Raw genomic sequence first — 72,089 nt, 5'->3', positions numbered from 1 at the left:
AATTTCAATCGACGTTTCAAAATGGTAGTTTATACGAATTTGTAAATATACAAATCATTAAATAGTTCATAATATTTTCACCAGGGGACATATAAACGGTATATTCCGTATCTTATTGTTAGAGGAATTTGTTTGGTGGCATCATTTTCGTCGTCTTTCCTTTCTGAGACACTACAATCTAAACTACCACAATCTATAGAGGACGGAGAAGAAGTTGGTAAAATTAAAACTATTTTTCTTGCCTTGGGTACGTCTTCAAAATAATATGTGTTTCAGTTTTCATAATGTTAGCAATATTCATAACTTTGTTCCACGATCGTTTCCACACCTCTTTGCTTGGATTATGACTCTTCTTTTCTCCTCTTTCTTCCCTCTACTTTACTTACTTATTCCTGATAAGAATGGACTCATACTAATGTACATGACAACACACTGTTTATTTATAATGATAGCACATATACTTAGAGATAGGTTTTGATTCCTAATTGGATCTTGAAGTCTCTGTACCGTTTGAACAAGAAAGATAGCCACTTCTCCAAATCATTTTCTAATAATTTAGAGACCTGACAAAAAATAGTCTCTTTCTCATCTTTATCAACTCAAATCGATGCTTCCTGGACTTAATTCAGAGATTTCGTTTTGTATAACAACATTCTCATGTATAATATTAATTTTTCGTACACATAATAAACTTTCTTTCTCTTATTATTATTTGGTAAACTTAAATCTTCCAAATGAAATAGAAAACCCAGTTAGTTTTGTTTACTCTTATCTAATAAAATAAACCTAGACACAATATTACATTAGTATTCGCTTATAAATTAATATCTTTACTGAGAAAGACTTTAATAAGTGTATTTTCATGAATAACGTTCAAGTAGTCAAGGGTATATTTCTCCTAAACCCCTGTATTAACATGAAAAAACTGTGTGATTAAGGCAACGAATATATACAAAATTAAATAAATAAACATTATATGAACAGTATACAAGTTAAGATGTAATTAAGAATTAAAACTTTAAATCTGTTAAATAACCACTCTTAATTTCTTAGTTATTATTTCATTATTTCTTTCTTTTAAAAGTACCTATTTAAAGGTTTAGAGATAGGTTTTGATTCCTAATTGGATCTTGAAGTCTCTGTACCGTTTGAACAAGAAAGATAGCCACTTCTCCAAATCATTTTCTAATAATTTAGAGACCTGACAAAAAATAGTCTCTTTCTCATCTTTATCAACTCAAATCGATGCTTCCTGGACTTAATTCAGAGATTTCGTTTTGTATAACAACATTCTCATGTATAATATTAATTTTTCGTACACATAATAAACTTTCTTTCTCTTATTATTATTTGGTAAACTTAAATCTTCCAAATGAAATAGAAAACCCAGTTAGTTTTGTTTACTCTTATCTAATAAAATAAACCTAGACACAATATTACATTAGTATTCGCTTATAAATTAATATCTTTACTGAGAAAGACTTTAATAAGTGTATTTTCATGAATAACGTTCAAGTAGTCAAGGGTATATTTCTCCTAAACCCCTGTATTAACATGAAAAAACTGTGTGATTAAGGCAACGAATATATACAAAATTAAATAAATAAACATTATATGAACAGTATACAAGTTAAGATGTAATTAAGAATTAAAACTTTAAATCTGTTAAATAACCACTCTTAATTTCTTAGTTATTATTTCATTATTTCTTTCTTTTAAAAGTACCTATTTAAATGTTTAAGACTGAAAAATTTATCAAAATGTGATACTCTGTAAATATTTACAGTGATTGTTTTTATAATTGGTGGTTAAGCTGCATTTCACTATTACAGTTTTTAAATCTTGATGAAGTCATTAAACTAGCATCTACTAAGGTGTGTTTCTCATAAGTAAAATAATAAAAATAACTTTCGCTCATCCTATTGGTTGTTCCAAATACTAAAAAAGAAATAAGAGTAATGTATAAAAAATTATAATATATTAATAAATTGGAAACAGTAACATACAGATTGAGTTAGATTTCGTAGAATAAAACGCTCATTCTTTCTCAGGTGTTTTATAAAAGTGACTCAGTAGTTTAACACATCTTTGTCCAAAGGTCTTCAGTGTAACTTTGTAAACAAATACAAAAGACCCTGAGTTGTTCATTTATCAGAATATTATATACTTAAGATAAGTTCTAAAGATTTAATTTCGTACAGACAACATAGATCTGGAGGTGGAGTTAAAAGGATTGACAACAAGAAAGTCGGTTCTACTGTGGAAGAACAGGGTCTGGAACCTTTACCAACTGTATAATCTTGACGTTGTGTTTACTCAAGAGTTGATGAATGAATTTTCTCTTTAATTTTAGTTTCAAGTAAACTTTTACCTTACTTATTTTTACTTACGTAAAATAAGATATTTTAACATTTTTTCTTGGTATGGTTATAATGATTCTCTATAAATGTGTTTACTAAACGTTTATTTCTAAATATTTTTTCAAACAAATCTTTACTTCCAGAGTCTGAAGCTCACACGAAAACCACTTGAGTTAGTCTTCTAGTGGTTGTACTGTTGATTCTATTAAATAAATATAAGTATAGAGCAACTAGTGTGTGAACAACGAAATATAATAACGACGACTTATTTTACATAAAATATTTCCGTAGCTCTAACACAGGAATAAAATAAGAAAATCAATATTCTGCTCATAGTAGAAAAATGAGTACCTTTGTGTAGAATAAACAAAAATTACTTAATTATTTCATTATTTTAGTATAAAGCCTGTTATCATATTGCTTAAATATGTGTAATTTAAAGCAGAAATAAAACTTCTCTTCCCTCTACTTTATCTCCTGTTAGGAATTGGCTAAGAGTAATTAATGTACCTGACAAGATACTGTTTGTTACTCTAATAAATAACAGGTATATGTGCAGTATATTAACCGAAATGTTAAAATTTTACTTGTCTAAACTTATATCAACTTTAGTGTAAGGTGAATCTGTACTAACTGAAAATTCACAAAAATAAACAGATAATTTATTAAAACCACGGTTATCTATTGTGCTAATCAAATTAGAAATTATTATAAAAGAAAAATATAACTACAATGTTTTTCTTTTATGCTACTTTCAGAAACTTAAGTTTAATATAAAAGTTTAATATGTTTGTTCACAAATGGTTTCATAATAAAAATGTCATACGTGATTACAATGATTAATGAATATTTAGTTTTTATATTTTGTAAATAATAAATAATATCGAATAAAAATAACAAAAACAAGATATGTATATATATGCATTGTCTCATGTAAACATAGAAAAAATACATAACGCCACATTCTTACGAAATAAGACGCAAATAACACCAAGCTCACCCACAAAATAGTTTTGGAAAACATTCTTCATCTATATTAATCCAAAACTAAAGAAAAAAGAATCTGTGCGAAAACTACAGAAATAATCAAAGCAAACGACTGCTCACTAAACAGTAATAATAGGTTTAGCTTCGTCAGCTTCATTTGTTAAAATGTATCCAGTGTTGACATATTTGACGAGACTTGATCTTTACCGGTATTATGTCACCAGCTGACACCACTTGTGTCACATTTATTCTCTGTGTCTTTTGTCTTTGTAACGATACGTAAACTTAAATTATTTCTAACAGCTAACTAATTTCTCTTGATATGGCGAAACAAGATTAGAAGTATAAATCTCTGACATTTGTATTTCTTTAAAATGTGGTCGTAACTTGTGTACCGTAATCAAAAGAACTCAACCATCTCTTTATACTTTGAATTTGGTGCAAAGCTACACGAGGGCTATCTGCGTTAACCGTCCCTAATTTAGCAGTGTAAGACTAGAGGGAAGACAACTAGTCATCATCATTCATCGCTTACTGTTGGACTACTTTTTTACCAACGAATAGTTGGATTCACCGTCATATTATATCGCCCCCACGGGTGAACGTGCAAGCATGTTTGGTGTGACTGGGATTCGAACCTGCGACTTTCAAATTACGAGTCGAGTGCCTGAACCACCTCACCATGCCGAGTAATCCCGCCCATATGTTCGTCTTTCAACATGGCCAATTATTCGTTATGGTAAGCTTAAAAAAATTGTTACAGAAAGTTAACTGAGCTAAATAAATACTGTTATTTACTAATAGAGATAAAAATTTAGAACACAAAAGAAATCTGTCATAAATTTTAAAACCTGATTTACTTCATAGTAAGTTTCATTACATTATGTCTGTCTTCCTGGCGATAGAGTATTCACCCATTAGGTTTTATAAAATTAGGTATTCCAACAGGGGATAGAATATTAACAGTCTTAACCTGTACTTCAAAGAAACTTCTGTCATCAAAATCGACTGCATTTAAACATGTTTCAGTTTTTACCATTGTATCAAACTCATGCATTTCTTACCAGCGCGTTATTGTCATAAATTTTATTTCTTATACTTCTTCCTTGAATATAGCAACAGTTAAGCCTATTCTTATAACTACTTCTGAACTAATTTCCTATCCTAATCTTTGTTGTTTATTATTTTTCAATAAATGATAATGAAATCTTTAAATTGATATTATATTTGATTTGCATCAGGTAATATTTTAATTATACCACTTTATCATTTAGCGCGGAAAGGATTATTTCGGATCGTTTTACACGTAAATTATTCCAACTACATATGTGACAAATGTTCCGCTAATTATAATGTGTACCTTTACAGACTAGATATGTTATAATGTTGTCAATCAACATATGTGGTAATATAGTCATGTTCCGATTCGCGTGATTAATTTTTACCAACAAATTATTAAAGACTATATATGTCAATTCATGGTTCAACTAAATAAAGTAACGTTTGTACTTTTATAAAACGTAACATTTACTGTAGATAAAGTTTCATGCACTTAAGTAAATTTTTCATATTTTATTTTAAAATAAATTAAAATATTAATACTGGTGAACCAACTGAGATCACTCAAATAACTGTAACTGGTGAATCATATGGTATTTATTATGCTAACATATCACATAACTGAAATTAGCAAATATCTTTACAGTATATTGTTTACACATACGTATTTGAAGTACATTTTCTATTTAGCTAAACATATACTAAGATAATAGATTGTTTGAACAAGAGGTTCTATGATAGATATTATAGTTCAAGTGAGGAAGCTGTATGAAGTAAAGTTAACGAGTGACCTCACTCACCTGTACTGGAAATGAACACAAGGATTAAAATTTCGAGTTACGTTTTTCATAATCATGGTAAGATTAGTCGTGTAAGTTTCTCTTACATATAAACAACAATCAGGATGACAGATAGTGTAAAGACGTACTAACCAAATTGTATAAAACTACTGAATGGACTGATTAATATGAACTTGAAATAATTAAGTAGTGTATTATTTGAAGGACTGATTAGGATAAGGTTGCCCTGAATAAAGAATGAACGTATGTTGGATTTACTTCGAAGCCTACTTTAACCCGAATATAATATATGATATCAACATTGGATGTAACATATCTGTTTGATAAACAACTTACTAACTAATAATGATTATCCTGGTTAAAATAATCTTGTTAATTAAATTAAAGAACCAAATAACTATGACGTAGAATTTCTATTTTTCATACTCTCGTGGTTTTTTACCTACTAACCTACTTCTAAAAGTAATTTTAATATCCTCATATTTTCTTAGTTTGTTCACAACATCAACTCTATTTACGACAGAACAGAAGACATTTTATTATTTTATCTAAAAATGTCCATCTTTGGGTCAACTTTTAAGTTCGCGAACGTACGATCCTACAATCTGTGCAGAGCGCAGATAGTTCATTCAGTAGCATTGCGCTCAACGAATGACGTAAAATTGTTTTATGATCTATAATCACAAGATTTGTCACTGATTATTAAATTTCTATACATTTCATAAAATGAAGAGTCAAATACGTATCGTGAATAAAACATCCAGGTTTTAAACACAAGTAACGATATCAGTTACATTTTTAGAAGTCTTAAAGTAATAAAATGTTCGGTTATAATACCAATTTTTCCGACACCTTAGACCATAAAAATATGATTATAAAGTATACCTTTCAATACTTTTAGTTTAATTTGAATTCTGTATCAGAGATAGTTAATCAGCGATGTAATTTGGGGCATACATTTGACATTGTCTGAGATTTTATAATTCAGGTCTATTTTCAATCAGCCGAATTAACGAGACACTTGACAAGTTCAGAAACGTAGCACCAGTATTCTGGAACTGACGTAATAAAAATCTTATTATAAACAAGCTACCTTATAGGAATATAAATAGACAACAGAAAAATAAGACACCAGTTTGTTTCACAAAACTCCCTGATTTCCTATTTCCGCAAGACTATCTTTCAATTCTATATTTTGTTCCGGCATTCTTCGTTCTTCTTCTTTATTTTATGTAAAATATACAAGGAATATTAAGATATTCATGGTGCTCACAATATATGTATTTTGAGTGCTTTATCTCTTTTCTATATGTATGTATTTGAGAAATTTAATATTAATCAAGTTAAGTAAACAAAATCAAAAGCAAGGACTACATTAGAAACAGCATATTCAAACCTTCGGGCCCGGCATGGCCTAGCGCGTAAGGCGTGCGACTCGTAATCCGCAAGAACGCTCATTACTGTTTTCAACTTTGTGAAGCCACCTGATGACAAGCTCGTAGTTCACGTCAGAGATGAAAAGACACGTCGTCATGGCTAGAGAAGACTGACCTCCTCAGAGTGTTAGCAAACTCTTTTCCTCTAATTTCAACACGGCGAAGAACCCATGAAAACAAGTAAAAATAATTAAACCGAAAGGATCAAAAGGATCTTGGAACCAACCTCTAGCTTAGAACATAAGGTGATAATAATTGAACATCTTAGATCTTAAAGATTTTCTTATTTTTTGGATTGGATCTGAGATGTGGTCTTTCTCTGACTTCAAGTAAGGGTCTTCCTATAATACATACACTGTAAGAAGTAGTCATGAGTAGATGACGTATTTGTGAAACGTACACGTGCTCCTTTTCTCTCAAATTCATAAATAAATCACTTCATCATGCTTATAAATCGTTGTTTGCCCGCTTATTAATGATAAATACTTCTATGTTTATGTATTAGCATATTCTCTATATATTTGCTATTATTGTTTTGACAACCTAGTTTATTTTTCTATTATGTAACTTTCATTCTAATCTTTTTTTACAATTGGCCATACTGACGTTATATAAATTCTTACTAGTCTTTGTCTGTCTTCATATAAAGTGTGGGTCTTCCGATTACGAATATATTCTCAGCATCTTTTACAAACAATATTAGTCACTTAGGCTATATGATAGTGTTATCCATTGAAATATTAACCAACACATCATTTTGAACATGATATAGATTATTCTAATCTTGCACAACATGAATACAAATAAATTAATAATTAATTAGTCAGTAACTGATGTTATCAATTGTAATTATTGTCTTAAGTCTTTTTTTCTTGTTAATATTTCAGTGGGTCTTACAGAAATCACTATCCTCATCTCATATTCACTCTAGCCAGTGTAGAAGCAGCTGTAGCAACTCCTATTTATAGAGTCATGTCCGATAGGTTAGAACATTCTTTAGGTCAGTGTTGATTAATAAAAATTAAACACAAAACCAGAATAAATGTGAATTGTTGCCTCATATGTTCTAACGTATTTTTACAAACCTGATGTATCCCTAACACTAAGTGTTTTTAGTGTATTATATTCAAATTTTTATTAATCTCTTTTTATTTATGTTATTCCAATTAGAATAAAATATCAACTGAGCTACTTATTCATATTTTAATAGTATATAAGTTTAAGTTCTTAATTTTTAATGCAATATTAAAAAAACTCTGAATTTCTCCTGGTGAGAAATACATCAGATATATTTTTCTTAAAATATCATCTTCCTGTTTTATCCTCCACCTCTAGAAAAGGTATAAAATTAAACGTAAGTTACTCTATAAAATCATCATTGCTCATACAAATCATTTTGATTAAAGTCTTCAACTGTATTTGGTTAGCGAGGTATGGAAATATCAAATCACACACCTCCTGACATATCCTATTCGTTAATAGTTCTTTCTTACGTTTAGTTATATATTATGTGTAACTAACAGCAAGTGAAGATTTTCAACTATTAAATCACGTATTTTATATCACCATGTTTGGAATGGTTAAATTGTTATTATAAAAACTGGGGTTTACTCTCTACGACAATCGAGAGCAAGAAAATTGGAGACTGGTTAAGTATTTTACTTCTCGTTTTACATGTTTATTTTTATGTATATCTCTAGTTCCTTCTTATCCAAGTTTAAAAAGGTTTTCTAAAGTTGATGTTTGGTCCTGCATATAAATAACTAGTCAGTGGACTTGAATATCAAACCATCAAACTGTGACTATCCTCTCTTCCTGGGTTGTTTGAAGTGTAGACGATAATGATGTCAGTGTTTCCCTAGTGATTTTAAGTAATGTAGAATCACTCTCTATATATGTGTGTTAACCGAGTGAGCTATGTAATTGTTAAAAGCTTCTATTCAGATTGTATGACTAAATTTAAAATAACAAAAAAACTTCTAAAACCAAAAATGGTTTAGAGCTCTTCTTAATTTCTGTTACGTGACTGATTATGGCGATGTGAAAACACCAGAGGTAGTTATAATGTTACTCCAAACGTGTTTCGAATTACAATGATAGCACGTGAAACATCCTTTCAAACACCTATGGTTCTATACTTTTTGTACACCCTGTGCATATGTATAAGTAGATTCGTCGTAGCTTTATTCTAACAACTTGTGTTTTTATTCTGTAATAGAGAATCAACAAACAGCAGGAAGAATTTTTTCTAAGCTGTAAATCAATAATTACTTTTTGTCCAGTAAATTATATATAGAACGTGGGAACATAATAAATGAATCACTATTTTGACGGTATCATTTCCCCACTTATTTATTTCTATAAAAATATATATTATTACCTTTCCTATAGATGTTAACTTTACCTATAACATAACATCCTTTAACAATAAACATAACGAGTATTCACCTTCTTCTCAGGCAGACAGAACTCATCTAAACACAGACTTTTTTATTAATTATAATACGTTGCAAATATTATATAAGTAAAATCTATTCTATTTATTTTATTTAGCTTTGGTTTGTTTTATAGACTACTATAAGTACACTTTAGCTACGCTTTTCTTTAAAACGGGTTTCATTTTCCGTTTTTGTGTGAGTTTCTTTCTTCCAACTCGTAAAATTGTTTTCTACACTGAACGCTCGTTACTGTTTTTTACTTTGTGAAGCCAACTGATGATAAGCTCATAGTCCACGTGAGAGAAGAAAAGACACGTCATCATGACTAGAGAAGATTGACCTCCTCAAAGTGTCAGCAAACTCTTTCCCTCTAATTTCAACATGGCGAAGAATCCAGGAAAAAATAAATGATAATGAAAACCGAAAGAATAAAAAAGATCTTGCAGGCCAATCTATTGCTTACAACATGAAGTGATAATAATTAAACATTTTAAATTTGGAATAATTTCTATGATTAGAAACACGGGAAGTTATAGCTTGTAATGAATACCATCTGTTGTGAATGACAGATATTACCGGAACAGTTCAGTGAATTTTTAGTCAAATGGATGACCTATTTTTTCAGTCCTTTTCTTAATAATCAGGTGGACTGGAAAAAAAAATTGACGTGCAGTAAAGGTGAGATAAATATTCCACAAATGTCTTAACTACAAACTTGGCCATCCAGTTGTTAGACAACAAGTGAATTAAGGGAATACTTCCCATTGAACTTATCTTGTTCCAAACATCACGGTTGAGACAACTGATTGTCGGCTATGGGATCGAGTCTATTGAAAAATTATTCATTTGGGGAAAATTGGATATTTGTACAAGATATATCATATCTATGTATGATCTTTCCACGTCCATTGACATTCTACCATGGAGGAAGATATCATGAAAATTGTCTAAATTTTAGAATCATCAGTTCATCGTCATAATTTACTGACAGAAAGATCAAGTTCCAAGAGAGCTTGTGCACGTACTAGCCTAGCACAAAGTTAAGGTTATTGGTTTTGGACTTCAACTGTACTGTACCCTTCATTGTTTTTATATAATCATAAATATCTATACTCGGTACATTTAACCACTTATAAAGTAAAGACATATAATAACACATGTGGCTACAGGTTCTTTAACAACGTTCAAATGCAGTTAAAGTCTGGTTAAAGAAATGCTGGCAAATCGCAAAGTCTATTACCAAATGAATTGCTTTAAAGTTTAGTTTATTTAGTAATATATGCATAAAATATGTGAATATTCTGTGAATAAATTCAAATATAAAATAGTGGTTGTTTAAGTACTTTCATGTGAATATAAATTCAATATAAAATGTATCATATGATACTGAAGACATATATGACCAGACCTTTATACCAAAGTTATTTATTGTATTTATTAGCTACTCTTCTGACAATAAGCAACGTCAGGTCCAAATACGATGTATCCTCGATTATGCAACGTCAGTACGAGACAATGAGAGACCTAACGTAATCATCAGTTTTGCTTTACCATTTTGTATCGGAATCGTTAAAGGATATCTTAGAAATAAGAGAATTTTTAATGGAATGGCCACCTCAATCACCTGATATCAGTTCGATTGAAAATTTATGGGCTGAGTTAAACCGATTAACAACAGACCACAAGCAAAAGAGAGAAGGTAAACTTTTTAAAATACTGAAAAAAGGATGGCAGTCAGTCACTCAGGAATATATGCGTAAACACATTGAAAGCATTTCACATTGATGTGAGACAGTTCTGAAATCCAAAGGAATGACGACTAGACATTAACTTGTGAAACTAGTTTGTGTTATTTTGAATTTCATTTTTACGTTCAGTTATTGCAGAGAAACTTGTCTGATCATTTTGTAGGCTAATTGGAATAAGAAAACCTAAGAAACTACAGTAGATGTAGAAGACTTTTAAGGAAAATATGTAACTAAAATCATGAAAAATTCAGGTATTTGCGAAAGCCAGTGTCAAAATTAGGATTTGAGGTAATATTTGAACAGATATAATGGAATGCATTCTAAAAAATATAGTTGTATGTATTATTCTGTTATCTACTAAAATTTATATGAAATTAACAATATTTTCTTGCGGGTACCACTATTTTGTTTACCCCATCTATATATCGACAAAAGACTTCTGATCTAATAATAATGTCCTGTGTTGTGCTTAACAACCACATGTGAAACTAAATAAGATAACATTAATTTTGAATATTCATAAAACAATCCTTTTTTAGCATACCTAAAACAATATGTTTATACTTACATAAAATCTTAACATTTTATTAATTTTATTTAATTTATATTTATTCACACAACATTACCTATTAAGGCCTCATTTGATTTTAAACTGTGTGCAAATTAACATAATACCACATCGAACAATAGATAATATTATAATATTAACATTTTACAATTCTTAATTACAATATTTTCATAAATTTCCAAGCAATATAAAACAAAATTTTCAATATCACAATATCATATCAAATTGAATGTTATAAATAATTTTACATTTATTAATTAAACTTGGTTTCAGGTATACAGATGACTTTCTTTTATTTATGAGTGATCTCTGACATAAAACATTACAAAAAGTGAGTATCTCTTGATAAGAACACTTATATTAGTTTGGGTATAAATCTATGAAACAACAAATTAACAGACAACTTCAATTACACATAAAAAAAGGATGAGATGGTTTTTTCACTAAAATACATTTGGTTCTGTAGCTAAATTTCTTTAAAGTAACAGATTTACAGTTATCTCAGTTGCGTGGATTTCTTTACAACTATACATCCGTAAGATCTTTACAGATTAAGAATTGAATTTGCTTGATAAAGATGACATTTTGTTTATTTTATGGAGTAAAAAAGTTGTCTGATAAGAATAACGTGTTATTTATTTATTTTGGTGTAAAATATTTGAACTTGCGTCAGAAAGATGGCATTTGTTTATTTTCTGGTGTAAAGATAACGTGTTATTTATTTATTTCGGTATAAGATCGTTCAATTTGCCTGAGATAGATGACGTTTTGTTTATTTACTGCCTTTCCTTCCTTTCCATCAGAAAGGACTCAATATAATCACGGTCATTATTTTCGTCCAAAGACTTCTTGTGGTTATCGGTTTCCACACTGAAATAATTTTCAATTTAAGACATTTTCAAGAAGAAAGTCATGAAACATGAGGTTAATTATTTACATTCCTGTCCTAGAAATCTACGAAACAATCAGTATTCTTTTAAAAAAATTTGAGGACATTTTATACTTTGCATTTCAATCATCGGCGAAAGTTATACATTCTAGATTTTGTAAAATTTTCTCAGGTATTGGATGTTTTTAAGGTTGGCTAACAGACATGTTACATATAAACATTTAACTGTTATTAAAACGTGATACGATGTTAAACATTTTATGAGATCATTGTGAAATAATATTTAAGTAAGAATAGGCAGAAATAAATGTCATGTAATTTAGTTTTCGATAAAAATAATTATCTGAAAATTATCAATTGTAGGAAAACAAGAAGTTATTAGTTAAATATATCATATTATTACTAAACAAGACAAGCAAGCACTGAGGTTTACTTGTCAAATATCAGTAATTACACAAAGATGGCAAGAATGATCAGAAACATACCAATAAACACAAGATACAACGCCAGTACCAGATGCTATGAACATTTTCCAAAGATTGTCTGTAATACCCCAATAGTTTAAACACACAAATACACAACTACCGTCAACATAAAAGTTACCGCATCACTGTGTCATCAGATTACAAACATAAACAAACAATAATGACTGACCTATTCAACAGAATTACATCCTTACTTGTGGAATTCATAGGTTAATTGCATAATCTTTAAGATGATTAATTTGTACAATTTTATTTTGTGTGAAGCGATAAAACTTACTGAAAGGTAAATATGAACATTAATAAACTAACATAATTCATACTAAGTAATACAGACTGGAAACAATGTTTCATACAAGATTAAACCGTCTTTATTCAAATTAAAGTCAAGCACAAAGTGCATATTTTGGTATGCGATCAACAGGAGCACGGCATTCCGATAGAACATGACAGGAAGAGACGATATAGACAGAGACATATGGTTTTAGCGATCACGGAATAAAATTATAAAATCAATAAACATAGCAAGTAGAATAATTAATTAGTACAATAATTAATTCATCTTTTTAACACTTGCATTTAATGAAAAGAAACACTTTAACTGGTTACACTTAATGTTTTAATTCTTTTACAGTCAGTTTAGTTTGTAAAGTTTCAGGAGGTAATAGCTAAAAAAAATATTCCTAGAAAAATAAAGACCTAAAGCGGTTGACATTAACACGCCAATGTTATCCAATTAGTGGTAACCATTTTCATATAACAAATAAAAAACAATCTTCAGGTTTCTCACGTTTAATAAACAGAACGTTCAACGTATTCATCCCCAAGATCGAATCTATATTTTAAACCTTAAGATGATTGAACTAAAACCGAACTGTGCAACCCACGTACCACCAGCTAAGATATTTAGAAGTTTATTTAAAATAGACAAAATATTTCACTTATTAACACATAGCAAAACATGTGCTACATGCTGATCAGGCACTTTTCTTCTAGATTTAAACAACAGCACTCTAGAGTGGTTTGTTTTGAATTTTGCACAAAGCTACACGAAGGCTATCTGCGCTAGCCGTCCCTAATTTAGCAGTGTAAGACTAGAGGGAAGGCAGCTAGTCATCACCATCCACCGCTAACTCTTGAGCTATTCTTTTACCAAAAATTACATGATTGACCATTATTTTATAACGTCTCCTCGGTTGAGAGGGCGAGCATGTTTGGTGTGACGAGGATTCAAATCTGGGACCCTCGGATTACAAGTCGAGGTACCTTATCCACTTGGCCATACTGGGCTCACTCTAGAGTAAGTGTTGTTGTACAAAAAAACAAAGATTACAGTATCTAAGGTTAAACGTATCAAGACAATCATTACATTTACTGTGATATTTTCAGTGCAACATCTTGCAAAATAATTGTCTTTTAAACTTGAAAATAAAACTCTGATTGGTTTTTGCATACCACACATCTATTATGTATTTTAGACTTGATTAGAAAGTAAACTTAACGCAATTATATTAAATAAATAATAATAATAAGTCATAATATTTTGTCAGCTACAAAGGCCATTTGACTACAAATTTGTAGTTTACTGGTGCATGAGTTTATATTTCGCTTAAATTAAAATTATCTTTCGGTTTTGTACTCTTCCTATTGAATACCAGTGTTGTCTTTGTATTCGGTGTTTTACCTTTGACTTAACGAATATTCGTGTTGGTAATTACTGGCTCAATTAACATAATAAGATACTGTTAAAATGCGTCTTTTCATCACTGTTAACTCAATCAAACTGCTGCATGCTTAGTGATAGAACTATATAATATGGAAACATTTTGAGTTTATTGATAAACTTTAAACTATATTTAATTCTATCCGTTAAAATCATCACACAAAAACAATATAAAATAATTATTGCTAAAACCATATAATGCACTTTCATTAAAAAGTTATAAGATATAAACTTTACGACTATCTAATCTTCTATTTCTTAAAAAAAAAAACACTTTCCTGTCTTGATAATATTTAGTATATGTAACCTTGAATCTGATAAACAGAGATAAGAATTGGTCCACGTGAATCAACTTGAGCAGGAATACGTGAAATAGACTGAAAGCAAGTTTTTGAACTTTACACGAGTCTTGTGACACCAGATAATGTTGTATGTGATGGATATAAAATTGAATGCAAGTCACAGTGTAGCGTAGAAGAAATAGTTTTAACACTAAGATAAATTGGAACCAAAATAATATCTTAACAACATTATCGAATTAGCATTCTGTTAGTTTGCATTTCATATAATGTAAAGAGCTATCTGACTTGATGATAACGACCTATGGTAAAATGCGAGAAGTTTTATAAAATATAAAGAAATAAACCAAACGTCAGAGACATTCTAGTAGCTTAACATACTCTGAAAATCGAAGTAAGTGAAGATATGTAACCATGAGTTTCTTAGCCAATATTTATAGTATATAATATATCTATATGTACTGTAGACAAGTAGGCTAGAAAAAACGATAAACTATTATATAAAAGTCAGGAAGTAAAAACTACTGTACAGGGGAACAAGGGGTAATCCTCAATCACCGCGTCAGTTGAAATTCTTTCAGGTATAATTACGAAAAATTAGTGTATGAAAATTTGGGCGTGTTCAAATACATTAGTAAAACACGTTTGTTCTTCTGATTCCCAAACTGCAATTATGTCACAAATTGATCAAGAGATGACTGAGCTATGAGCTAAAATTTAGTACATCACAAAAACAACCAAACTCGAAATCATTCGAAAAGTCTAGAATATTACTTTCGCGCTTTAATAAGACAGATTCTTTAACTCTACACTGTTAAACAACGAATCACTGTAAAACAAAAACAGTCAAGATAAGAACAAAAATGAATGAACTTATTTTTCTCATAACTTCAATGTTTTATCAGCTGATTTTACGTTTTTATTTTTGCTGACATGATGTCAGTTTCGTTGTTGTGTTTTGATTCCCAACAAATATCGCTTCAGTCACCACTTTTGTTTACAACGGCTCTGTTAATATGAACATGAAAAATGGCTTACTTTTCACTCTAATCTGTAACATGTAAATTTAAAAATTAGATTTGTACCTTAATGGAAACATGTTACTTTCTTAAATCACCTCTCTCAGTATATTCTGTCCGTTTATTCGTTCTCTCTCACACATCTCCCAGTCTTCATCGTTGTTTTTTATTATTATTGAGCTCCTGTGTTTTACGATATTTTCACAAACTCATGTCAAACAGGTCCTTTTCTTTTTGTAATCTTGCATACCTGTTTTCACCCTGTAATCTCAATATTGTGTAAACGAAACATGAAAATGTTCCTTATATTCATTGCTTTATGATTTTAAGTGATGTAAACGTAAAGTGACGTAATTCCATAATCGTTTAGTGACTGAGAAAAGGCTACCACTTTCTCAATTTAAATCAGTGTTTCTTACAATTCAGTTTATAACAAACCTTGAAAGTAACGGATATAAAGAGCTTCAGGTTCTTGGAAAATTATACACTGTTAACTAATTTTGTTTTTCTTCATACTCATGTGGTTTAATTGTTACAAATCATATGTTTGTAATATTTCAAATTTTGTTGTGAGAGCATTAATATCCCAAATTAATGCATCATTATAATTATTATGTAACAATTTGCAAATTTATAAAATATGTGCCGTTTTTCTCATTTTCTATGTTACACAAGTTGCTAATACATTGTTTTCACTTCTTAAAAGGGAAACGTTCCTGTCCTGGAGAAACGCTAGATGTAGTATAATTATTTTTCTACTTTACATCAATACTCCAGCGCTTCATTGTGACTTGCCCCTTAGTGGCCCAGCGGTATGTCTGCGGACTTACAACGCTAAAATACGAGTTTCGATACCCGTGGTGGGCAGAGCACAGATAGCCCATTGTGTAGCTTTGTACTTAATTCAAAACAACAACAACATAATTGTGGCTCTCCATGACGGTGATAAACCGAACTTCGACAACGAGTTTGAATCAACTTGGGATTCTAAATATCATAAGTTTCGACTTATTCCAAGAAGTGAATTAAAAATAACCATAGTTTTTAAAGTTTCGGTGAACCCTGTTTTTAACCATCTTTTCTCTCAGACATTATATTAATAAAGATTTATTCGATGAAATTAAGTATGATTTATAGCAAATTATTTTCTACAATACAGTTGTTAATAAAACACTTTCTGTTGTGGTGCAGGAGTCTATGAACGTTGTAAAAATTACAGTTTTTGCTTGTTATTAGTATATGATAAGTTATTGAAAAGGTCATAGATGAGTTAGAAACAAAGCATTATTTTAGTGGAACTGAACTCATGATTACTTCCACTTACAATTATACTCTAATTCTTCACTAGATAAAACTTTCTTTCATTTGAGGATTAGAAAATAATATTTTCTGATAAACCACATTCTTTTAAATTTTAAGAGCCATAGCATTAAAATGTATGAAGATGATTTCTGAATGTTATATTATTTGGTTAAATGAATGATTCTGTTAATGCTAAAGTAAATATATTAATTTAGATTTATTTCGAAATAATGACTGCACTACTAAATATTACTTCATGTTACTTTTAACTTACTGAGCCCTCCGATAGTACAGTGGTAAATTGACGGATTTACAACGCTAAAATGAGGTGTTTGATTTCCACCAGTGGGCTCCGAAGATAGCCCGATGTGGCTTTGCTATAAGAAAACACACAAAATCTAACCAACTTTTTTTGAGTTGTATTTATTTGATCTGCTTTCTAGTGGTACAAGGGAAAGTTTGCAGACATACATCATTATTACCATAATGGTAATATTTTAAAACATGTTAAATTATTTTCGTTCTTAATACAAAATGTTTTCTCTGAAAAAACCAAATGGTTTATCAAAGAGTTAAGAGGAATTTGAAGTATTTTATAAATTATAATAGAAGAGTATTCAAATTATAAATATACACAAAAATAAAATGAATTTCTTATAGAAACTATAATACAGACAGTTGCTGGCGTCTTTACATTTTGCATAATAATCTAATCAACATAAGAATAGCTAAAGAATAAGACATATTTCTCCAATTTTGATGTGGAATTATTTTTATAAACGTTTCTCTTTTTTTTTCCAAATAATATTCTAGTAGAAAAGTGAACAAACCAATCCATCTACTAATGACATGAAAGAATGAATGAACACAAATTACACTTTATGATACTTTAAAAAAAAAATGATACACACAGTTTTTTACTTCGAGGTTTATAGGACACTAACTGTAAGAGACCAATCATACATGTTTTAATATGTAGCTTCATGCTTAACTTCACGTACACGCAGACACACAAGAATATAGTTAGTTATTGCAAAATTCATAATATAAATTATATTATCATATTTAAAATAATGTTTATATGTAACAATCTACATAGTTTCCACAGCTGTTCCTCTCATATTGTAAACACTCGAGTAATTTGTACATTAGAACGACTGGAATGAGAATTAACACTTTTATTTACTAGCAGAAAACAACGTTTCGACCTTCCTAGGTCATCTTCAGGTCAACAAAATAAAGTTTGCAACTGACCGTTGTCGAGTACAGGTTTTAAAGACGAGAGTATAAACGGGTAAGATATTTCGGGGAGCGTTGCAGTTGGATGTTAGGTTATTAATTAATATAGGCATAAAGGTGTTTCTTTATATTGTTCCATTTTGTTTTTTAATTGTTGTATAAGTAGGGCTTCTTAAATTTCACATTTGTTTATATTTGTTTCCCTGTTTAATATCTGGGTGTTTTCTATGGTTATGTTGCGTTTATTTGATTTGCAGTGTTCAAAAATGTCTGAAGGAGATTTTTTGTGTTATATGAATCTTCAGTTATCTGTTTGTTTCTCCAACACAGAAGTCGTGGCGGTTGTTGCATTGTATTTTATAATTTATGTTGATGTTGTGTTTTATAGCAAATTTTCATTCAATAGTTAACCAAGCCGAGTCTTTATTTTAGAGCATGCTGGTGGGTAAAACGATATTTTGGAGTAAGGCCAATGTAGCTGTCTGATAAGTGAAAATTAAAAAAATTCTGCTTCCAAGAATTATCATTTTTCGCAGCAAACTTCACGATTCAAACCTAATCATCAACCCAACCTGTCTCAGGAGAGAGGTTCAACAAGCTGTATAAGTTAAACATCACGATACAACTTTTCGTTGGTGAAAGATCATCTAGAAAATTGAGTGAACTGAGATGTATTGCTAATAATTGTTATATTAAAACGTAATATTGTAAATAAAACTGAGGACTAATATTACCGATATAGAATGGAATGAAATACTCGAGTTTCTCTAACTTTGTGCCTCTTCATTTAGAAAAAGTTCTGAAAATGATTCACTGGAGTTCTTCCATTATTTGGGGTCGCTGTGGACAACCAAAATGTTGGTCAAGACAATTGTTCCTTTCGTTATGTTGTAACCTTGAAAAATCGTGTCCTCAATTGTGCTACAAGAGAAACTTATTCAACGTCGATTTTTTTTTTTAGTTATAAATCTGAAATTTCTGTATTTTTACATGTACTTGTATTTCTGCAAAATAAATATCATATACACACACACATAACTATAAAGATAACACAATAATAATGTTAATTTTACTTTGAGTACCCTCAAAGATCTTAATCATATTTCAATAATGTTAATTTTAATTCGGGTATCTCAAAAGAGCTTAAGTCTGCGTAGTTACAAGTACTTACAAAGCTAAAATTCGGGTTTCGATACCAGTTTTGGGGAAAGCACAGATAGGCCCTTGTGTAGCGTTGTGCTTCATTCAAAATAACAATTGCAACGTTTCACTTGTTGTTGTTTTTTTCTATATTTTTGGCACATTTTAACTTCTTGAGTAGTTTATAATTGCTACCGTTACGGTGTGTTTGACATAGGTAGCCCTGATGCTTTATTCCTTAAAATACGTACTGCACACAGTCCATGTAATCAGAATCTGTCATTGTGTACCTTTGTAAATCAATCATTGTTCTGAAAAGTCATTCCACTGCGATTTCATTTTGGTTCTGATTATCATATGATTTCCTCATTTGAAAATTGTCTTCAGAAGAACAAAGATTACATGAAGAAAACATTGAATAACTAATTCTACAGAAGTTCTCGGCAACTTTTATTGACTCTATAAAGATGCATCACTTGTAAATAATATATTCATAGCTCCTGCATCACTCTGCATGTTCTGTTATTTTCTTATTTTCTGTTTATTGGTTTTCTCTCAGTTGTTACTTTTGGATTTAAAATTTTAAAACATGTAAAACATACTTTAAATTTATGTTACGGTATTGTTGGCTCACAATGGTGTTCAGCTGGATTTAGTTAACGTATGACTACTTTACAGTTTGATTTTATTTTTATCTTTTACTGGAATGTTTTCGTTTTAATGTGTGCTGAAGAATTCTTAATGTATGGTCCAATAATATATGTTGAATAGCTTTGTGATCTATTGTTCAAATGTTTTTTGGTTTTGTTATTATAAATCTCATCTAACTTAGATTCTAAGATTCTGTATTTTGTTATGGCCTTTGAAGTACTTAAATTAATTTTATTTTCCATTATTAAGTTGAATTATTTTGGAGTTGTATATTTAGAAGTAACTAATAGTATGTTTATCTTATATTGTGTTCAGCTGCATTAGGAATTGCACATTTTTTTTCATGTCTGTTGTACTGGGCTTGATTGAACAGTTACATTTTCTTTACTCTGAATCTTAAAAAAAATAGAGAAAATACATACGTACATAAGTTTTGAAATATTTGTTAAACTACTGTTATTATTAACATTTACGTAATTGATATTTAAAATTTAATATATGCTATGAAAGAAGTATTCCATCGTGGTGTTGTTCACTTAAAATATCTGTATAAACACATGAGTTCTCACACAAGACAACTATAGAGGATGTTGTGAAAACTTAAATATCAGTGCAGACGTAACTGTTAGTTATGTTCAAGCAAAGTGTGAGAAATAATATCGAACTCGTCCAAACATTGAGGACGAGAAGTGTTGGAAGAAGAACAAATAAAAATAATATCACAGAAATCTGTAAAAACATTTATTCTATCAACTTTCTTAAAAGAAAAATACAATGGTGTAATGAATAAATCATGAGAAAGCAGCAAATTATTCGGCTAACATTCCGACACAAAATGGATTGAAATTATCAGGTTTTATTACATGACTGAGGAAATGTTCGGGAAATGTATCTGAAGTCACAGTGAACAGTGCATGTGCTGTTTATGACAATTGTTTGTTTAGGAACGTTGTAACATTGAACAGTAGTTTTTTTCCCTCGTACTTAAGTACAAAATCAATGTAGTATTCAGAGTATATGACTGTTGATTATGATAACGTCACGTTTTAATAGCTATTAATGTACCTTGTTGTTAATGTTGAATTTGATATTTAGTTTGTTTGTTGAGAAATGATACCATTTAAGAAGCATACATGTAATAATTTCTGAGGGTAATTTAAATGAATCTACTGGACTTTCTTAAGTGGGTTTTGTTCAGAGATAAATCTGATTATAATAAGCTCTGTCTGTTTAATTCAACACCAAGCTACATAAAGGTCTGTCTGTGTTCCGGAAATCGGAACACGGTTTCTATCGTTCTAAGTCCGCAGTAAGTGCTGGGAGGAGTAGATAACAGTTAAGTGGAATTCTTAAATATTGAGATATATAAAAGAAACTATTCCATAGTTCCTATAAAAGGAATATTTAAGAAACCGGAAAATTATAAGATAGAGAGAAGAAATAAAAAATAACCATTTTACGTTATAAATGTCAATACAAATAATGTATGTTTTGTACTATTGGTATTTGTTTTAAAGTAAAAACTATTTATACTTTAAAATGTGTTTACTTTTTGATTTGGACTATTTTAAAGTTTAGATGCTAGCTCACTTAATGCTTTGTATATTTTTATTCACTATAAACTCACCTGTATTTTGCTCAGTCACACTTTTCTATGCAACGATTATGGTACACGACGATACAATGTTGTTGTCTGCCACTTGATGACTGACTTCAATTTCAACTGTAATTCTTATTTGCAACGTATTGCAACAAACAACTCTTAACCAACTCGTAATATCCTAAAAAGTGGCCGCTACATTAAATACAATTTTTACGGGTTTCTCGACTTATTTAGTTCTAAAATAGACATAGTTCTTTCAAATCATACTCTTATTGCTTCATGAACACGTAATTAAATGTTTCTACCCATTCAGCTTAGTTCACTTTCATTAAAACTTTACATTTACTTTATCGTGCAATTATATATTTTCAATTTTGTAGGTTACTATAAGCACATTGTATCTACTTTTTTCTTTATTACGGGTTTTATCCTTTGTTTTTGTGAGTGTCTTTGTTTCAACTTGTAAAATCGTGTCATACACTTAGCTCTTTTACCTGTTTTATTCTCTGTACACTTTTATGAATACCATTACTCTACTGTGTTTACATGTCGTTTTATTAAATAAAGATACTTACACGTAATTGATTTAAATAAATCTGTTGTTAAGTTTTTATGTAAGAATACTATGTGTAGCGTTAAAAATCAAATAAAAGTTACGGTTCAGGATTGTGTATTGTACAAGGTTTTATTACCAGCTCATTACAATATGCGATTTCATGAAGAATAACAGATCTACTGTATAAATATCTCCCAATACGATTGAAACAGAATAATAGACACTTACTCGTTTAAGTTGAACAGTGTATGAAAATGTACGTCTATTCAAATAATGTAATAGAAATATTCCGTTGTATCAAGATATCACATTTTTGTTCAGTATGTCTCAGAAACAACCCAACAGTTAATTCCTTTTAATCTGCAAACCAACAGAATAACAGTCAAGACTTGAAAGAAGTTTTCACGTGGGTTGAATAATTACAATAGAATAATTATCATAATAAATATAAACATCGTTAACTACTGTAAGATTTATTAAAGGTAGGAGGAAGACGGAATACCAAATGACGTATTGTGGAACCAATGTTTAGTGTAATTTTAATTTTCATCAAAATAAAAGATCAAATACAGTGAAACAGACGATAAAACCAAAACACAATATAGCTTGTTTTCAGCCAGTGTTTCAGTGACTTAGAAAGCAGGTAAAAAGGTTTATGTGTCAGAAAGATGTCAGATGTGGGGCTTTGCTATAAGAAAACACACACACACAGATATAACAGGTCTGTTTACGAGCCGCGTGACAGCCATCTGTTTACTATAACGTGAGGATATAGAGACAATGTCATGGTTTTAAGCATGGTTACGACAGCTGTCTGTACAATACAATTATTGCCTCCGCACAGTTATTTACAGAAGATTAGATTAAGTCAAGTCTCTGGAAGAGTTTCTGGTTTGACTGATTGGAGTTTATAGAACCGAGACCATTTGTGCTAGAGAATTGTTGATATATTTACTTGGATATGTTTGCTGCCTTTTGAGAAACTCAACCAGTAAAAGTCAGTAAAATACAGAGAAAAATATTAACAATGAAACGTTACGTGATATTCGGTAATGACTGATAAAATTGTAAATACAGTTAGAAAGATCAATAACCAATAACAAAGTAAAATAGCGATCAATAAGGATAATTTTATTGTTAAAAATGACATTTTCTAGAGAAAAAGTGTAACATGAAATGAAAAAAACTAAAATGATACTCATGCTCAGGAATATGTTTAATTGTGAATTAACTCTAACAATGTTCACAGAACGGCTCTTCTTTTTGTTGGTTTGTTTACTCTATTGCTCCTCAGTTTGTCTGAAGACTTACAACTCTGGAATCAGCGTTTCAATAACTGTGGTGGGTAAAACACAGATGGCTTGTTGTGAAACTTTCTTTTTAATTACAAACAAAAACGAAACTTTATTCCTTGTAGTACAATGCAATAAAACTATCTATGTGAAACAATGTTCTTTTATACTTATTAAAGACAGATAAAAGAAAGTAAGGTAAAGTAATTACACAAGTATATAATGAATAGAGAATGTGTTTTTTCACTTTTGCTGAAACGTGATTAAAACATTAAACAGAACTGAAACGTCTCTATACTTGTAAAGGCATATAATAAATTTGGAAAGTGTCGTTGTCACAGTTACATTGCAGATTGCTAATGTTATATCATGAAGTGTAAAATAATGAATAACTAATAGTCATAAAAATGGGCAAAAATGAAAAATATAGGCAAATGTGACATAAGTGTCAAAATACTTTGGACACTTGTAAAAGAAAATCATTGTTAAGAAAAATGCCGTCAATCCAGGGCTTTGCCAAGACTAGCTTCCTCTCTCTAGTTCCTATCCACACTAAATAGATAGACAACAATTAACACTTGTCTAGAAAAGCTATCTGTGGAGTTGTTTTAATTCACAATTACTTCAATGTGTTTATATTTCTAATAATAATATAAGTTAAGCTAATGTTTATAATGAAAGTGAGTGTAAATATCAGATTAATAAGATATGAATTACTTTGTGTTGAACTAACAACAGTCTTACATCCAGATGCTGAATGAATTAGATCTGAATGTTTTCTGTTGGTAGTGGTGGTGATAAGGATGAATTGGGTGTTGATTTCTCTCTCTGTGTGTAAAACAATGGAAGGAAGAAAAACTCCTAATACAGCTAGATGTGTAATCTGTGGGTGACATTGGCAAATCTGTTTGTACGTCCACATTGGACTTGGAAGACAGTGTAGGTGGGCCATCATCTTTTATGCTTCGAGAAAGAAATATTGTTCAGAGTTTTTTCTTTTCTTCTACATACAGTTAGAGAAAGAACAGAAGTCTAACCCGAGTAATTTACACAATGAAAGATTACCTGACATTCAAGCTTATCAGTCACATGTCAAGTACCCATGTAAAATGACTTTTAGTATTCTAGTATGCTGACAGTTAAAACATGGAGATGGTCAGGAATATCTATCAACTGCTGTACAGTTCAGATTTTTGTGACTTGATACTGACAGGAGAATTTTTTGACGATATTCAGTGCGTGTTAACCTCACCCATCCTAAAACCAGACAAAGTTACGCACTAAACTATAAAACGGAGACAGTGCCGCAATGCAATGATTAGTTGGCATTATACCCAAACTACAGTATCAAACATAATGTCCACAACATCTACTGACGACGTCTCATACAAGCACTTGGTTGACTATCGCGACAAAGCACAAGCCATTTGACCTTGAAAGAGTTATATATAAAGAGGAGTTTAAAACGTATGATGCAGTGTTCCAGACACTACTTAACCACCAGGATTATCTCTTTCCCCCTTCCTGAGTTGCAACGCGGATAAACACAGAGTTTGATGTTTGCACCTGAGAGCAGGTAAAATGTATAAGAATAACCACATGTGGTAGGTAACCTCACTATTTTTATCAGTTTTTAAATGTGGTCATTCTCTTGATTAAAACATTACTAAAATAAAGTTTATAATACAGAAATTTGGGTATTGTTATGATATGAAAGAGCAAAGCAACACTGATGATTACTTCAGATCTCTCCTGACATTGCAAGATCGAGAAACTACCAAATTTGGCCCTGATGTTGCTTATTGAGAGCAGGCTATCTAATAACTACAATAAATAACTTTGGTATAAGAATCCGGCTGTATCATTTTTCAGTATCACCAGATATTTTTTGCATTGAACTTATATTCACATGAAAGTACTTAAACAACCACTATTTTATATTTCATTTTATTCACAGAATATTCATGTTTTTATCTATTTATTCCTAAATGAACTTAACTTTAAAGAAGTTAATTTGGTAATAGACTTCAAAATTTTTAGCATTTCTTTAACCAAACTTTATTTTTTCATGTTAACAGCATTTGAATGATGTTTAAGAACCTATGGCCCTTCGTGTTATGACATGTCTCGACCTATTTAGTGGTTAAATGTACTGACTAGGACTATAAATATTTATGATAATATTAAAACAAAGAAGAGTATAGCACAGTTGAAGTCCAAAACCAAAAACGTTAATTTTGTGCTCGGCTAATACGTGTGAAAGCTCTTTTTGAAGTTGGTCTTTCGATCAGTGAAATTTGTGGAGGAACTTATGATTCTATTGTCAAGACAATTTCCTTCGATCTCTGAAACTCAGACACTTTTCATGGTATCATCCTCCATGCTGGACTGTCAATGGGCGTGGAAAGATCACACATAGATCTGATATATCTCTTGCAGGTATCCAATTTTCTCCAAACGCGTAGCCTTTCAACAGACTCGATCCCACAGCCAAGAAGCCAATTGTTTAGACCGAGGTTTTGGGACAGGATGAGAAAGTTCAATGGGAAGTATTCCTTTAATTCACTTGTTGTCTTACAACTGGATGGCCAAGTTTGTAGTTAAGACATTTGTGGAATATTTATCTCGCCTTTAAAACACGTCCATTTTTTTTTCACTTGGCTATTAAGAAAAGGATTGAAAAGACCCTTGGTCATCCATTTCATGAAAAATTCACTAAACTGGTCTGGTAATATTTGTCTGTTACACCAGATGATATTCATTACACGCTGTCATTCTGGTGGTTTTTATTCATATCTGAAAGTAAGAACATCTTCCAAATTTAAAATGTTTAATTATTGTCACCTCATGTTCTAAGTTAGAGTTTGGTCCCAAGATCATTTTGATCCTTTCGATTTTCATCATTATTTTGTTTTTGGTTTTCCTGTATTCTTCGCTATTGTGGAATTAGAGAAAAAGAGTTTGCTAACACTCTAAGGAGGTCAGTCTTCTCTAGCCATGATGACGTGTCTTTACATCTCTTACGTGAACTACGAACTTGTCATCAGGTGGCTTCACAAAACAAAAACAGTAATGAGCGTTCTTGTGCTTAATGTAATGTTAAATTTTTAAAGAAATTGCACGCAAATTAAATATTATTTTGTGAAATACCTGACAAATAAAAAACTAAACCTGAAATCGAAGCCAGTTGTAAGGTGATAACAACGATATTGTGCCATCGTATACCATACTCGTTGCATTGTAAAGTTTCTCTAAGCAATAAATAGGATAGGTGATTTTTAATTGAAAATTCAATATATAATCCGGAAACCTCGAGTAGATGCCATTCTAATAATATACGAATTGTAACGTACTATAGTTAATAAGGAAGTGTGTGTTATGTGGATGAGTTATGTCTATCTGACAAGAAGATGAATACTAGTTCTGTTTGTTGTCAAAGGATGTTATATTCTAGGTGAAGCTTACATTCAGTGAAAGGTAACGAAAAATATTCCATCTTTTATTGGTTGTCTGTGACAGAGTAAAATAAAACACAGGAAGTTGTTTGAGTAAAGCTATGACGAAACTACTAATATATACACATATACACGCACAGGGTGTCTAAAAAGTATAGAACTATAGGTATTTGAGAGGGTGTTCCACGTGCTGTCATTGTAATGCAACATACGTTTTGAGTAACATTATAACTACCTCAACCTTCTCGTCTTTTGATATCACCATGACCAGTCACGTAACCTGTACACAATTTATTGTTCCAGACATTTGTTTATTTTTTAAATTTATTTTTGTTTTGGCTTGTTTTTAGATTATAACAAATTAATATAATTATAAAGAGGTTTCTAACGCAGTCCTTCTTTTTGTTAACTTAACTTTATTTGTGTTCAATTTATCTAATATAGATATATATAAAGAGATATAAAGCACTCAATATACATATATTGTGAACACAATGAACATTCCAACATTCCTCGTATCTTTCTCTACCAAAACAACTTCTGTGAGGCAGTGTATTAAGATTATCAGAACTAGTCATATTTTTACACATTCATTCATGAAAGCAGCAACAAATTTGGTTGTTTGTTTTCTGAAAATTGCACAAAGCTACTCGAGGGCTATCTGTCCTAACCGTCCCTAATTTAGCAGTGTAAGACAAGAGGGAAAGCAGCTAGCCATCACCAACCAACAACAACTCTTGGGCTACTCTTTTACCAACGAATAGTAGCATTGACCGTCACATTATAATGACCCCACGGCTGAAAGGCGAGCATGTTTGGTGCAACCGGGATTTGAACCCGCGACCCTCTGATTAGGAGTCGAACGCCTTGACACACTTGGCCATGCCGAGCCGGCAGAAAATCAACACATGAATATTTCATAAACAATAATTACATTTTAGCCGTGAATTATTTTCCACATGCCTGTTATTCGGAAATATCCTGAAAGTTCTTTAATGTGGTCCATGCAGGGGCAAAAGAACGTTTGGATCGCTCGTGAATAAAGTTCGTTTTACTCATTCTTTAAAATGTTTTTCGGAAAATTTCAAATTGTTTTTTGACTTGAATTATTCAAATATGAAACAGGGGTTTTCTATAAGTAGTGGTGCGTCAACATTAACAAAAGCACATAATTACATTTGTTAGCATGTACAGGTTTTTTTATGTAAATATTAAATTGTACACGAAATTGTACATGTTATAAGTACAAATGTTTATTTTGATGGATATGAACAACTGTTTGCTATTAGCGTTAGGTTTAATGGTACAGATGTTCCATCACATGTGTCGAGTTTTCACTCAGTGCCACGTTTACTCTCGTAAAATTCTTCATGACCAAGTCTGCTGGGAGAAAATATGGAATTCAAAGATATTCTTGTAGAAATATGAAATCAAGTAGTTTTGTGAAAGAAACTACTGTATTGTTAATTGTTATCTATTTGTATTCCTATAATGTAGGTTGTTTATAATAAGATTTTTATTATGTCAGTTCCAAACAACTGATGTTCTGTTTCTGAACTTGGCAAGTGTCATGTTAATCCGGCCAATAGAAAATCGTACTGAATTATTAAGGGCTAGCCAATGTCAAATGTGTGCCCCAAATTATATCACTGATTCCTAGCTCTGATATAAAATTCAAATTAAACTAAAAATATCGAAAATTACACTTTATAATCATGTTTTTGTGGCTTAGCGAGTCGGAAAAATTGGGATTATAACCGAACATTTTATTACTTTAAGACTTCTAAAAACGTAACTAATATATTACTTTTGTTTAAAAAGCTAGATGTTTCATTCACGATACGGATTTCACTCTTCGTTTTATGAAATGTATAGAAATTCAATAATTTGTGATAAATCTTGCGATTATAGATCGTTAAACAATTTTTCTCATTCGTTGAGCGCAAAGCTACTGAATGAACTATCTGCGCTCTGCACAGATTTTGGGATCATACGTTCGCGAACTTAAGAGTTGACCCAAAGATGGACATTGTTAAATAAAATAATAAAATATCTTCTGTTCTGTAGTGAATAGAGTTGATATTGTGAACAAACCAACAAAATTACGTGAATATTAAAATTACTTTTAGAAGTAGGTTTAAACACGAGAGTATGAAAAATATTAATTCTACCTCACATTTATTTGGTTGCTTAATTTAATTAACAAGATTATTTTAACCAGGGTGATCATTATAAGTTAGTAAATTGTTTATCAAACAGATATGTTACATCCTATGTTGATATTATATATTATATTCAGTTTAAAGTAGGCTTCGAAGCAAATCAAACATACGTTCATTCTTTATTCAGGGCAACTTTACCCTAATCAGTCCTTCAAATAATACACTACTTAATTATTTTAAGTTTATATTAATCAGTCCTTTCAGTAGTTTTATACAATTTGGTTAGTCCGATTTACACTATCTGTCATCCTGATTGTTGTTTATATGTAAGAGAAACTTACACGAGTATTCTTACCATGATTATGACAAACGTAACTCGGAATTTTAATCCTTGTGTTCCTTTCCAGTACAGGTCAGTGAGGTCACTCGCTAACTTTACTTCGTAAAGCTTCATCACCTGAACTATAATATATGCCATCGAACTTGCTGTTCAAACAACAATATATGTTTAGCTAAATAGAAATTGTACTTCAAATACGTATGTGTAAACGATATACAGTAAAGAAAATTGCTAATTTCAGTTGTGTGGTATGTTTAAATTATAATTATCATATTTTTCACCATTTATGGTGATTTTAATTTTTTAAATTGGTCGACTACTCTTGATATTCTAATTTATTTGATAAGAAAATTTGAAAAACTTACTTCAGTGCATGAAAGTTTTCAGTTTACAGTAAACGTTACGTTTTATAAAAGCACAAACGTTACTTTGATTAACTGGACCAAGAAAGCACATATAAAGACTTTAATAGTTTTTGGTAAAAATTACACACGCAAATCAAAACATGTATCTACATATGTAGATCAATAATATTAGAACATATGTAGTCTGTAAAGTTATACATTACAAGACTATATATCACAAATTGTGTTCCTGGATAGTATGTGTTATTTCTTAATTGCTTATGTTGTAAAAGTACAGAAAATGGCCATTATTCCCTTCAAACTTTGCTTTTGTGACTTGGATAACGAAATTTAGAAATTAACTTATTTTCTTTGTAAAAACGGGCAAATTTGCAGATTTTCATTTACATGAGGTGTGAATAAAACAACATATAAATCAAGATTGACATGTATTTATACTAATGTTATACAAAAATGTTTAGAAGTGAGTAGGTACTCGAGATTTGCGACTGTAATGTAAATCACTTTCACGTATCAGTCCCCAGGTATACTCTCCCGTCATGTTTTCGTTATGCACTCCTTGGTAGCAGTGTTCGAAGACCAGTATATCTTGCCTTGCTCATCTTGAATTTATCAAGATCAACCTTAAGAATATGGACTTTTAGAGACATCTGCAGCCCGTTTTACCGTTGGTCTTCACCAGAACCTCAACTAGGTCCAAATAATATTCGGTCTCGTGATTGCCCAAGAAGCTCCAAACCACTGCGAGGAAGCTGCCCCAAGCTTTTTTCTTCCTACTGAGTTTCTTAGGGAATTATGTGCACTCCAGGATCTTCTTTATTTGTGGTCAAACAAAAACACCAGTTTTGACCTTTGTCTCAGACAGCTTAGGGAAGAAGTCTCTAAGGTACTTGAAGACTGCAGATTTATTATCAAGAGCTGTGACAAATTACTTCATAAGACCCAATTTTATGTGCAATGGTGAGAACAACACCTTCTAAAGGTCCACTAGTGGCTCACAATTGACATTGTGCCTCCCCACAGAGAACTCGATCCGTTATGGCTAGTGCGCTGCGGTGTCCCTGCTGTCCCAAAGGGAAATATAACAGGAAAACATATTAAAACCTCCTTGGAGACCCATTAGGAATGCTACCATTTTGAAGTCTCCGATAATCTCCAAACCACACTCATCATACTTCAGGGCTTCTAGCAAGGTCTTGACGCTGTTGTATTTCTCTTTGAGAGGCACCGAATGAGCTAGGGGAAGAGACGGATTTTATTGCCCTTATGGAGCAGCACAGCATTGAGGCTTCTTGATGAGCTATCAACGAAGAGGCGCCACTCGTTCGGGTTACAGGCAATTCCAATTGCTTCTCACAGGCCGGATACATTGTGGCAAAAGTAGAGTCTATCTTGGTGAGTGGAGAACCTTGAAAAATATCGGTGACGCTTCCTCTGATTTGTGACTTGCACACTTTCATCTGACAAATCCCACTCCTTGAGTCCAGATGTCAATAGCTCTGCATTCGACTTTGTTAGACTAAGATCTCTGATCAAGTAAATGAGATTTAGCTGGTTGGGGTAGTAGAGGATTCTTTCATCAGCTGCACCTCTGAAATTGTAACCTGGACCTTTAATGTTTACCTCCTCTTTTGATTTGCTGCTCTCTTCTGAGAATGGCTGCTTTCTCTCTGGCGGAGGGGGTACAGGGAGCTCAAGGCAGTGTGGTACATCCTTGCAAGCCCGACGTTTGCTTGGGTCCACCATGCAGAAGTAGCAATTGCTTGAGTAGTCAGTCAGTAGTAGTCATATAAATTTATTTCGTCCACAACTAATATGTAAGAGTTCATGCAAAATATTTTATCTTTGAAATTTTTCTATACTATCGGAAGATAAAAAAAAATATTAAAATATACTTAAATTTTAAAAGGTCTAAAATTTGTATAATATGGGATCTTACTATTCAAACAAGCAAAATTTGTCTGTCTAACCGTGAAGAGTTTTTCAGCAGTGCTCGCAGGTAAAATGCGGTGCCCAGGACTTGTCTTGATCTCCTTCAAGTATCCCGAAATACGTCTTGTAGGCTTTATACATTTTAGGAGATGCCGTCACAGAGTACGTTTTTGCTCTTGTCTTGATAAATTGGTCACATACATAGCAGAATGCGTTTGGTGAATGCTTGCAGCTTCTTGATGCCATCTCTAATAAAATCAGAGAGGTCTATGTGTTTACTTAAAGAGCTAGAATTAAACTGAAGTGGTAAGTGGTGAACCCCTGTATGTATATATTACTATGGAAAGTTCTAGAAAATTTAAAAGGTTCTTGAAAATTCTCGTAAGTTCTACAACATTCTAGAAAGTTCTTGAAAATTCTTGTAAGTTCGAGAATATTCTCTATCAGGTATTCAGCATTAAATCAACCTGGAATGTTCTGGAAAATGGGTAAATTTGACAATTTTATTACCCAGGTCCCAAATTAAAGTTTGAAGCAAAAACTAGGTCTTTTTCATTGATCTTAAGCAATAGCAACTGAAAAATAACACTTTCTGACCACGAACCAGAAAAAGTAACAATTTTGTCACATAGTGTAATTAGTGAAACATTTGTTGCATATGTAATTTGGATATTTCATGTGTAAAACAATCCGAAATAATTCTTTCAGGGCTAAATGATAAATTAGAAAAAAATACCTCATACAAATCAAATATAATATTAATTTAAAGATTTCATTATTATTTATTGAAAAATAATAAAAGGCAAAGACTAGATTAGGATAGGACGTGAGAACAGAAGTAGTTTTAGGGATAGGCTAAACTTTTATTATCGTTATGTTAGAAGTATAAGAAATGAAACAAATGACTGTAATGCATTGGTAGGAAATGTATGAGTTTGATATAATGGGAATAACTGAAATATGGTTAAACACAGAAAATTTTGATGAGAGAAGTTTCTTTGAAATACAGGATTACAGACTAGTTAAAAAGGATAGAGTATTGAAGAGAAAGAAGAAGTGGTTTTATATGTGAGATGTGTGTTACAAGAGAAGTAGAGGATATCAAGGATTACAGTAAGAAGACTGAATCCATTTGGTATAATATCTATGGATACAAAGGAAATCCTTTAGTGGGAATTTGTTATGAAGAAAATTTACTATGAGATTGATATTTCAGTTGTTAATATAGTCATAATTATGGGTGAATTTAATTTCAAGAATGAAGATTGAGAATTCTAAAATCCAACCATGAAGAAGAAAAATTTTTTGGAAACTCTTAAGAATGGCTTATTTCATTAATTGTTTAATGATCCTATAGTAACAATGTGATATGAGATTTATTGTTAACTTTAATCATAGAAATGAGCGAGAGGATGTAAACTGAAGAACATCTGGGTGCAAGTGGTTTATTATGTTTGATGTTTTTGTCACAAATTGGTGACAATAACTTAATATTGTGAACTGGATATGTGAGTTATCTGGAGACACTGATCAAATGACTATAATGTTTAAATATTAGAGATAAGCATGTTTCTTATAGAAAGTAGAGGGTATATCCTGGTAAGAACTTGGTTCGGTCACAAAGAGATTAACAGACACATTTAAAGAGAAACGTAATAAAGCTTAAAAATTTTACTGACTGGTAAAACAGAAGATTTAGATAATTATATATGATCATGAAATTTAGTGAAATAGGAAATTAGGACTTTAAGATAAATACATGAGAAAAGATTTGCTGAAAATGTTAATATTAACTGTAACAATTTCTTTGAATTAAATTAGAGTAAATATAATGTAAGGATAATGGTAGGACAATTGAGGGATGGTAAAGGAAGATTAGTATGTGATCGTTATGCGATGGTTGTGAAACTAAATTTTATCCTTTCTTCTGTTTTTTACTGAAGAAGAATTAGACAGTATTTCACAATATGAACAGAAAATAATTGGAGAGGACATCAAAAAATACAACTGCATTATTTCTAAGCTGGTTAAGAAAATAAATTGGAAATTAAAAAAACGATAAGCCTCCTGGGCCGCATAATATTTTTCAGTGTTTGTGTATTTTTGTAGCAAAGCCACAACGAGCTATCTGCTGAACACAATGAGGGGAATCGAACCACTGATTTTAGCGTTTTAAATCCGTGAACTTACCGCTATTCTAGCGAAGCGGCTAGTATTTTTAAAGGGTTTTCAGTGAATTTAAAAATTGGATATGTGAGCCACTTATTAATATATCTTGTCAGTCCTTGGATAATGAAAAGGTACCAGAAATTGGAAGTAAGCGAATGTTACTTCTATTTTCATGGGAGGTGAGAAAACGTTTTAGTCTTATTAAAACGTTTAAGACCTATTAGTCTTACATCAATATGTGAAAACTTTGGAAAGTTTGTTAAAAGATATTTTGTAAAGTAATTTCACAAAGTTTTTTATTTTATTAAATAAACAATGTGATTTCACTGAGGAAAAACCTTAATTTGCAAATATTTTTACATTCTTTGTCAAAATGTAGATGAGTGTAAGAGTGTAGTTTTGTTGTATTTGAATTTTCAGAAACCATTTACTAAAGTGTGATAAAAAAGCTTGTAAAAATATTGATATATTTGTATATATATATGTGGGAGGATAAATTAGTAAATAGTTAGAAGGATGGCTGGATAAGGAAAACAGGAAATTCTTACAAACGGAGTTCAGTCAACCTGGATTAATGTCACAAGTGGGGTACCTCAGGGCTCAGTATTACAACCTTTGCTCTTTATGATTTGCATCAATTACATAGGTGAAGGAATAGTTAATAAATTACTTATATTTGTCGATAATATTAATATATTATGTATTATTGGCTGTGAAGAGAATGCTTCTGATTTACCAAAGGAGTGAGATAATTTAAATAAAGTGTAAATGCGTTTTACTTACAATTAATACAAAATTAAGCATGTGAGCTATCATAATTTGAAATATAAGAATAATTTAATTGGAAATAACTTTAACAGTATTATGAAGGATCTGGATTTTGGTGTACTAATGGATCAGTCTCTGAAGCCATCCAAGCAGTGTCCTGTTGCTTGTTGTAGGGCAAATAGGATTTTAGGTAATATCTGTTGAACACAAGTCTAAAGAAGTTATTGTCTCTTTGTACAAGTCACTGGTTAGATCAAATTGGAGTACTGTGTTCAGTCTTAGATATTAAACTGTTGGAAGTGGTCCAAAGAATGATTACTAAAATTGTGCCTGAGATGGAGGAGTTTGAAAACAGAAGAGTTAGGAGGGATCTGGTTGAGGTGTTTAATATCGTAAAGGGAATTTATAACGTTCATTCATTGCTATTTTGTTTTACAATTAACAGCGAAAATAGCCTACTAAGACTAAAGGACACGAGAAGAAATGTTGGCAAGGTAGGTGTCATTTTCAGCTAAGACTGTTTCATTTTTCTAACTGGGTGGTTGTTCCTTGGAAAGGGTTGCATTCTGATGTTGTAGGAACAGTAAATTTAAGTTAATTTAAGAAAAAAAGCTTGATACGTATGTGAATGATAAAGGTTAGCTCTAAGAGTTATTAAAAATCACTTTAATATCGTTTAGAGGATATAAGAAGAGATGGACCAATAGATCCTATGTTGTCCCACAAAGATCGCATGCTCATATGCCTGACCAAATCTATTATACCCTCTGGTGATTCGATTGCAAACCTCCTGGACGCTATTTACAGATGATCTCGTCGTTTACACCTCTGCAACTATGTGATTACATATTATCTGCCTATTTTCATACCCTATGGTACAAACTCATGCACTATGGCATCATGTAGTTTCCTGGTCTCGAGTTTCCCCCTTGTATGAAACAGCCAATCAGCGTGAGACAGCATAATATAAATGTTTGACCAAAACCAACCCAAAATTAAAAATACTGTTTTATAGTTTTTTGATAGTTGGGGCATCCCGCCAGTACAGCGGTATGTGTACAGATTTACAACGCTAAAATAAGTGTTCCGATTCCCCTCGGTGGGCTCAGCAGATAGCCCGATGTGGCTTTGCTATAAGAAAACAGATCCGTGATAACGAAAAAACCCACATATAAGAAAATTATATATGTAAGAAACAGCTAGTATGGGTAGAGAAAGCTATATGTAGAGAAGCAAACTTTCCTTTTCTACAAAGTGCTTTCTCTACCCATACCAGACGTTTTTTACATGTATAAGAAACATCCAATCACACATTATATTTGGGTCGGATAACAGGCCTGGTCGTGGAGAAGTCTTGTCCTGTCTGTGGTATCATGTACAAGTTAATATAATGTGTTATGCAATGAACGTTTAAATAACACCTATTTTCTTATAAGAACTGGAGCAACTCCGTCAGTGTGGTCAGTACACTTATTTAGAAAAGGTTTGGTTATTTGGGTCTTCTATTGTTTAGAAAGTAAGGCTGTATTTTGTTTGTTGTGTCTAAATATAGGAATCGTTATCTACAGTTAATTTTAGCCAACATTGTGGAAAAGTTAAGTTTTATGGAAGTGTACAAGTTAGAGATAGATTAACTGAGCAAAGGTTTACACATATGAACTATTAGTAATGAAACAGGACTTGATTGTACAATCCTCGAACTATGTCGTAACTTCAAGATAAATCGTATGTGTTGGTCTAAATAGTCTTACATTTGTTGATATAAGTTTATTAAATTTATGTACTTTGCTTCAAACGTTTATAAGTCTTCCAGTATAGATTTTAACATGTTAAAAGTTACTAGACTGGACATAAATATTTCATTAAAAATAAAAATGTTACTTGCACAACGTGTTTCAGTGATTGTACGTTAAGTAAAGAGATACCACATCTTAAAATCTTGTGTACGATCTTCATATAATTTATATATAAGAAACAGCAACATGAAGTTTTGAAGTTTCACATTGTATATAGTGTCCAGATGCCGTTTTGGATGGTTGACTAAAGTTTTATGTGGTTTACTTTCTGAATTGGTGTGACGAAATGCCTGCAATACCTGACTAGGAATGCGAATCGGAAGGTCTGAGGTTGGAGCCGCTTTACTAAACTGACTCTAGGTAATATAATATATGGGAGCGGACATCAATCAATCTCTTTATTCTGTGTTGAACAGCAATAATATAGATTATAGATAGCGGGTCAATAGTTCTAACTGACGATCATGTGTGTTTTTCTTGTAGCAAAACCACATCGGGCTATCTGCTGAGCCTACCAAGGGGAATCGAACCCCTGGTTGTAGCGTTGTAAATCCGGAGACATAGCGCTGTACTAGCGTTGCCCTGACGAATTTTTACGATTGTATCTTATGTCCAATACGTCACCCACCCTTGCAATAAAAAATATGAATGTAAATACCAGACGTATGGTCATATTTATTTTAGAGAGCGTTTTTGAGCCTGTTTAAAATTTTAAAACTTAATTGTAATTCCACAGTACCTTTATATAGTCGGTGACAACCTACCTGAATGGAAAATATGGCAATACATACTTCATTGTAGATGTATTGTATACACATAGAGTTAGGCATATATATATATATAAAACGAGAGACTACACATACCTATGTGCTAATCCCACCAACTGCAAGAAGATATACACTCTTGTTCTAATGCTCCCCCCCCCAATGGCACAGCTGTATGTCTGCGTTCTCACACCGCCAAACTCGGGTTTCTATACTCGTGTTGGGTTGAGCACAGATAGCCCATTGCATAGTTTTGTGCTTTATTCTGAACAAAATTCTTTCAACACGTTTTATATTCACACAAACTGTTGGTTGTAGCTGTATTATTAAAACGTAAAACGTACCACACACGTACTCAAAGAAACATGTCTGTTGGTGAAGATTATCTCAATTTCTGTTTCTTTCAATTTCCTGAATGAGCTCTTTGTTCCCGCCATCAGTATACAAGTTTAATTAAGAAAGGTCGCTTTAGGGCCAAAGAAGAACAAATAAAATGCAGTCAGAAAATGAAAAAGGGAAAATCGAAAACGGAAGAAATGAAAAGGGTAAAGAGAGTGAAAAAATACCGGAAGTAAATATGGAATTCGAAGACATTCTCGCGGAAGTCGGAAGTTATGGAATCTTCCAGAAACGTTTACTCTTTTATTTTTTGTTACCTCTCTCCATTCCTATAAGCTGGGTTGCTTATAATAAGGTTTTTATTATGTCAGTTCCAGATTACTGGTGTTACGTTCCTGAAATAGTGAAAGCTAACTTAAGTGATAAAGAAAAGATGATGCTAATTCGGCCAATAGAAAATCGACATGACTTAGAAATGCCCAGTCAATGTCAAACGTACGCCCTAAACTACAGCACTGAACTGCCAGTTCTGGTAGAAAACTCAAATTCAACAGAGATTTTCAAATATCACACTTTATTTTCAAACATTTCCACTCAAGTATGTCAGAACGGTTGGGATTACGACCGAACACTATATGACTCTACGGCTTCCACTCACGTAAGTAATGTTGATATTGATTATTATTTATCTTTAACATAACGTATAACAACCTAGTAAACATAAAAAAACATATCTTGAAGTGACTTGTTTGGAAAAAGACATTTGTATGGTCATTATCTGTAAACTAGTTTAGTTAAATACAAAGTAATAACTGCTACGACTTCTATATTAGAGAAACAAGTAGAAAATTGGAAAACAAATTCACAGAACACAAAAAGTCCCCTTCACACGTTTTCAAACACTGCAAATCAAATAAATACAGCACAACCATAGAAAACACCCAAATTCTAAGTAAAGAAACAAGCGCAAAATTAAAGAAGCCTTATTTATACAACAACTCAAACTCAAAATAAACCAATACAAAGAAACACTTTTATGCCTCAATTAATAAATATAATCCAACATCTAAGCACACCCTATACATTCCTACACTCAATTACACAAACGCCTTCAAACACGTGGTCAGCTATCGGTCAGTTACCTCTTTCTTTCTTTCTTTGTGAATCTGACGATGACCGAAGAAAGTCGAAACGTTGTTCGCTCCTCTACATAGTTCTTTCTCTATCCATACCCCCAGTTTTTACATATATATTTTTCTTTACAAGTGAGTTTTCTCATCAACACGAAATGTTTGTATGCTTATTTATTAGTATATTCTATGTATTTATTTGCTATTATCATTTTTATAGCCGAGTTAATTCTTTTATTACGTAATTTTCGTTCTCGCCTTTTTCTGTAATTCGCCACACTGACTTTATTTTAATTCGTATTCTAGCAATTCAACATATATTCACAAGACAAAGAACCGGTTGATCCAGTCTTACATCTGCATTTTCTCTGTATTCATTTAAAGTGTGGGCCTTCCAATTATAAACACATTTTGTCAACATCTTCTACAAACTGTCTTATTCACTTGGTCTATACGATAGTGTTATCCATTAAAATATTAACACACATCATTTTGAACATAATCTAAATTATTCTGATCTTGCAAAATATGAATACAAATAAATTATTAACTATTTAATCAGTAACTGATGTTCTTAGATGTAATTATTAGTCTAAAGCCTTTTTTCTTGTTAATATTTCAGTGGGACTTAGTGTGTGACAGAAATCACTATCCTCATCTCATATTCACCCTGGCCAGTGTAGGAGCAGCTGTTGCAACTCCTATTTATGGAGCCATGTCTGATAGGTAAGTACATCAGATTAGTGTTGAATCAATAAAAATGAAAATATAAAATCGGAATAAACGTGATATCTTGCCTCTTGTGGTCTAAAGTATTCTTTCAGTCTTGATATATCCTATTGCCACTGATATGTTTTACTGCGCATGACACAAGGTTATAATATCTTATATTCAAAATTTATTAAACTACTTTTTTTAACGTATTCCAATTAGAATATCAAAACCCTTAGCTAAGAATTCATATCTTAATACTATATAAGTTTTACGTTCCTATTTGCCTCAGACGGTACAGTCTTGTAGCTAAGACGCTCAACACATAAACTCACGGTCGGGGATTCGAATCCCCTCCCAAAGAACATCTTTTGTCTTTTAGCAGAGAGAGCTTTGTAAAATGACGGTTATTATAACCATTGGTTCCTTGTGTGACACACGTTACAATTTTTTCTTAACATGTGATCTTCTCTATTTTATCCACTTCCTCACGAAAAAGTAAAAGCTTAAAGGTAAATTATTCTCCATAAAATCCATATTACACAGGACAATTACTTTCATTATAGTCTTCAATTTTATTTGGTTACAGAGCTATGGAAATAGAAAATCAGATCCCTCCTACCACATTCACTTGTCACATTCTCTCTTTCATAATTCGTTTATAGTTCTTTTTTACGTGTCATTATAGCTATATCTGTAATTGATAGAAAACCAAGTTATTTAAATATCAAATGACGTATTTTATATTTTTATGTTATGAATGGCTAAATGTCAATTTTAGGTGGTAATCTAACTACTAGCTTCTATGAACTTGTGACGACTCTTGTCGCGTAATTAGAAGCGAGAAAAAGTTTGAGAAGCAAAGGAATTTGTTTACTTTTGTATATCATCAGTCTATATTGTTTAGTGGATTATTTAATTAAATAAAAATTATTAAGTACAATACTATAATTGTTGTAAAAATTATAGTTAGCATTCTTCGATAATCGAGAGCAAAAACGAGAAGACTATTCAAGTATTTTATTTCTCGTTTTTCATAATTATTCTTTATGTGTATGTATAAAAAATACTAAAATGTAAAAATAGGGATCCGTTTGGCTAAGGTAGAAGTATATTAAACAACATAAATAGTATAATAAGGTGTTTCTGGAGGTATACACGCTAACAACTTGTAGTAACTCGTGCTATTCGAAGTGAACTGCACGTGCAGCAACTGATTTAAAATTTAAGAGGGCGCGGTTAGTATTTGCACACGGTGCAAAGAGCAATACAATTAAATTATAAAAAGGAGTGTACTGTTACAAACGTAGATTTACATAGGGTAAGCAAATGTGGTTTCATGTTATTGTAGAAAATAATGTAATAACATTTATTTCGTTTTTTTTTTTGTGTGTGTTTGGTTATAAGGCCGTTCAAATTGGCCTATTCCATTTTGAAATAGGGTAGAGAAAATAAAATATGACCTATGAAGCTTTAATAAGAAATTGAAATGCGTTTACAAGGTTTTTGGATATCACAAAAAGAAAATGTGAGATTTTAGAGATGAGGAAAGCTATTTTTAATTTTTATATGAAAATTACTTTGCACACGACTCCTCAAAACAAATACCCACTATATTCATGGAAAAAGCTTTATTTTGTTTAAGTAAAAATACTTCAGTAAAACCTGTTATTTTTAGTATGTAAAAGACTTATAATGCTTACTGAAATACTGCCAAATTTTCTGAAGATATGCACACTAATTACATTGTATATTTATATATAGATGAAGGTATTATATTGTAATTATTAATTATAATAGCACTGAATACATTTATCGATCTGTAAAGTGAACATTAGTCTTTTGTGCAATTTATTTTCATTATTAAATATAATATATTTATATATATGATTATAGTAACTCATGTTTCGTTAGTATTTGCTCCCCACTGGTACAACGGTAAGTCTACGGATTTCCAACGCTAAAATTAGGGGTTAGATTCCCCTCGGTGTGCTCATCAGATAGCCCGATGTGGCCTTGCTACTAAACATACAAATACAAATCTAAAGTATTTATGATAAATATACGACAAACACTGATTTGTGTAATTCACGTTTTCAAACATTTTAAAATAATCACTTTATTTAATTGAAGGTTATGCATTTGAAAAACTCGAGTTTAAATGAAACAGATAGCAAGAAATGATGGTGTTCAAATTAGACAGATACAAAGTTAATTTTTGCCGTCAAGTATTGTGTGTCAGTGATCAGGTGACAATATTACCAGTTCCTGACATTCAGGGTCATAATGGCTTTTTATGCTTGGTGTTTAGTCTTTTGTGTAACCAAGCTGGTTAGTGCTCTGGAATATCAAATTCTTCAAACTGTGACAGTCCTCTCTTCTCAAGTTGTTAGTGCTTCTGCAGTGATTTTATGTTATATAGATCCATTGTATATATACGTGTGTGTGTCAACATAATGACTCATGTAATTGTCAATGTATTTATCCACTTTGTATATCTGTAATTCCTCAATTGTGTCTTTGCATTAAGTAGACTAAAAATTCTCTGTAGTTTGGAATGTTAATTAATAGTAAAGTTAAACAGTAGATTGTTTGTGTATTATATTTTGTTGTATTATTCTCAAAGAATAAAATAACTCATTTTATTCAAATAATATGTATGATTTATTCGTGAAAGTGAAACATTAAGTACTTTGCAGAACATTGTCTGAAAAAAGCTAAGAAAAGTTTAGAAAAGTATTCACTACTTTCATAAGATTTATGTATATATGTATGAAAAAACGTTTGAGGTCTATTGGACAGTGATAATTGGCTGTACAGAAAATAGATAGATAAACAGTGAGTCATTGATATGTTAGTTTTATTTTAAGCAAACTTGCATTAGTACAGAATTTAAAATGTCCAAAACAACTGTTTTAACATATTTATATCTAGTCAATGATCAATATTTGCAAAATATTAGGAACAGTCATTATAATAATAGTAATTAAACATAGACATTGATTATATGTGAAATTATAATGTCTGTCTTTGTAAAACATGGGACAAAACTATAAAAGTTTGTGTTAAATGAAATAATTTGTCAACTTCAGTGATATCGAGAAAAATGTGATAATTGCTACGACTTCTATATTTGAGAAACAAGTAGAAAAATGGAAAGCAGATTCAAAAAACATTAAAAGTCACCTTCACGCGTTTTCGAACACTGCAAATCAAATAAACACAACATAACCATAGAAAACAATCAAATACTAAATGAAGAAACAAACATAAACAAACGCAAAATTAAAGAAGCCTTACTTATACAACAACTTAAACCCAAAATAAACCAATATAAAGGAACATCTTTATATCTATATTAAAAATAATATAATAAATAATATAAAATTATATATTCAAACATCTAACACCGCCCTCTACATTCCGACACTCAGTTAACAACACCTTTCAAACATGTGGTCAGCTTCCAGTCAGTTACCTCTTCCTTTCTTTGTGAACCTGATGATGATCGAAGAATGTCGAAACGTTGTTCGCTCCTTTACGTAAAATATTATCTCAACCCTAAACAGTCCTTTTTTAAATATATATTTTGTCAACGTATGGTGTTCACACTGTTTGCAGGTTGCTTCTGAAATGAAAAGATGTCTATATGCTATTAGTTTTAGTAGATATCTGCCAGCATGTGAATAAAGTTTGTGAAAATATCTAGAGGAAGGTTAGAATATAACTTTTTGTCAATTGTGAATCAAAGATATTTATAATGATTTTTGAAAACTAAACTTCAGCACAACAAACATGTAGCTTAATTTGTAAAACTTAACGTGAACTTTCAGTTACATCATATTATGTAGAAATTGAAATAAGTGTCCTTGTCAGAGTAAATGGATGTAAACATACGCTATACTATATATCAAATAAAGAAATGTCAACATGTGAATTAGGATTTTACATATAAAATGCCAGAAAATGTAAAAACGTATGATATGTAAATTAAATATAAAAGTGATAATTATGATTATGTACTACAGTACGTGAAATACGTACTAAGTTGACACATTAATAATATAATTCTCTGGTTCATTATTTATGAAACAAAACATTAGTCGTTATAAAAACTTTTTACTGCAGATAACTGTATGATATACCAAACAGATAGGCGAAAACTATAGAAGTGATAAATTATTGAAGTATTTATACACAAAACAATGGATATTTATAAAAGATAAATCACTGGCTTCGTCATAATATTTGCCTTATTAAAATAATAGATAATTTTTATATGACACATGTAACATATTATGCTGTAATAGTCGTTTTGTTAACATGATGGTATTACTTGTAAAGCATTTATAATTTTATGACATGTGGATATTAATTATAAATTGAAAACACAATCAGCTATACTAGTCAACTTGTTCAAATAAAAGTTTTACTTCTACCGGAATTACAAGATAGCAGTCTGAATATTAAAATTCAGCTAAATTAAAAGTAAAACATACGGTTTTTTTACAGTCTGTCAAAGTCGCATGTTCTCCATACTTTTAATGATTATAAAGGTCCATTACAAGGCAAAACATGTATGTATTTCCTAGAAGACATCCTTCGACTTCATGAGCTTGAGAATCCAATTCGATGCAATACATTAATCATATGAACAAAAACTATAAACTTACGAGACAATTCTTGACACATAAAAATAAAGTAAGAAATAATGCTGATTATGTAATCATATTATGTCACCTCTCACTTCCAGCAACACCCCCTCTCGTGTTGATGATGTAAACATATGATCATCCCTCTCTTAACAATATGCCATTTAGTGATGATGACTTAGTCCTTCTTTCAAGTTTCATACTAACTAGTAGAGTTAGTCAAATGTTATGTTTAGATATTCTAAGAACTGAGCTTTAGGTTGTTTCTATATGTGAAGTCTATAATTCGAATTTATCTTCATCCAGTATTACATGTGACTATAGTTTTTCACAATGTCAGGAAGTAAATATCCAAGTAGGCTTGTCTGTTTAACTGAGTTAAGAATTGGATTATATCAGCTGTACATATAGAACATATAAATAAAGTAATTCAGTTTAAAATAAAATGCTAGACTCTTGGATTGATGTGTAATGAGTTCTGGTTTTATAGAATAGGAAGGAAGCCGACTTTCATCATTTGTACCATCGTGACTTTGGTGTCTGGAGTGATTTCAATGGTGGTACCGAGTTTTACATGGTTTGCTGTGTTTCGACTGATCCATGGTACATTATATCCAACATTGTACCAAGCACCAACTATTATATGTAAGTTGTACTTTTCAAACAGGTTAATTTATTTCTGAGTTGTATAACCAAAGAATAACAGATTTAAACATTGATGATACATTATATCAATCGTTCACTGACTTTTATATATGTCTTTAGCCCATTGACTACTGATTCGCCACATAAGGTAAAGCCCTCCCTTCGCAGCTTGGGACGGTTTGCGAGTGCCTGATATATTGTTAACTGTAACATATTTCACGGTAATGGAAATTAAATGAACTTATATTGTTTTGATTTTCTAGATAAATGTACATATAAATTGTTTTCCATCATACTTTGTTCAACATTCAGTAAAAAATAGAAGCGCGTGTTTTCTTATAGCAGAGCTACATGGGCTATCTGCTGAGCCCACCGAGAAGAATCGAACCCCTGATTTTAGTATTATAAATCTGTAGACTTACCGCTGTATTAACGGAGGGCGAAAACAGAAGCAAAAATTGTGTTTTTATGAATGTATCGCATATTAAATTATAAGAAAAAACTGTAAAATGTGGGCTTGTATCGTGACGTTCTTTAACTTCCATTTCTTTTCCCCATTAGCTTTATAATAGGCTGTACTTATTCCTATAAGGAATTGATTCATACCAATGTAAGTTTAGTTACCTTATAAGAACTGTTAATATAAACTCTCACAACGACGCAACTGTAAATCTGAAGGCTTGTAACATTTAAAAACAATATGTCATCCAAAGCACAGACAGCCCATTGTATAGGTATGTGCTTTACAAAAACGAAGGAACAAAATGCAGCTAAGAGTTATTAATATACTTACATTTTAAGATTTTTTGTTGCAAAAACCGACATAAAAAATTTTGCCAATCAATTGGGTTTAAAACACAAAGCAAAACCTGAATTTCCCAGTATAACCAATAAAATATATTGGATGTTCAACTACTTAATATTTCATAAAATAGTATCGATTGAACCGAAATGTAAATTTATTAAGATGATATTACTTTAAAACAAAATCAATTAAATCATCAGGAATATTAAGAAAGTAAAATCCTTTAAGGCAATTTATTTTTGCTGATACTAAATGAGTTTTATTTACCTAGTTTATTATGAAATATTGAAAACGAAATATGTGATTTCAGAAACTGAACTTGTGAAAACGCTTTTCATCTATAAACTCAATAAGTTCATTCATTCTAAACCTGTTGATATTTCATTTACTATGAAGATTAGTTTACAAACACGTTTCAATTGTGCCTCCATATTTACATTACTCTGTCTTTAGTGAATGAGGATATGATAGATTAAAAAACCCATGGAAGTTACTATAGGGAAAAAAATTGCCTAGATAGAAAAATGGAAAATTATGTGCGTTTCATAACTGTGGGATAAATGCTTGTTTGTATGGGCTACCTGTTGTGTCTGCCACAGAAAATCGAACTTTATAATTCCACCGGGAAACAGGAAAAATACATTAGGTTTTATTCATTGATCATAAGAATACAAGTCATGAACTGTTTAATAATATTATGTGTGTTACGTATTATAATTTATCTCCGACGAGATTCCAATTTATTACGATTTAAATTAACGTAAAACTGAGTTAAATTATAATTTAAAACTTGGAAGTTAATTAAATGTAGAGGTAAATAGAATTTGTGATATTTATCAATAAGATTGATACACATAGTTTATAATACAAATATATTTTAATATACAAATAATCATACACTTTATAATAATGGTTATTAAAAATAATAATTTATATACAAAGATTTTACAAACTTACAAACAATGCCGAGTCTTGTATCTTGAGTAGAACTGAATATATTATCGACAGTTCACGAAGAGCGAAGTAATTTCTGGTTGGTATCAGTAGAGCTTAACTTACGGGTCGCGAGTTCGCTCTTCAGCCGTATTGTTCTCTGCTGAAGTTATACTGTGTTTGCGTTGAAATACCAACGTATGAAATTAATCCGCTAAAATTCAACAGTTTATAATGTTCGAAATTTGTAAATTTTCCCGGTTAAATGTCTGTAGTTTTCCGATTTATAAGCTTTTATTACAGTTGTAACTTCCGAAGTTTATAATATACCTAACGTAACAATATAGACTGTCTCTTGGCGTGTAAATTTATAAACAGTAGGCAAGGTTCTAGAAATTTCATTTGGTCAAAGAATACTAGGCGAATATCTTAATGCTTTTGTAAAACATATCCTTTACACATGTAATGAATACAATTGTATTTTGTTGTTTCTGTGAGCCGTACAAGGTGATCTGCAGTCTGTCTGATTTTACGGCCTGCGTTCTGGATATTAGATAGAATATTGTCGTTTTCTAATTTCCAAAGCAATCTGGTTGTGATAGTTTTTTTCCATTAATTTGCCATAACAATTTAATAAACTAATTGGTATGAAATCGCTATGGTGTGGCGAATGAGATCCTTTCTTGGGGATTAGGGTAATGACAGCTGATTTCCATGCGTTTGGTAAATAACCAGAGAGAAAAGAGAGGTTAAACAGGTTAGTAAAGTGTAAAAGAAGTTCGTTGGATGTGTTTTTTTTTATTATATTTGGTATGCGATCTTCCCCTGGGGTTTTGTTTTTAAGTTTTCTCATGTGTGCCCTGATCTCTGCCGCAGCAATTGGGGTTGTTATATCATTAGTAGTGTGGATGTGAGTAAGGTCGACTGGGAAGTTGACTGAAGAAAGTTCGCTATTGTCTGTGATGATAGTGTTTACTTTGGTCTCGTGGTATTTGTTAAAATTTGTGTGTTGTGGGGTACGAAAGGTGTGCTGGAAGTATGCGGCGAGTAGGTTAGCTTTTTCCTTGTCACTGTTAGCGGTGGCGTTATCATACGTGATTTTGCCGGTGTTACAGTTTTCGCGACATATATTTTTAAAGGTTTTCCAGAAGTAGGCTGGGTTAGGTTTGAGGTTAAGAAGTTTATTACAGAAGTTGTTCAAGTTTTTTTTGTATTCTTATGAGACGTTCTATGTTGTTTTTGACATGGTTTATTTGTTATTTAAGTAATAGATTGCGTGTAGCGATGAATTCGCGGCGAAGTTTTCGTCTTGTGATAATCAGAGAGTGAATTACGGGGGTTAGCTTCCAGGTGTTAGGTGTTTTTTGTGTTGGTTTTGTTAGGACTACTTGCTTATTGTTTTTGTTATGGAATTTGAAATTTTTTGATAATAGCATTCTTTTTCGTCTTTAGTGTTTGCAAGTTTTAAGTGTTCGGGAGGAAGTGTGTCTTAGATATGGTTAAAGGACGGTCAATTTATCTTAGTAAAATTATAGGAGTGGTTGGGGGTTTTAGTGGGTGTAGTTCTGCCGTGGTTGACCCAGTTTCGGCTTCTTATTTGAAGGGATAAGGGGTTATAATCTCCTCCGATGTTATCGTGTACTTTAAAGTTATGTGTTAAGTGTATGATTGAAGGGTGACGATCGTTAAATCAATTATGCTCAGTGTTCCATTGTGGTGTGTATGTGTCGGCGAGTTGTTATTAATAACAGTTAGATTACGTGTATGCCCAAAGTTAGCTAGGATTCTGCCGGATGAGTTTGTGGCATATCCATGGAGTGCTGGATGCGACGCGTTAAGGAGTATGACTACATTATTAAATGTATTAATGACTGAGCTAAGAAATGTGGTGTCAGGGGTAGACTGGGAGGGATATGTATATAGCTAAGAGGGTAATGTGGGGTAATGATGGTGACTTGATGTTACAAAGTATATGTTCATGGTGCGTTGGTATGTTGTGGTAGAACAAGGTAATGTTTTGGTTGTGTTTGTGTAAGAGTGCAATACCTCTGGTTTGAGTGGTTTTAGGTTTGGATATAGTCTTATAATTGGGAAGTCGGAAATAGTTGTTGTTAGTGAGTAAAGTTTCATTAATTGTGACAATGGAGGCAACTAATGGCGAAATCTAGAAGTTCATATTTTTTGTAATTATGTCCACCTTGAATGTTAACATGAAGAAAGATGAAGAGATTTATAGAGTTACCTATTCGGAGTTGTCAGGAAGTCTGTCAGTGATGAGATTCTCGAGAATATCAAGTGATATTCATCGAACCGTTAAGTGTTCTTGGGCCGCTTTACAAACTATTCCGAGAAACTGTTGTCGGTTTAGAGTCGAGTCGGCGGAAGCAAGAACAGCTACAACGACGAATGCGACGATACGTGTTGGCCGCAATACTTCCCAGTTGGAGGGCTGTTCTCTTGCTGATGTGTGTTCGTTTGGTGGTGGTTGGGGTTGAGACGTCACGGTGTCAGCGTGGCTGTGGGATTGATGCTGCGTGCTTGTTGTCCGTTGGTTTGCCAAGGTAGTCTTTAGAATGGCCACTGGGCGGTGGTTTGGGTTGTGCACGCGGAATGTTGTGCAGATTTGCCCTGATGCCAGCGACGACCTGGAACTTGGGGAACCTCGAAAATATGCCGCGTGCTGGCCTCCGAAATTGCTGCAGGTAATGTCGTGTTTCTCTTTGGGGCTGTTGTTCACGGCATGGTATCCCACAACGAACCCAGCGAGTTTTGGCTGTGCAGGCGGTTTTGGTGGCCAAAACGTTGACAGTTGAATGGCCAAAACGTTGACAGTTGAAACACTGCACAACGTTTGTCTCTAGGAAATTGGGTTTTTCCACCCTAAATCGACGAAACCAGAGGATTATGCCGTTTTTCAGGAAGGTGAAAAAAGCGTGAATTGCTGTGTCTTGAAAGATCGGATTCTCGAGAAGTTAGAAAAATTAACCTCTCAAAATCGCAGTTCTTCGTCGATTTCTTTGTTCGAAGTATCGATAGGTAGACCTCGGATGATTATGGTTTTCCTCGGGGTATCAGTAAGCGCCCGTTGGGTCAGGGGAATTCCGCCGAAGGCGTCCGTGGGCCATGTTTTGAAGAGAGTGGCGTAGACTCTAGGCCTTTCACTTTTTATCAGGATACCCCAGCGAGATAGACGACGCACATTTCTAAACTTGACGCATCGGAAGAGTCGTCGGATCTCGGAGACAATTTGGGGTTGTCTTAAAGTCATGACATATTAGCATACCCTCTACTATGATTGCAGGTGGCATCTTGATGGTTGTGGGGTTTGTTGTGATGATGGCAGTCTCGGTAGTTTCGGTAGGACGTTGTTTGGAGTTGTTTTTAGTTTTGACCGAGCACGCTGAAGATTCTGTGAGGGTAGATAGAGTGTTGCTTGAAGTGTTGGGGTCCTCGTCGAATGAGAGTGCCGCGCTAGCGACGGCTAGCAGTTTCAAACGTTCGGCACTGATCAAGGGTGGGCCCTGAGAGTGCGTAGACGGTCTGACTTTTTTCGTCTTGCGGGCAGTATTCTTCATGGTTGGTCGGTGTTTTCGTGAGACTCCCAGAGAGGGAGCTTAGCTAAATGGTTTTCACAGTAAGGGAGAAACATATGCGGTGTAGCTTGTGATACAACTCTACTATAGATTAAAGAAGGCAGTAAGTAGCCCTGAAAAGGACTTAAATTCGTCGGTTATGGATTAAACCGAGAAAAGATCGCTTACTAGATAGACTATTTCAGACTGTGACTAGTAAGCGAGTGTGTAACGTGACTGATATAGAGCACTAACAAGCTCTCCGAGATATATAAGACGTTTCTATGTTCTTCCCCCACACTACATGTATGTTGTGGTATAAAAAATTCCACAAACCTGTTCTTTTAGTGTAAGGACGTGGCGCCATCTATCAGGTTAAATTACATCAACGAGAATAAATGCTCAATAACAACAATGAAGAAGGTGGAGGGTTGTGAACCTCAAATTAACACGCCCTTGTTCCTCCTTGCTATCTCAAACAGTTTGGTTGAGGTTGGTTTAGAGATCTAGGAGTAGTTAAAAAAACAACAAAGAGAAAAACACATATTTTTATACTTTATGTATATATTATACATATATGATTTGTTGTATTTTTTATCTTAGTGATTGAGATGGTTGCAAAGGAGATACGTACAAGGATTGTGGGAGTCAACTGCATCTCATGGACTGTAGGAATGTGTATTCTGCCTCTTTTAGCTTATTTATGTAGAAACTGGAGAATACTTGGTCTATTAACCACGTGCTGCTGTATTCCTTTTCTAGCCTCCTGGAGGTATTGTAGTATATACGATTGTAATTATTATATATTTTTGTTCAGTTAGAGTTGCTCTCGTCATATTGTAGATATTATTTCACTTTCATAGTTTACTTTTCCTTTACTTATGCATAAATAGCTTTGGGAACACAATTGATAAATAATTTAAAACAGGAAACGAAACAAGAAGCATTAAATTATATTCTAAATATATTAAATAAGATTATTACAGCAAGCGAAATATTCACAAAAATTCACAAAAATATTGTATGATAAGAAATGTTTAGGAATATAGAGATAATGATATAAAATATTTTTTAAATAAAAGAAATAATATGGTTCTTCTCTCTGTTAATTTTTACAGTTCATTCAGTATTAGTGATATAAACGTGTATAATCATTTTACGGTTTTAATGGACAAACTGAATATTTTCAATTGAACTAGTTTATGATATTACATTTTCTATTATACTTAGGTATCAATAGAAATTATAAACCTATCAATAGAAATGAGCATTATGTAATAAACGTTTAATGTGTTATCTGTATCTCTGTGTTATGGTTGATATCTAGGCTATTGAAACGGGTGAGATTTCTATATATTAATTTTTCATTTTCTACAACTTTTACTGATATTAATTTTTGACTTGATTTGCACAATATGACAATCGTACCACTGTTCCTCTTGTTATCTAACTTCCTGTTTTGATATAAAAATAAATAACTGTAACCATAATATTATTAAACGACATTTAAAATTACAGCTATAATTGACTTAATAAAGGTCAAAGGCCTCAAATAGCATGTTTCCCTTGATTTTGTGTAATTTAGCTCCAAAACTGTTGGTGTATTTTGAGATTAACATGTCTAGCTTCATATGTAATGGCTTCCTGGTCATCTATGGATGTTGATACACCATATTATCAGACCATACAGAGAGGAAAACTTTCAGTTTTTCAAGAGTCTGCCTTAATGCTGTTGTTTTATACCACTAAAGCTCTTACTTGTTATCTTTTATTGAAGATCGGTTTTATCACACTTCACTGTCACAACAATTCCAGCATTTGTTTGTATTATCCCTTGCAAAGAAATGTTTGTTTGGTTGGTTTTGGAATCAACCACAAAGCTACACAATGAGTTACCTGTGCCTTGTCTACCACGGATATCGAAATCCGGATTTTAGTGGCTAAATCTGCAAATATACCGCTGTATCACTAGGGGACGCAAAGAGATGTTCAGCCGATATAATTCCTGTAGCACTTTGGTCGCTACGACTTATCCTATAATCTCAAAGTTCTCTTGTTTTAGTTGCTTTATCTGTTACCTTTGAATAAGCCATATCTTCAGATTTTGTTATTCCGTTGAACATTACCTAAGTTTTTTCTGTTGTCCAAATGAACATCTCAACTCCTGGACGGAATCTAAAAGTTACATAATAACAATGTCATGTGATGATTTTAGAAATAATTTTTCATTCCTTGAACTCACCTTTAAAAAGTGCTTCACCAGGTAACTATTGAAAAATCCCCTTACCTACAGGTTTTTACCTGAATCTCCTCGCTGGTTGGTGTCTGTTGGACGTCATGAAGAAGCAACTGTAATTCTGAAACGAATTGCCAAGACAAATGGCTACTCTGTGCCTACTGATCTCATAACAAAACTTAAGGTGAGTCTTGTTTTCGGTTTCAGTTTTTTAATACATTCTCTTTTTTAGCTTGTGTTAATGCCGAATATTCAAAGTCTGACAAAATTATAATTTTAATTGCACATTTGTCCTAAATAATAAATTAAGTGTTTGAGTCCTGCATCGATACATGTTGTGTATTTGATCCTCTGTGAACTTCTTGTACAGTCTCAACTAGAAGAACGAAGCGAGGTAGTTTCATTTGGGGTGGCATAGGATTGTCCTTATTAATATATCATAGCCTCCCTCACAAAGAAGTAACACGAGAGCTTACAATCGCCAAGATGTTTACTCAAACGTGATGGTGTTCATGAATAGGATTTTTTATCTTCGTGGTCCCTGTAACAACATGTTTGATAGACATATTTGGCCTTTTTATATCACGAAAGGGTCTTTGAATGTTTGTCAAAGAAAAATTTACTTCTAAGTATGACGATCCTTCTTCTTCAGGTGGACTAAATGAAAGAATACATTGGCATTGTAATAAACCGTGGTAGTTTGGGCTGATAATTAAATTCTGCAATAACATTTTCTTTTAAACCTAATTTTGTTTGGACCTAAAGGCCAATAGCAGAAACAGAAGATTATCTATTTTAAAAAGGAGAAAAATACAGAGGACTTATATATGAAGATATCTGTCCTGACTCGATAATGTGGTGACTATTAGATAAGATAATAACGTCATTGTGATTACAACAATACTCCTTTATGAATTCATTCAACACACACCCTATTTTTGTCTGTATTTTATACGTAGTGGCTAAATATCCTGAACATAGCAAGAATACATTATGTAGATGTGATAGAAAAGTCTGTCTAAACTTCTGCTGCAGCCGTGACACAAAGTACAGCTGTGTAACTGTAGGAGAAGAGATTGTTCCATTTTCTCTGATTTTGATTTGGAAATGTTATTGCTTATCTTGCAAGAATACATTATGTAGATGTGATAGAAAAGTCTGTCTAAACTTCTGCTGCAGCCGTGACACAAAGTACAGCTGTGTAACTGTAGGAGAAGAGATTGTTCCATTTTCTCTGATTTTGATTTGGAAATGTTATTGCTTATCTTATCCACTGTACCTCCATCTCCTCGATTTATTAGCCCATGACTTCAACATGATCTAATTTACACGCATGATTATTGAGGCGTTTATCACAACAATGACCACAATCAAAAAACAATGCCAAGATGCTTTGATAAATTATTCACAAGGAAAAGATAATTCAACATCCACTTTCCCCACTCACCATGGAATATAATGTATGATATCAAGGAAAATGCACAGGAATACAAGTATTAGACATAATGCCACCAACATTCATTGATGACATTGACATTATAACTAACCACTACTAAATAAGTTTGTTTCTGAGTTTCGCACAAAGCTACACGAGGGCTATCTGCGCTAGCCATCCGTCCCTAATTTGGTAGCCTAAGACTCGAGGGAAGGCAGCTAGTCATCACCATCCACCGCTAACTCTTGGGCTACTCTTTTACCAACGAATAGTGAGATTGACCGCAACATTATAACGCCTCCACGGCTGAAAGGACGAGCATGTTTGGTGCGACGGGGATTCGAACCCGCAACCCTCAGATTACGAGTTCAATGTCTTAACCCACCTGGCGATGCCGGGCCTCTACTGTGTAAAGTACACAAGGTGAAATATTTATGTTTAAAAACTAAATTACAAAGTTTTTAGGTTCATCACTGTACAGGCAAAACCTACCCCGAGATTGTGCTGTAGGTAAGTACAAGAATACACATCAAAGTTTTAAGAAGTATAACATTGTCACTGATAGGTACGAAATAAAATTTTTAATATCTGTTGGTTTTTACAGTTTGTAGATTACAGCGTCATGAAATATCTGTAACAGACATTTTAAATTGGTGAATTAGTAGAATAATGGAGAGAATTATGAATATTGGTCTTATAATTATAAGAGAAAAATAAGACGTTAAATGTAAACTTAAACAAACATTAAACTAAATACTTATATTGACACACAAGTTATTATTTAATTCTTTCTCTGAACAGGAAGTGCAAAAAACCATAAATAAAGAAAAAGAAACAACACACAACTTGAAGGATTTATTCCGCTACAACGCTTTAAGGAAACACTTCCTGTTTGTAACTCTTTCGTGGTAGGAAAATAATCTTAGATCTTATAATGTAAAATAAAAATTACAAATTATTGTTAAAATAAAACCACTTTTTTATCTCGTTAATGCTAAACAATCAAAGTTACGGATACTTCTTTAAACTAATAACTCTGGTTTAATCTTATTTAGTGTGAAATTTAGTGAAATAACTAGTAAAACAATCACAATACTGAAATAATATATTTTTCAAATATTGAAATGTCAACTGTTTTAGTAAAAGTTTAAGTTACAGTTGAAGTGTCCTGCCAAAGTGCTATTATAATACTTGACTGTATCATAGATGTCTCTGTGTTACATAAAAATAACGTTTTATCAACTGTCGCTAGTGGAACCGTTTTTGTTCACTGGATAACTTGTGGAATTGTTAATCTACTTGCTTATATTTCAGATTTTATAACAAAATAAATAAAAACATCGGCGATCACTGGTCTCGGTACTTTGTAGCCATGGATGTTTTATAAGAATGAGGAACAAATCCTATTATAGAATCAGACAAGAGACGATGATGGATGATGATGACAAGCTTCTTCCATCTTGTCTACCAAAAAAACTAAGATAGGCTTGCATAAATAACTATTACGTGTATTTGAAGACAAATGAGTCCATAAAGCATGGTAGAAGGTCATGTTTCTTACATTGTTGTATCAGTACTTAAACTGGAACAACGTCATCGAAACAACTATCAACAATATGTCTGTTACAGTCAGCTGAGTAAGAGACTTGAATTTAAAAATTACGTTTAGTAAAAACTGTGTCCAAATTCTACTATATTAGTGTAAGTTCTATAAGAACATAGAAACTGTCTCTGATACGGTTTTGTATTTTTCTAAGAAAGAAGACAAATCTATTCAGTTGAATGCTGAAAATGGAGGTATTGAACCAATTAATATTTTGTTTCTTACTCATAGATTATATAATAAATATTATCCTAATGATATATGTTTTGTTAATGTAAAAAATTACATTTATATATCATTTTAAACTGTTATTTGTAATATCATTAATTTTATTTCATTATGTATGCTATTTTTATATATATATTATAGGACTTCCTGCATCATAGGTTTCTATGCTTTGGTGCTCAACTCTACAAATCTCTACGGAAATGAATTTATAAACTTTTTCTTACTCGGACTTGTTGATGTACCAGGAATTTTCTTCTCTTTGTTCTTAATGGAAAAATTAGGTAGACGATGGACTAAGGTCATCTTCATGTTTATAGCTGGTTTCAGTATCTTGATATCTGGTGGTTTTTCCACGGGTAAGTATCGTTGACCTAACGCTCACTCCGTCATACCAAACACCCTCGCCCTTTCAACCGTGGGGTTGTTATAATGTGTGGTCAATCCCACTATTCGTTGGTAAAAAAGTAGCCCAAGAGTTGACGGTAGATGGTGATGACAAGTTGCCATCTCTCAAGTATTACACTGCTAAATTAGGGACAGCTATCGCAATACCCCTCGAATATCTTTGCACTAAATTCAAAGTAAACCAAACCTGACATAACGCTGATGTTTCGTTCATTTATTATCAAACCTCTGTAAAAAAATAACTTCGAGAAAAATACATTCAATGTGTAATTCTGAATCTTTCAGAAGATATATATTGTTAATTTCTTATTAAAAAATAACTTCGAGAAAAATACATTCAATGTGTACTTCAGAATGTTTTAGAAGATATATATTGTTAATTTCTTATTAAAAATGATTTGAGTAAAATTTTTTGAATAATTCCAAGAAGTACCTTATATTGATGTTAGAAGAATTACTAAACAAAGAAACAATTTAACAGCAACTAACTACATTTATGCCTAAAATGTACATAAGGTACGTTTTGCGAAAAATTAACATCACTTATGTTAAAAGTTTAGTGTGATATAAACAGAGAAGACATTTTAATAATAATGTAAGACTGAGTTTCTTCTACACAATTATTTATGCCGCACATATTATTAACAGGAAACATAAATACTTCAAACATACACATCATTTCCTTAACAGCTTATTTCGTTTTCTTTTGATAATAAACCTTTCATTGCACTTAAACTTGCAGCTTTACCACGTTTTCTTCGGGTTTTCGAAAAACCTTGTAGTATCTGATACCCGTTGAACACTTTGATAGACAATAATATATTTTGCAAATATTTTAAAGAAATACCTAGGTTTGATTTTTGAAAATAACCTGAGAACATTTTTTAAATCAGGACTTCCTTATGAATGATGTTTTTTGTTTTTTTCTTTCATTGGCAATGAAAAATAAACCCTGAGGGAGAATATTTAGATTGTCTTTTGTGTGCGAGATTAAATATATGATGAAGTAGAGATATAGCTAATAATCTATAACTAAATTGAACCGTTTAAACATGCGTATATTAATGATAGAATTATCGGTTCAGATATAAGACGATAGATAAGTATGTCAAAAAAAAAATTGTCGTTTAGTACACTTTCAAGTGGTGGAAGTGTCATCTCAACATTGAACGCAGCAGACAAACAAGCCGACAAAGAAACAAAGAGATTTTGAGTTTTTTGTACATATATATATAAGTGTTTCTGTTCCTTCACCTATGAACGTTTGGAAGTATAAACAGTATCACATTTGTACATGCTCATAGATCTTAACATATGGCTAAAACTTAATACGAAAAATAATTGCTATTGAGTAATTTCAGTCTCTTAATGTTAATTGGTATTGCTTATAATTCAACGAGTATGCTTGAATTTCTGGCATTATAGTAATTTAGACAAAATCATTAATTAAATGTAAAAAGTTCACAAAACTCCAAATATCCGGTGAGTTAAACAAAACAAAAACGAACACCAACATTATGATTTGACTTCTCTATTAAATAACGAATGTCAGTTAATCTTCACAGTTTCTAAGATTTTGGAATTTCATTTCATTTGAAAGTACACAGTTTATTCTGTCAAAGTATGAGTAAACTTTGTTTTATGCATCAGTTTTGATACATTTAAAAAAAAACTTGTTTTCTCTTCGTTATAGAGTTTCCTATCGCTACAACAGCTCTGACCATCATAGGTAAATTTGGTTGTATTGGTGCCTTTGTTGCCATGTATCAGCAGGCAACAGAACTATATCCAACCCCTCTCAGAGCTCTTGGAATGGGAACTAGTGCAACCATTGCCTGTGTAACAACGATTTGTGCTCCTTACATCGTCTATCTGGTAATATTTCCTGATTCAGTCTTTTATTGTAAAATACAAGACTATAAACATAACTGAAAATTGAAAACTGTTGCGAGATATATCATAAAATCATATTTAAATCTAGTTCAAACGAGACTTAAGGCTATACATATTACATTACTCAAATAATTGATCCTCATTTGTATTTCTTTTTTTTTCTCCTATAATTTTTAGAATTTATTTTTTCAACAGATAAATCCTTTGTATCAAGAAAAGCATTGATAATTATGATTTATCAGATTGTGCTTTAAATAAAATAATTTAATTTAGAAAGAAAATATCATTTTATATTGTGAAATACATGGAAGCCCAAGAGAATCTTTCCTTTTTTAAATGCAGTAATTAATTAACTAAGGATACAACCATGTAATTTTCAACATCTTGTATCCCAGCGTAAACAGATTTTATTGATACCTCAGTAGACTTCAAATTATGTGCACCATTAGGGTTCTCACCACGACTTATCAATATTCTATTTCAGTCCACGTTCACTGCAAGAGTACAGTATTAATTGCATTCGTTTTCCTTGTCTTTATTCTCGTGATGTTTGCAATAGATGTGCGATATACGATATCCTTGATATAACCCCATACTTATTTCATGTACAGACGTCTTAATTACACTGCACAATATTCATTTTCTTAGTCTCTGCAAGACAAACAACGCTTTTCATGAATGATTGTCATATTACTGATCAACAATGTAGAAAACAAAGAGAAATAAATATGGTTGGTGTACAAGACATAAAAAACTCTATGGCTGTATTTCCTTGGTTATTAGATTTTAAAATAGGAAAGATAATTTTGTACCATCTCTCATTTTATCCATTACTAACTATCGATTACTGTAGATTTTGCATCAATGATAATGACTGCATGAGAATTATCTGAATTATTCTTTTCATTGTTGGTGGTAAAACAACACTAAAACAAAAAACTGACATTTTGTTTTTAATTATACGTCACTAATTTCTGGCATTATTGAAGAACATTTGTGAACGAAATTATAATCGAGATTTCACAGTGGTTGTTTAGAAGAATTTGTAAATATTCGAGTCATTAAATAGCTCATAATATTTTCACTAGGGAACATATAAACGATATATTCCGTATCTTGTTGTTGGAGGGATTTGTTTGGTGGCATCATTTACATCATCCTTCCTTCCTGAAACACTACAATCTAAACTACCACAAACTATAGAGGACGGAGAAGAAATTGGCAAACAACAAAAGTATTTTTCTTGCCTTGGGTACGTATTCAAAATAATATGTGTTTCAGTTTTCATAATGTTAGTAATATTCATAACTTTGTTCCACGATCGTTTCCACACCTCTTTGCTTGGATTATGACTCTTCTTTTCTCCTCTTTCTTTCCTCTACTTTACTTACTTATTCCTGATAAGAATGGACTCATACTAATGTACATGACAACACACTGTTTATTTATAATGAATAGCACATATATTTAGAGATAGGTTTTGATTCCTAATTGGATCTTGAAGTTTCTGTACCGTTTGAGCAAGAAAGATAGCCAGTTCTCCAAATCATTTTCTAATAATTTAGAGACCTGACAAAAAAAAGTCTCTTTCTCATCTTTATCAACTCAAATCGATGCTTTCTGGACTTAATTCAGAGATTTCGTTTTGTAAAACAACATTCTCATGTATAATATTAATTTTTCGTACACATAATAAACTTTCTTTCTCTTATTATTATTTGGTAAAATTAAATCTTCTTCTTCTTTAAAGGTACAGAAAATTAAATTAATAAACATCATACGAACAATTAAGTAAACAAGTTGAGATGTAATTAAGAGATAGAACTTTAAATATGTTTAATAACCGGTCTTAATTTCTTAGTTGTTATTTCATTATTTGTTTCTTTTAAAAGTATCTTTTTAAATGTTTAAGACTTAAAGATTTGTCAAAAATGTGATATTCTGTAAATATTTACAGTGATTGTTTTCATAATTGGTGGATGATTGTATTTTACTATTACAGTTTTTAAATCTTGATGAAGTCATTAAATTTGCATCTACTACGTTATGTTTCTCAGAAGTAAAATAGAAAAACAACTTTTGCTCATTCTAATGGTTGTTTCAAATACAAAAACATAAATTAGAGAAATTTGTAAAAAAAAGTATAATATATTAATAAATTGGAAACAGTTAACATACAGATTAAGTTAGATTTCGTAGAATAATAACGTTCATTCTTTCTCAGGTGTTTTATAAAAGTGACTCGTAGATTAACACATGTATGTCAGAAAGTCTTCAGTGTAACTTTGTAAACAAATATAAAAGACCCTGAGTTGTTCGTTTATCAGGATATTTTATACTTCAGATACGTTCATATGATTTGTTTTTATACAGACTACACAGATCTAGAGGGGGAGTTAAAAGAATTGACAAGAAGAAAGTCGGTTCTACTGTCGAAGAACAGGATCTGGACCCTTTACCAACTGTATAATCTTGACGTTGTATTTACTCAAGAGTTGATGAATGAATTTTCTCTTTAATATTAGTTTTAAGTAAACTTTTAGCTTAATTATTTTTAGTCACTTAAAATAAAATATTTTAACATTTTTTCGTGGTATGGTTATAATGATTCTCCATAAGTGTGTTTACTAAACGTTTGTTTCTAAATATTTTTTCAAATGAATCTTTACTTTCAGAGCCTGAAACTCATACCAAAAAACCTTAGTTAGTCTAATGGTGGTTGTAATGTTGATTCTGCTAAATAAATCTAATTATAGAGCAACTAGCGTGTGAACAATGAAATATAATAAGGGTGACTTATTTTACATAAAATATTTTCGTAGCTCTAACACAAGGATAAAATAAGAAAATCGATATTCTGATCAAAGTGGAAGAATGAGTACCTTTATGTGACTACAAAACTGATAAAACTCTTGGGGAATTAAAGAAACTATGTTTTATCTTCTCCCTTCAACTTCAGCGGTTATTGTGACTATGTGTATTTTTATAGGAATCAGAGAACATTGTACAATGAAATATTATACTATAATTATATGTGTAGAAAAAACAATAAAATCTTTTATCACATTATTTTAAAATTTAAACCAGATATATAACTTCTCATCCCTCTACTTTACAAGTCCCTGTAAAGATACTGTTTGTTCACGTAATGAATAACACGTATATTAACGGCAATGTTGAAATATAACTACTCTAAACGTGCATGATATAGGGGTTAGGGGAAGCTGGATTTACCAAAAATTCACAAACAATTAAACAGTAACAAGTACTTCTTAAAAGGAAACTAATAAAGATATATCGTATTTTCTTGGTAGTTTTTGTGACATCACACGAAAATGAGATTTGTAATGATTTATTTTTAAATCTTTTTTGATTGGAACTATACCATGTGTTTCCAATAAAAAGAAAACAATATCATCTCGACCCCCTCACAACTCCTCCTGCGCACGTAAGGGCAGATAATATCGTTTTTACGATATCAGAATTCATCAGGTCGAATGGAAATACATTCGATAAAATTGTATGAGAGCAGTATAAAAACATTTGTGATAAGATAAAGATTCTTTGTCTGACGTAATGACACACAAATACAGCAGATCCCACTTCGACAGCATGAAACATTATTTACTATCATAAATAATAGCCTGTCTAGTGTCACCAGCTGACACCACTTGTGTCCCATTTACTCACTGTGCCTTTTGTCTTTGTAGTGCTATGTAAAACATAAATTATATCAAACAGCTAACTTATTTCTAATAATATGTTTATAGTGGATTAGAAGTAGAACATCTTTGACATTTTTATTTGATTTTTTTTTGCTTTGATTCATGTGGAAATGTTGACATTCAATATGATTTTTGTGTACGTATCGTGGGCTCTTGGATAGTTTCCCTTCATCTTCTCTCTTCATTTCACTGAATTTACACTCTCAAGCTATTGCATGGGTTGCACCCCTTTATATCCGGTACTGTCTGTGATGTGGTTTGTACAGTATTCAAGCTGAGGGGTGACTTAGAGTGTTGTATGAGTTACCATGACTTCCTTTTTTGTTCGAGTTTTTCATTCTTTTTCGTGTCTTAACTATCGGCCCGGCATGGCCAAGCGTGTTAAGGTGTGCGTCTCGTAATCTGAGGGTCGCGCCTATCATTCTCGCCTTTTCAGCCGTGGGGGCGTTATAATGTGACGGTCAATCCCACTATTCGTTGGTAAAAGAGTAGCCCAAGAGTTGGCGGTGGGTGGTGATGACTAGCTGCCTTCCCTCTAGTCTTACACTGCTAAATTGGAGACGGCTAGCACAGATAGCCCTCGAGTAGCTTTGTGCGAAATTCAAAAACAAACAAACAAACAAGTCTTAACTATCCTTGCAAAACGTCCATACTGGCACGGCGGACTTACACTGCTTGAAACCGGATTTTGATACCCGAGGTGTGCAGAGTTCAGATCGCCCTTTGTGTAGTTTTTTGCTTAATTCCAACAAATCATTCATTCAATCAGTCCTTGCAAAATCTATCCTAAGTCTGTTATACATTATGGATCCTTAAACTTTAACCTGCAGAGCATAAATTTGCCTTTATACATGACTTACATTTAATGCTGTGTCATTTATTAATATTTTAATTCAATACTTTATGTTGTTAATTAATATATTGATTTAAAACTGTATGTTATTAATTAATGTTTAATTTAATACTGTTTGTTATTAATTAATATTTTGATTTAATACTGTTTGTTATTAATTAATATTTTGATTTAATACTGTTTATTATTAATTTATGTTTGAATTTAATGTTTTTTCTTATTTATTGATATATTGATTTAATACTTATGTCATTAATTAATATTTTAATTTAATACTTTATGTTTTTAATTATTACTTTGATTTAATATTGTTTATTATTAATTTATGTTTGAATTTACTACTGTATGTAATTAATTAAAATTTCAATTTATTACTGTTTGTTAATAAGTAATATTTTGATTTAATACTGTACGTTATAAATTAATGTGTTAATTAAATACTTTATGTAATTAATTAATATTTTGATTTCATACTTTATATTATTAATCACAATTTTGTTAAGTAATTATTATTTATTACTTATTCATTTATTATGGTCTTTGATGGTAATACAGGAAGGCTAATGTCTCATTAGGTTTGTTTTGTTTGACTTAAAGATCAAAGGCACAGTAGGCGTTTGTCTACCGCGGGGTATTGAATCCAGTATTTTACCACTCTAGATCCATCGACATACCGCTGCCACACTACAGGGCATTTCATTTTGATAATACAGTGACTAGGCTATTGAATACTACTTTTTCTTCAGTTTTTACACATAAATATTTAATCAATATTTTTCCTGGTGAAAATTTGCTGAATGAAAACAAGAACCAAATAAGATGAGTACATTAACTATTATCTTGTTATGAACAAATTTAGAAGTTTAATGAGAGGTAAAGTTCCTACATTTATACAAGGGTTTTGAAAGTAGGTAAGAACTGGATATGTAAACCATTTTATATAATATTTTGTATATTTTTGAACTGAAGACAGGTGCCAAAAGATCGGAACTTGGCTACTGTCACTTTTTCAAGGGAGTTAATAAAGTATGTTCTAGTTATTATATTGATGGTGAAAAAAGATTATGAAAGTCTCTTAAGGGAAGCTTTGGTTTAATAAAGTTTAAAATTTTCTTCGATAGTCAAAAAATATGTGAAAATCTTGTCTTTCTAAATAAATTTTGACATGTTTCTAAAAGATTATTGATTATGTAGTTGATAGTACGGGTGTGGATATTATGTATCAAGATTTTTAGAAACCATTTTACAAGGTGTCAAGAAAAGGCGTGTTAAAAAAATTATCCCTGCAAATCTGGTGGGTGGTTTGTTTTCTTATAGCAAAGCTACATCAGGCTATCTGCTGAGTCCATCTAGGAAATCTAACCCTTGATTTTAGCATTGTAAATCCGTAGACTTACCGCTCTATCAGCGAAGGACAAGTCCGAGAAATAAAATGACTATATGGTAAAAAGCAAACAGTTGATGCATATGGAGATAATTCGAAGTGGATTTATATTACGAGTGAAGTAATACATCACAACTTTCCGCTATGTTCTATATTTGTTTGCAGTTAAACACAAAATCTGATGTATTTCCACGAATTTGTGTTCTAGTAATATCCGATGCTATAGAAAAGAAAAACAATATTGTAATGACACTGAAATACCTGTCAAACATTAAAAACAATAAATTATATCTTCCAGTAATATTTAGTGATAAATAAACATTTACAACATTTTAACGACAGGTAAATACTGTTCAATCGTTAGGGATAGTAAATTATACATTTCAGTAATATCTGATGATGTAGGCAAAAACACAACACGATAATGATAGAGAAATGGATAAAAACCCTTTTATTCGTGCGTTTTCATAGATGGACATTTCTTCTTTAGGTTACACTCGGATTATAAGTGGTAAACAATGCTCACTTAAGGGGTCTGTGTTGTCATTGTTCCTCCTGTTCCAGTTCCCGTTCCTTGACCGTTTGTTCCACCACCACCTTCTCTGCCTCTAAATGGCCCTCCCTTCATGTTTCTACCTCTTCCTCTACCACGACCAGCATGCATGGTAACAGTGGAGATCAAAGCTAGTACCAAAAGTAGGACAAGGACTTGTTTCATGTCAGTAGATAGGTGCTATTCGTTATTGTTACTTCAAGTTGGTTGTGACGGTTTATAATAATGATACACTTTGTAAAATAGAGTGGTTTATATACGTATTTTCTTGTCCTTGTGTATCGTTTAATGAGTAATTTTGTTTCACATTTTGTGTTTCTTGGTATTTACTTGGGAATGAATCATATACTAGTGTAATAACAAGTCACATTGAAAACAAAGCTGAGAATTCTTTAACAAACGTGTTTTCTCTGTATTTTGGTATTTAAAGTATAATAATTCTCTTTAATGTATATTTAAACGTATATTTACAGTAGATTAAACTCTTATGATCTCACTCACTCAGTTAACAATAACTAAATAAAACCTAAGTCTGTATAGCTTTTTTACACACATACTAGATAAACAGTGGTATGTATGCAAGCTGCCATGAGTGTACAACTATATGTGGATAAATATAAATATTGACAAACGTTGCTTTTGTAATAAGCACCATCTGTCAGGTGTACAAATAAGGATAGTTATTCTCTTAACATCAAATTTAACACAACGCGATAAATTATGTTAAATATCATATCAGTACTTAGTAAATGTTCTCCAAAACTGATATCAACAATAAATATAGTTTTCAAACCCTCAGTAACTGACAATAAAAATAATAGATTCAGTCGTGTTTTATGTTTTTTGGCACACGTTTCCCACTGTTACAATACCATACTGTTATGGATATTTCTTGCCCCAGTGTCAAAGTGTTAGGCAGGCAATTTTAACATAACACATTATGATGACATTCAATCTAATGATAGTCGACTTAGAATGGAAGCATTCTATTCTATAGTTGGTATATCTAATTTTCTTGAACATATTAAGCATCCCGTTGCTAAGGAGGTAGACATACGTCATGAAACATACAACGCAGGCCTGTCATGGCCAAGCGCGTAAGGCGTGCGACTCGTAATCCGAGGGTCGCGGGTTCGCGCCTGCGTCGAGCCAAACATGCTCGGCCTTCCAAGCCGTGGGAGCGTTATAATGTTAGGTCAATCCCACTATTCGTTGGTAGAAGAGTAGCCCAAGAGTTGGCGGTGGGTGGTGATGACTAGCTGCCTTCCCTCTAGTCTTACACTGCAAAATTAGGGACGGCTAACACAGATAGCCCTCGAGTAGCTTTGTGCAAAATTCCAAAAATCAAACCAAACATACAACGAAGTAAGGTAGGTTTTAAAATTTAAAAGAAATTGTTTTGTGTTTGAATTTTTCCTTTCTATTAGTCAATAATATTATATATTTATCTCAGTTTAATTTTTGCAACAATTATTTTCAACTTATTATAACGAATAATTTATCATGTTCAAAAATCAGTATAGGAGCGGGTCTCAAGATTTCAGGTTTAAAATGATGGCTGAGTTGTTTTGATTAGGGAACATTTTTTACGACCACATGTAACGTAAATGAGTTTACGACCACATTTAAAAAAAAAACCAAATTGTCAAAATGTTCTACTTCTAATCCAGTTTAGCTACAAATCTCTGGACAATGTTCAGATGCACAGCCTTTTCCTTAGGAAAGAACAGTTACAAGCTTTTTATGTCCATTGTGAAAATCTGACTACTTAGGTATATGTTGACAAAATTTAAAGTACATTCATAAACAGAGTGTGCTAACATTGTTTGTGAAGGAATGCAAGAAACAAATGTCGCCGCTATTGCATTAACACATAAATTCAGATGAGTTTTTATTCCAACAGCCACTTCTGTGGCTAATTAGTGCCAATTAATTAAAAGTGTTAAACACAGTGGAAGGATATCAAGAATTGGATGATGTAAACAGGTAACAAACTACCATCCTTATTTGTTATATCTTTACTCAGATCGTGGTTCGGAATACGTTTTTCGACTTACAATTATAAAATCTGAAGTTCTATCACTGATGACTTACACAGTGCTAAGAAAATGAAAATAGCCAAAGACAGAGTAACCTGAAGATGTAGATACATTTGGCATGTATTAGTTTGTTTATTTTTTTTAATTTCCCGCAAAGTTACTCGAGGGCTATCTGTGATGACCGTTCCTAATTTAGCGGTGCAAGACCAGAGGAAAGGCAGCTAGTCATCACCACCTACCACCAACTCTTCGGCTACTCTGTTACCAACGAATAGTGGGATTAACCGTCACGTTATAACGCCTCCACGGTTGAAAGGGCGAGTATGTTTGGTGCGACTGGGATTCGAACTCGCGACCCTCGAATTACGAGTCGAATGCCTTAACTTACCTAGCCATGCCGGACCTACGAAATAAATAGTAATACACTGTTAAGTGAATTATATCTTCAGCAACTCAAAATTCATCACGCTCAAGGTAAACCCTCGATAAGATATCAAAGAAGTTTCAAACAAGATAAGAGACTCAATATTGTTTGTAAGTAACTTTTGTACATAGGTCATTATTTGTAATAAACGTTATTGTTTGTATATTACAATATATTTGTAGTAACAAAAATGTTTGTGTCATTCTCGTTGGCAAGTATCATAAATTGTAGCACATTGTAATTTGTGCTGATTCATTCTTCCATATCATAAATAGAAGAATTGGTTCGTTCACTTTTCTAATAGAATTTTATTCGAATTATAAAAGAAACGTTTATATGAATAACTCCACATCAATACTCGAGAAAGATGTCTTATTCTTTACCTATCTTTTTGTTAATTAGATTATTATGCAAAATATTAACATGCAAGCAACTGTCTGTATTACACTTTCTATCAGAAACTCATTTTATTTTTTGTATATGTCTATAATTTGAATATTCTTCTATTAATAGTTTACAAAATACTTCAAAATCATTTTAACTCTTTGATAAACCATTTGGTTTTCTTCATGGAAAACATTGTTATAAAGAACGAAAATAATTTAACAGGTTTTAGAATAGTATCATTTTGGTAATGATGATGTATGTAGGTTTTAAAATATTAGTATCTTGATGATAAATAAATCGTTTTAAGGCTTTTAATTCTTCTGGAAAAGCGAAATTTCTGAAAACAAGGAAAAAGAAACGAGAGCTTTTTCCGTTTTCCTCCCCACACAGAAATAGCACCATAAACAAGTAGTGTCCTCTTGCTGAACCTACCTGAATATAATGTAAGATTTATTCAATTTAAGAAGTGTTTATGCAGGACTATTTTTATAGTCTGATAATCAGAAAACTGACAGTAGGACTTTATTCAAGGAGCTAAATATACAGTTACATTAGCTTTTTTACCAGAAAAATGGCTGTAAAACTGGCATCTAGTACGACTGTAATATCTACATAGCCATGCCATCTATTTCCTATGTTCAGTGTTTACTGGATCACAGAGATACTGGGTAAAGTGAGTATATAATAGCGAATTTATTAACCACAGAAAAGAATATTTGTATTTGAAAAACAAGGATCTCTAATAATTTTATTCTTCACCGAAACTTTAAACAGAATGCTATCTTTTTATTAATTTTGTCGAATAAGTCGAAAATTGTGATGTTTGGTATCCCAAGATATTTCAAACACGCCGTCGAAGTTTGATTTATCGCCATTAGGGAAAGCCACAGTGAATTACTGGAGTGTGGATGTGAAGTAGAGAAGTAATTCTACTACAGTTGGCATTTCTCTGGGAAACAAATATTTTTCTTTTAACAAATGAACAAAGTGTATTAGTAATTTGTGTGACATAGAAAATGGAAAAACGACAGGTTTTATAAATTTGCAAATTGGTACATCATAATTATAAGGATTCATTAATTAGGGATATTAATGCTCTTACAGCAAAGGTTGAAATATTACAAGCATATGATTTCTTAGAATTAAGTTACACGAGAAGGAAGAAAAACAAAATTAGTTAACACTATATAATTTTCTCAGAACCTGCAGATGTGCAAGATCGGGAAAAGAAAGAAACCTGTTTTGACATGGGTTTGCGAATGGACCGTAAAACACAGAAGCCCAATAATAATAAAAAAAACGATGAAGACTAGAAGATGTGTGACAGAATGAATAAACCGAAAGAGACGATGGAAGAAAGTCACATGTTGCCATTAAGATACAAAACTAATTTTTAGACCTATCAATTATTGATTAGAGTAAAGAGAATATAATTTAATTTTGTGGTGTTAATGAAGATTATCATTGAAAACATTTTCAGAGTCAGAGTTAAAAGACAAGCATAAACAGACAGAATATGAGTAAATGAGGAGAATAAGGCAGGGTTATGATGTTGATAGGGTTGATATAGTGAAAAAAAGCATTCATTTGCAGTTGGTTAAATTTTGCAAAAGCCATATGGATGTGTTTGTCTATTCTTTTCAAAAAGTAATGTTAGCGGAAGAATGTCAGCTACCAGATATGATGAGAGAATCATTTATTTTGTTATCTGGAGAGGAATTAGCATCATACATTAAGATTGGGGCAGAGAAAAATTGAAAACATTACGAGCTACGTTTAAGAGACGGAATTAATTCTGCAGATTTATTGCAGGAAGAAAGTTAGGAAAGAAAACAGTATATAAGACACATGAAGTAAAATGTATTGAGGGATAAAACTGTACTCTAGACATTGATCAGACTGTTCATTTCATGTTAAAAAAATAAAAAGTGATAAAATGACAAACACAATTAGTAATACAGTTAAAATATAGCAAGTTTCAAGCAGTGCAAGTCCGTTGTGCCAGTAGGGACGTTTTGCAAGGATAGTTAAGACACGAAGAAGAATGAAAAACTCGAACAAAAAAGGAAGTCATGGTAACTCATACAACACACTAAGTCACCCCTCAGCTTGAATACTGTACAAACCACACCACAGACAGTACCGGATTTAAAGGGGTGCAACCCATGCAATAGCTTGAGAGTGTAAATTCAGTGAAATGAAGAGAGAAGATGAAGGGAAACTATCCACGAACCCACGATACGTATACAAAAATCATATTGAATGTCCACATTTCCACATGAATCAAAGCAAAAAAAATCAAATAAAAATGTCAAAGATGTTCTACTTCTAATCCACTATAAACATATTATTAGAAATAAGTTAGCTGTTTGATATAATTTATGTTTTACATAGCACTACAAAGACAAAAGGCACAGTGAGTAAATGGGACACAAGTGGAGTCAACTGGTGACACAAAACAGGCAATATCGAGATGATATTGTTTTCTTTTTATTGGAAACACATTGTATAGTTTCAATGAGAAAAGATTTAAAAATAAATCTTTACAAATCTCATTTTCGTGTGATGTCACAAAAACGACCAAGAAAATACGATATATTTTTATTAGTTTCCTTTTAAGAATTACTTTAACAATGCACGTTTAGAGTAGTTATATGTCAACATTGCCGTTAATATACGTGTTATTCATTACGTGAACAAACAGTATCTTTACAGGGACTTGTAAAGTAGAGGGATGAGAAGTTATATATCTGGTTTAAATTTTAAAATAATGCGATAAAAGATTTTATTGTTTTTTCTACACATATAATTATAGTATAATATTTCATTGTACTATGTTCTCTAATTCCTATAAAAATACACATAATCACAATAACCGCTGAATGTAAAGGGAGAAGATAAAACATAGTTTCTTTAATTCCCCAATATTTATATAAGTTTTGTAGTCACATAAAGGTACTCATTCTTCCACTTTGATCAGAATATCGATTTTCTTATTTTATCCTTGTGTTAGAGCTACGAAAATATTTTATGTAAAATAAGTCACCCTTATTATATTTCATTGTTCACACGCTAGTTGCTTTATAATTAGATTTATTTAGCAGAATCAACATTACAACCACCATTAGACTAACTAAGGTTTTTTGGTATGAGTTTCAGGCTCTGAAAGTAAAGATTCATTTGAAAAAATATTTAGAAACAAACGTTTAGTAAACACACTTATGGAGAATCATTATAACCATACCACGAAAAAATGTTAAAATATCTTATTTTACGTAAGTAAAAATAATTAAGCTAAAAGTTTACTTAAAACTAATATTAAAGAGTAAATTCATTTATCAACTCTTGAGTAAGTACCACGTCAAGATTATACAGTTGGTAAAGGTTCCAGATCCTGTTCTTCCACAGTAGAACCGACTTTCTTCTTGTCAATTCTTTTAACTCCCCCTCTAGATCTGTGTAGTCTGTATAAAAACAAATCATATGAACGTATCTGAAGTATAAAATATTTTAATAAACGAGCAACTCAGGGTCTTTTATATTTGTTTACAAAGTTACACTGAAGACTTTCTGACATACATGTGTTAATCTATGAGTCACTTGTATAAAACATCTGAGAAAGAATGAACTTTATTATTCTACGAAATCTAACTCATTCTATCTGGTAACTGTTTCCAATTTGTTGATATATTATACTTTTTTATATATTTCTCTAATTTATGTTTTTGTAATTGGGACAACCATTAGAATGAGCAAAAGTTGTTTTTGTATTTTACTTAACCATAATGGTGCACATAATTTGAAGTCTACTGAGGTATCAATAAAAACTGTTTAGGCTGGGATACAAGATGTTGAAAATTACATGGTTGTATCCTTAGTTAATGAATTACTGCATTAAAAAAAGGAAAGATTCTTTTGGGCTTCCATGTATTTAACATTATAAAATAATATTTTCTGTCTAAATTAAATTATTTTATTTAAAGCATAATCTGATGAATCATAATTAGCAATGCTTTGTTTCATACGAAGAATTCAACTGTTGAAAAAATAAATTCTAAAAATTATTGGAGAAAAAAGAAATACAAATGAGGATCAATTATTTGAGTAATGTAATATGTATAGCCTTAAGTCTCGTTTGAACTAGATTTAAATATGATTTTATGATATATCTCTCAACAGTTTTCAATTTTCAGTTATCTTTATAGTCTTGTATTTTACAATACAAAGACTGAACCAGAAAATATTACCAGATAGACGATGTGAGGAGCACAAATCGTTGTTACACAGGAAATTGTGGCATTAGTTCCCATTCCAAGAGCTCTGAGAGGGGTTGGATATAGTTCTGTTGCCTGATGATACATGGCAAGATAGACACCAATATATCCATATTTACCTATGATGGTCAGAGCTGTTGTAGCGACAGGGAACTCTGTAATAAAGAGAAAACAAAATTGATAGTTTTCTTTGAAATGTATCAAAACTGATGCATAAAACAAAGTTTACTCATACTTTGATAGAATAAATTGTGTACTTTCAAATGAAATGAAATTCCCAAATCTTAGAAACTGTGAAGATTAACTGACATTCGTTATTTAATAGAGAAGTCAAATCATAATGTTGGTGTTCGTTTTTGTTTTGTTTAACTCACCGGATATTTGGAGTTTTGTGAACTTTTTACATTTAATTAATGATTTTGTCTAAATTACTATAATGCCAGAAATTCAAGCATCCTCGTTGAATTATAAGCAATACCAATTAACATTAAAAGACTGAAATTACTCAATAGCAATTATTT

General features: G+C 31.8%; 1 protein-coding gene and 1 long non-coding RNA gene across 2 annotated transcripts in view; one reads left to right on the top strand and one right to left on the bottom strand.

Annotated features, from left to right (window-relative positions):
- The first annotated feature begins 37,629 nt into the window (after nucleotides 1–37,629).
- Nucleotides 37,630–61,651, top strand: LOC143236293 (organic cation/carnitine transporter 2-like). Its single transcript, XM_076474564.1, has 10 exons — nucleotides 37,630–38,343; nucleotides 39,390–39,537; nucleotides 44,665–44,819; nucleotides 50,733–50,901; nucleotides 52,423–52,549; nucleotides 54,602–54,708; nucleotides 55,773–55,987; nucleotides 57,730–57,911; nucleotides 59,018–59,181; nucleotides 60,303–61,651. Exons 1-10 carry the CDS (start codon nucleotides 37,836–37,838, stop codon nucleotides 60,397–60,399), a joined length of 1,872 nt encoding a protein of 623 aa, XP_076330679.1. The 5' UTR covers nucleotides 37,630–37,835; the 3' UTR covers nucleotides 60,400–61,651.
- Nucleotides 61,652–70,633: 8,982 nt separating this feature from the next.
- The window catches only part of LOC143239419 (uncharacterized), a 2,397-nt gene continuing 941 nt past the window's right edge, over nucleotides 70,634–72,089 (bottom strand). The window contains exons 2-3 of the long non-coding RNA XR_013021173.1: nucleotides 71,542–71,723; nucleotides 70,634–70,758 (exon numbers count right to left, since the gene is read on the bottom strand). This is a non-coding gene — a long non-coding RNA (uncharacterized LOC143239419). The remainder of the gene's footprint in view (nucleotides 70,759–71,541; nucleotides 71,724–72,089) is intronic.

The sequence above is a fragment of the Tachypleus tridentatus genome, chromosome 13 (genome assembly GCF_004210375.1).
Source record: "Tachypleus tridentatus isolate NWPU-2018 chromosome 13, ASM421037v1, whole genome shotgun sequence".
In the NCBI taxonomy this organism is placed as follows: Eukaryota; Metazoa; Arthropoda; class Merostomata; order Xiphosura; family Limulidae; genus Tachypleus; species Tachypleus tridentatus.
This window is presented reverse-complemented; position numbering and strand designations above follow the sequence as displayed.

What these genes read in the sequence shown, in the direction of transcription:
- LOC143236293 (XM_076474564.1), top strand. Translation starts at nt 37,836, where the DNA reads ATGCAGTCAGAAAATGAAAAAGGGAAAATCGAAAACGGAAGAAATGAA. An exon ending in ATCTGGTGGTTTTTCCACGG is followed by an intron (nt 55,988 to 57,729) that starts GTAAGTATCGTT and finishes TCTTCGTTATAG; the next exon opens with AGTTTCCTATCGCTACAACA. An exon ending in AAGTATTTTTCTTGCCTTGG is followed by an intron (nt 59,182 to 60,302) that starts GTACGTATTCAA and finishes GTTTTTATACAG; the next exon opens with ACTACACAGATCTAGAGGGG.